The 55,073-nt window shown below is 45.3% G+C and overlaps 3 protein-coding genes across 12 annotated transcripts; 1 reads left to right on the forward strand and 2 right to left on the reverse strand.

Moving 5' to 3' along the window:
• Window positions 1-16,458: 16,458 nt before the first annotated feature.
• Window positions 16,459-37,639, forward strand: LOC118224512 (run domain Beclin-1-interacting and cysteine-rich domain-containing protein-like). Of its 9 annotated transcripts, none has more exons than XM_035411984.1 (20): window positions 16,459-16,597; window positions 17,149-17,391; window positions 19,822-19,975; window positions 20,117-20,200; window positions 20,909-21,068; window positions 21,932-22,038; window positions 22,620-22,719; window positions 23,151-23,537; window positions 24,235-24,327; window positions 25,428-25,543; window positions 25,822-25,987; window positions 29,378-29,497; window positions 31,601-31,664; window positions 31,818-31,947; window positions 32,272-32,417; window positions 32,970-33,034; window positions 33,319-33,557; window positions 34,118-34,179; window positions 34,313-34,466; window positions 34,974-37,639. In XM_035411984.1, exons 2-20 carry the CDS (start codon window positions 17,357-17,359, stop codon window positions 36,180-36,182), a joined length of 3,591 nt encoding a protein of 1,196 aa, XP_035267875.1. In that variant the 5' UTR covers window positions 16,459-16,597; window positions 17,149-17,356; the 3' UTR covers window positions 36,183-37,639. The 9 variants fall into 9 exon arrangements, with proteins under 9 accessions (XP_035267875.1, XP_035267876.1, XP_035267878.1 ...); XM_035411985.1 differs by having other exon boundaries at window positions 17,310-17,391; XM_035411987.1 differs by lacking the exon at window positions 16,459-16,597 and having other exon boundaries at window positions 16,651-17,391; window positions 24,241-24,327.
• Window positions 37,640-38,459: 820 nt separating this feature from the next.
• LOC118224514 (5-hydroxytryptamine receptor 3A-like) lies at window positions 38,460-46,031 on the reverse strand. Of its 2 annotated transcripts, none has more exons than XM_035411993.1 (9): window positions 45,934-46,031; window positions 43,949-44,112; window positions 42,795-42,839; window positions 42,365-42,474; window positions 42,073-42,242; window positions 41,313-41,473; window positions 40,862-41,072; window positions 40,092-40,355; window positions 38,460-38,965 (listed from the first exon to the last, which is right to left on the reverse strand). In XM_035411993.1, the coding sequence occupies exons 1-9, from the start codon at window positions 45,983-45,985 to the stop codon at window positions 38,736-38,738; spliced, it is 1,407 nt and encodes a 468-aa protein (XP_035267884.1). In that variant the 5' UTR covers window positions 45,986-46,031; the 3' UTR covers window positions 38,460-38,735. The 2 variants fall into 2 exon arrangements, with proteins under 2 accessions (XP_035267884.1, XP_035267883.1); XM_035411992.1 differs by having other exon boundaries at window positions 38,460-38,983.
• A 1,106-nt stretch (window positions 46,032-47,137) lies between these two features.
• Window positions 47,138-53,799, reverse strand: LOC118225144 (5-hydroxytryptamine receptor 3A-like). The gene is made up of 8 exons (XM_035413201.1): window positions 53,787-53,799; window positions 52,732-52,874; window positions 51,374-51,480; window positions 50,850-51,019; window positions 49,123-49,283; window positions 48,707-48,917; window positions 47,833-48,039; window positions 47,138-47,465 (listed from the first exon to the last, which is right to left on the reverse strand). The coding sequence occupies exons 1-8, from the start codon at window positions 53,797-53,799 to the stop codon at window positions 47,206-47,208; spliced, it is 1,272 nt and encodes a 423-aa protein (XP_035269092.1). The 3' UTR covers window positions 47,138-47,205.
• Window positions 53,800-55,073: the final 1,274 nt, after the last annotated feature.

A 55,073-nucleotide genomic window follows, 5' to 3' on the forward strand; every position in this document is an offset into this window, starting at 1 on the left:
TCGTAAATAGTTTTTTGGCTACATTCCAAAGAAGACATGTTGTAAGTTTAGCTTTTTCTGTGTTGACAACACAGCAGAAAGGCTGGTCATGCCTATTTCAAATGCCATTTACAGGCCATAGGATAGGAGTGGAGACTAAATGAAAATAGCTATTGAGAGCTAAGAGATTACAGATTTGAATAGAACAAGTTTGTATTGTTAAGATTTTTTAAATATTTATTTATTTATCAACAAATCATGAAGTGGGCTTATTTGGAACACCCATGGGCTTAAAGGGTACATTAGGTACCCATTAACCCCATGCCAGACTTTTGACATATTTTGACAAATTAAACAATAAAAACATTAGAAATTGGTATAAATGAATTATTGACACTTCAAATGAGAGATTAGACTTTCATTTTAACTAAAATGTTCTCACTTAAATTGGGGCAGTATACATTAAAAATGTCTGAAAAGCGGATTTGGTGGGCTTAATAGGGACGTTTACCCTACACCGTTAGTGAATGAAACCCATTATGTATATAGGAAATTACAAGCATATTCAAACAAACCTGGAATTCAGATATCAGGACTAAAATATGTCACAGTACAAGGATTTATTTAAGCATAGTAATGCATACTACACAGTGTAGCTTTGAATAAAAAAAAATAAGCTGCAAGCTGCAATAATGTGGCCAAGCAGCTTATTATCATTATTATTATTATTATTATTATTATTATTATTATTATTATAATAAAGCTACACTGTGTAGTTTGGGGATTAACTGCCATGATTATGAACTTTGTATATCTATATTAAAGATATTGCTTTAATAAATACAGTGCTCCCTGACTACATTACATTACAGGCATTTGGCAGACGCTGTTATCCAGAGTGACGTACAACAAAGTGTATAATCATAACCAGGAACAAGTATGACGAAACCCCTAGAGAGAAGTACCGGTCCAAGTACAGGGAACAACCGCATAGTTCAACTTGGACCCTGATGGTTAAACTGATTAACACCAACAACGCAATCTATGGAAAAAAAAAAAAAAAAAAAAATACAAGTAGTCGTTAGGACGGGCGCATCAACTAAGTCACCTATGAAACAGCTGCCTAGTTACAACCCTAAGTTTAGTCATTTACAGGGGGGAAGGGAGGGATGGGGAGAGGTGCAGCCTGAAGAGGTGGGTCTTCAGTCGTCGTTTGAAATGGGTCACAGTCTCAGCTGTTCTGACCTCCACAGGGAGGTCATTCCACCATCGTGGGGCCAGAACAGACAGGAGACGTGTTCTGGAAGTGCAGGTGCGAAGAGGGGGAGGTGCTAGGCGTCCTGAGGTAGCAGAACGGAGGGATCTGGCTGGCATGTAGGGTTTGAATATCTTCTGAAGGTATGCTGGGGCTGATCCCTTGACTGCCTGGTATGCTAGGACCAATGTTTTCAATTTGATGCCAGCTATAACAGGCAGCCAGTGGAGGGTAGTGAGCAGGGAGTTACGTGGGAGTGTCTGGGGAGGTTGAAGACCAGACGAGCCGCAGCATTCTGAATGAGCTGCAGGGGTCTGGTGGCAGATGCCGGTAGTCCAGCCAGAAGAGAGTTGCAGTAGTCCAGGCGGGATAGAACCATTGCTTGGACCAGGAGCTGGGTTGAGTAGCTGGTGAGAAAGGGGCGGATTCTGCGGATGTTGTATAGGAAAAATCTGCATGCCCGGGTTACTGCTGCAATGTTCTTGGAGAGGGACAGCCTGTTGTCCATCATCACTCCGAGATTCTTGGCGCAGGGTGATGATGTCACTACGGTGTCCCCTAAGGAAATGGAAAAGTCGAGGAGGGGAGAGGTTGGAGCAGGAATAAAGATTAGCTCCGTCTTTCCCGGGTTGAGCTTCAGGTGGTGATTGTCCATCCAGCTCTGTATGTCCCTCAGGCAAGCGGAGATGCGGGCGGGGACCTGTGTGTCCGATGGGGAGAAGGAGAGAAAGAGTTGCGTGTCGTCGGCATAGGAATCATAGGACAAGCCATGGGCAGATATTACAGGGCCAAGGGATCTGGTGTACATGGAGAAGAGAAGGGGACCAAGGACTGAGCCCTGGGGAACTCCGGTGGTGAGGGGACGGGGTGGTGATACCTTACCCGCCCAGGCAACCTGGAAGGAGCGGTCAGAGAGGTAGGACTCAATCCAGTCAAGGACTGTGCCGCGGATCCCTGTTGCTGCCAGGGAGGACAGGAGGGTAGAGTGCTCCACAATGTCAAATGCAGCGGAGAGGTCTAGAAGAATCAGGACAGAAGAGAGGGAGGCTGCTCGTGCGGCATGGAGTGACTCACTGACCGAGAGGAGTGCAGTCTCGGTCGAGTGGCCAGGCCTGAAGCCAGACTGCTGGGGATCAAGCAGGTTGTTCTCAGAGAAGAAAGCAGAGAGCTGGTTAGATGCAGCACGTTCAAGTGTTTTGGATAGGAAAGGGAGGAGAGATACCGGCCGGTAGTTCTGAATGACTGAAGGATCTAGTGTGGGTTTCTTCAGCAGCGGGGTGATGTGGGCCTTCTTGAAGGATGAGGGGAAACATCCAGAAGATAGGAATGAGTTCACGAGGGAGGCGACAAAAGGGAGGATGTCTGGTGTGATTGCTTGAAGGAGAGATGAGGGGATAGGGTCGAGGGCGCAGGTGGTAGGGCGGTGGGTGAGCAGAAGCTGGGAGACTTCAGCGTCTGAGAGGAGAGAAAATGTGGAGAAACGGGGCGGAGGACGCAGAGGGGGTGAGGGGGCAGAGGACGCAGAGGGGGCAAAGGAGCTGCGGATGTCTGCAATCTTTTCGTCAAAGAATGCTGCAAAGTCATCTGCAGTGAAGGAAGACTGGGGTGGAGGAGGTGGCACGCTGAGGAGAGAAGAGAAAATAGACTTCTCTTCTTTTGTCACTGCCGCTAAGGCAAAATTCTACCAAACCAAAATTCATAACTCCATTTCTAACCCTCGTCAACTCTTCTCTGTCAGGAGAGACTGATAGGCTCAGAGGTCAGATGGGTCCCTGGATTTGTCCCACTTCCTCTCAGCAGCACAGAGGCTGGCCCTGGAGGTGCGTAGGATGTCAGACATCCATGGACTGGGAGGGGATGAACGTGCTGGCCTAGGGACTAAGGGGCATAGGGAGTCGAGTGTTGAGAGAGATGACGTCAGGGTGGAGGATGCAGAGTTAGTGGGGAGCTTGGAAAATGATTGAAGAGGGGGGAGGGAAGCAGTCACTGGGAGCAAGAGAAGAGGCTGATAGGGAGCGGAGGTTACGGCGGACAGTGACAGTGGGGATGGGAGGGGGAGAGGGAGGGGGAGAGGGAGGGTGTGGGGAGAGGGGGAGGGAGAAGGAGATGAAATGATGCTCAGACGTATGCAGGGGGGTAACCGTAAGATTGGAGCTAGAGCAGGTCCTCAGGAAGATCAGGTCTAGGAGGTTGCCTGCCTTGTGGGTTGGAGGAGAGTGTTGTAGGGAGAGGTCAAAGGAGTGAAGTAGTGCTAGGAAGGCAGCAGACTGGGAGGCTTCTAGGTGGATGACTATACCAAGTCATTGGTCTTATAATGTGTCACTGGTGTTACTGCATGTTTGTTTGCTGATTTGATATTAAAGGGGCCGTTTTTGACTTTATAATAATTTTGTGTTTGTTGATTGTTGCTTTATTTATCAGTTGGCATTTTAAGGATAGTATCATTCCATTTTGAGACTGTCCTTCGGTTATTGTTGATATTATAGCAAAAACCTGATGGCGTAAATGAAAACATGTCACACAATACAACTTTACACATACCTGATTGAAATAAATAAATAAATAATAAAACATTTTTCTTTAAATTATTATCAACCTACTATGTCTTTGAGTATATGTGCAGATTGAATAGAGAAATACTATTCTGATAAGCTTTTAATGTTGTTTTTGGTATGAGTAATACCAATGACAAAAAGATGGCACAAGCATTCTTTGAGTCAATGTATAAAAATAATTAAAATACATTAAGCTTTCATTTTTGTGGATTGTTAAAGGCAAGAGGTTCATTAATATTGTACAATAAGTTTTGATTAAGTAAAATTAAATGCATTTCAAGACATGTTGCAATTCCAAATGCCACCATTTCTGTAGAATGACCCAGTTAGCATAGCCTCACAGTCACAAATAATATTGTGGCGATCCTGACAAAGACTAAGCTAGCTAGCTAGCTAGCTAGCGGGGCTGCAAAGCAATGTGGGGGGGGGGGGGGGGGTTTGCATGGAATGTATATTATTGTTGTAAATAGCCAAACTGTTTGCATGTAGGCCAACATAGCGCTGCTTAACTGTAAATAGCCTGTGGGATTTTGTACAGTAGTCTTGTGAATAATCATGTTCAAACGCACTTATGTATACCCTTATGTATAAACTGCTAAACAGCACACATTCATCAGGCAATACACATTCACACAACGACAGTCATAATCCACAACCGTTTCTTACGGGGACACATTTCTCACTTCCATAATAAAACTCTTTGCAAAAACACATGATATCTCATAAAAAACACGTTCTCAACATTCAAAAATGCCAAGTTACTCAAAACTACTGATATCACAATGACGCCATGTTACAGTACTACAAACAATATAGGCTACCTTGCCTCACACAAATGACATGACATGTATTTCAAAGTATTTACATTTTTTCCTAGTCAATTGGCCCTGTGTTTTGTAATCTTACCGTTTCACAATGTCATGCAAACTTTGTAAACCCTAACCCAGCGCACCTGCACTTCATGAAACATTCCACAGGGTGGCAGCAGAGGACCACTTACAAATGCATTGTTCCCATGCGATGACCGTTTGGCCGTCTAGAGTGCAATAAGCCAGCTTACCTGCAGTTCATAAAACATTCCACAGGGTGGCAGCAGAGGACCACTTATAAATTTATCGTTCCCATATGAAGAACGTACGGCCATGTAGAGCATGGCATGAAATGACACGTCTTTTCTATTGTAAGGAATCCATATTAACACAGCGATCGTCAGCCAAATGGCTGATATAACTACATCGATGGATCGCTACAACTTGTTCCCACTTGCATTGAAAGATAGAAATCTACATTAACAACGTGCTCCACAAACGTTCCACATAGGCCATAGCTAGCGTCGCAGCTAAGCGAAGTGCAATATTTGTAGTTAGCATAGCCGCACAGTCACAAATAATATTGTGGCGATCCTGACAAAGACTAAGCAAGCTAGCTAGCTAGCTAGCGGGGCTGCAAAGCAATGTGGGGGGGGGTTGCATGAAATGTATATTATTGTTGTAAATAGCCAAACTGTTTGCATGTAGGCCTACAGAGCGCTGCTTAACTGTAAATAGCCTGTGGGATTTTGTACAGTAGTCTTGTAAATAATCATGTTCAAACGCACTTATGTATACCCAACTTTAGCATGAATGAGTGTCTCTGTTAGCTTGCTGGCTAGCACCGAAGCACCAAGCCGTTACCCTCAGTTCACCTGCTATTCTGTTGCAGTGAGTCACGTTGTTACAAAACACAGGGCCAAGTGACTTGAAAGAATTCAGCAAATATTGGGTAGCATTGCTTTCAAATACATCTTATGTATACAAACAGTGGCTGTCACAAAGCGTCTAAACGCAACAGAAACGCAGGTGAAATATGTTGTACTCACGGATTTGCCGGCCATCCAACGAGCCTTGATAGAGAAAACAATCAGCAAGCCCGTAGAATTAAAGCTTCCTAGGTCGCAATTTCTGTAGCCTGTTGTCCTGCTCCGTTGTCTGTTATTTCCTGGAGATGCACTTTCAGTCTTCCTAAGGTTTATAAGCCATTTCATAGGCTTATCTGCAGGTGGGAATCCTCTTCGCTGTTTTACTAAGCTACAACCGGAAAACTTGATTGTGGAGAATAGGAGCAGACGCATATGTCCCAGCAGGCTTTGCATATGAGGAAATGAGGAAATGACAACAGTGTGAGAGAAATTAGGACGAAATGATCAAATTGCCTAGTTGAAACAATATGTTTTCAGTAGGATGGGCATGTAGGTGAAGGTTGACATGATCACGGAGCATAGTGCCAAGTTAATGGAGTAGGCCTAATCTAACCATGAGCGAGCTTTTAATCCTTATCGAGCGGTATATATAACAGTCGCTATAAGTTTGTAACTGTTAAGTGGAAGGTTAAGTAACAAGAGCGATGTTGTGTTTTTCTCATGTTCAGCACTAGTAGCTATACTTTTGGGTGAAACTTGATTTTAAATGTAATGTTTTAATGGGGAGTTGCACAACGTACAGATAGATAGAGAACAGGGCGAGGTGTAGAAACGTGGCGTTTGCCGATAAGGTTTTGTACGGTAGCCAAGTGAAGAAATGTAGTTAGTAGAAATGGCAGAGTGGTGAACTGGTAACTTTTTAATAAAAGGAATACGTTTGCCGTCATGAAATGCATATGGGTGGCCGTCAGTGAGTTTTGCTAAAGCATATATAAGCGTAAGAAAACCTTAGTGTAAAAGAGGAAATTATCTGCCTGAGTGCGAGGCGGGATTCAATCCTTCAACCGGAGGTTCACCACACTGTCACTTTCTTAGTGCAGCACCATGACATAGCTATGCAATGCGTCAAATATCATTAGCAAACCTGTCCGTTGTCCTAAGAACAACACAGGCCGGCCGGTAAGCGCACAAGAGCTCACGTTCAATCCACATTCCTTTGCAATATTGTAGCCGGTTAATAAGTCAACGCAATAAACATATCGTCTGCACGTCTCGCGTTCGCTGGGAAGTATGGCAAACACCTCATAGATACACAATAAACACGGATCTAGACTATGTCTATTATGGATCTATTTCAAAAAACGACCCTACCTTATCTACCGTACCTCAGCAAGATGGCTGGGGGGGGACTACCCCAGCTTGTTCTGAGCGAGGGGCAGGAATACACTCAAAGTGTATTCCTGCCTCTAACTCACAACCGTGGCCGATTTAGTATCTCCGATTAACCTGTATGCATGTTTTTGGGATTGGGGAAACCTAGGTGGACACGGGGAGAACATGCAAACTCCGCACAGAGCCGAGATTCGATATCACGACCTTCGGACTGTGAGGCGACAGCGCTACCCACTGAGCCACCGTGCCACCGATTACAATGCTTGCTTGGTAAACTATCAAGGATCATCAACGATGACGTGCCCTTAGCCTCATAGCTCCAGGCTAGCTCCCGTAATTAGTACTGCTCGGTTCTTCCCGGTTTAGCAATGGCGACCTTCTACACCCGCTGTCAATAGGAGCTCCCAAATATAAACATCACTCGCGTTCATAGGATTTTCACAACGACTAAAGACTCAACCGGCAAATTGGAGAAAGGCTATTCATTACATGCCATGTGTATTTTTGCAACTACCAAGGTAAGAAAACAACTCTTAACTGACTCACTAGCTAATGCTAATTAACCTCAAATACTAGCCTCCGTTGTACATGGTCGCTAACATTAACTATCTGTCTAACGTTGGGTAATGCTGTGTGCTTCATCTGCTGTTAATTCTCTACCGACAACATTGTAACATGCTTTCTTAACCGGCGTTATATATCAGCCTTAGCTGTCGTTGGAGTTTTTGGTTAACTACGTACTCAAAACAAAATTCCCTTCCGATATTGCTTGTGTCGGCAGTGCTGCGACGGAAAGAGAGATTTAGCCAGTAGCCACATCTATTCAAAATGTAAACGAGTAAGGCGTTCTTCACGGTCGGGAAAATTTTATGACCACGTTAGTCTCCACTGTTATGCATAACACTTAGTAGGTAGCTACCTAACGTTATTTGCTATGCGCAAAGTATCATGGATGTGTAAGATAACGGGGCGACATAGCTCAGGAGGTAAGACCGATTATCTGGCAGTCGGAGGGTTGTCGGTTCAAACCCCGCCCTGGGCGTGTCAAAGTGTCCTTGAGCAAGACACCTAACCCCTAACTGCTCTGGCGAATGAGAGGCATCAATTGTAAAGCGCTTTGGATAAAAGCGCTATATAAATGCAGTCCATTTACCATTTATGTGTTCACATAAGTAATACAGACATAACGCTAATGAGACTTTTCATTGCATCTGTTATTTTATTTATTCAGTGTCCAATGAAGACAGACTGTCGTCAGGGAGGTCGGTGTGAGAGTGTGACAGTCTGTGTACTTTCTAGTAATGCACACATTCAGAAGGAGTCTGTTGCACACAGCTACAATTTCACTGAATCAACATGTCATATGCACCATTTTAAAGAAGAATCTTGCCGCCTAGGAGAACTTTGTCAATGTGGTCCAGGGTGTGGGTGTTGCAAGCTTTATATTGTATTGTAGGTGTCTGTCACAGTTATTGCTTTATAAAATGTGTTGGTAATCAGAATGATTGTTAACAGCCTGATTGTTCACAGGATGCAGGAGAGATGTGACCCGAGATCACAATTTCCACTATCTCTCTCTCTCTCTCTCTCTCTCTCTCTCTCTCTCTCTCTGCAGCGATCCGCCAGGCCGTATCCAAATCTCTTGTGACACGCTACCAGAAATGTGAGCCGCCCTCACATTTTCTCATTTTTGTCATTTTATATCTGTCTGTGCTTTTCATGTTCACTTATGCCTGTGAGAGCTTCAAAGAGAAAATTGGTGTTACTCAACCTTCAAAATACTTAAATATTTTCATGCTCAAGGTTTACTTGAGAGGCATGGAATGTTGTCTGATACCTCCCTGGTTTGAGAGTCAGGAGATGGGCCACCCTGCTTTGACAGTCAGGAGATGGGCCTCCCTGGTTTGACAGTCAGGAGATGGGCTTCACTGGTTTGACAGTCAGGAGATGGGCCTTCCTGGTTTGACAGTCAGGAGATGGGCTTCACTGGTTTGACAGTCAGGAGATGGGCCTCCCTGGTTTGACAGTCAGGAGATGGGCCTCCCTGGTTTGACAGTCAGGAGGTGGGCTTCCCTGGTTAGAGAGTCAGGAGATGGGGCTCCCTGGTTAGAGCTGGTTTGCTGACTTGCTGTGGTCTGTTTCCAGATGTGGATGAAGCCTCTAAGAAGTCGATCTGACATCCTGATCCAGTACCACAGGACCCTGTTGGTGGCCAACTCCCACCGCTGCAAGTCCAACAAGTTTGGTGGACCTGGAGCCTGCACTTGCTACCAGAAGTCTTACTGTTAAAAATGCAATCTTCATTTTTATATACAATAAAAATAAATATGGGCCAAATCAGCTTCAGACTCACTGTTTATACTGGTCTTTTACTGTGGTTGCTTTTTGTTTTCCAACCAGCCTTTTACTAAAGGTAGACTTAACGTTCCTGATTTCGTTTTCTCTGTTAGTTTCTTTTTTTTTGATTGCCCTCTATGATTGTACCCGACGTGTCAGAGATCTGGGCCAATCATCAGAACACACATTACTTTGGTGGAAAAAAATCTATTTAATCATGCTTCACCCTGCTGTAACCGATGTTCTGTCTTTTTGAACCTGAAAAGTGTTTCTCTGGTTGTTTGAGTGGTAATGTGAGGATTGATGTTGAATTAAGAATACAGTGATTGCTTGGTACTGATGTTGCAGGCCAGTGCTTTTCAAACTCTGTCCTGTCCGGTTTGGCACATTGTTTGCAAAGCACAATTGCAATGCCGGAATTCTAACAAGCTGTTCATGTTTTATGTGAATATGTGGCTTTTTCTTCATGGCATCTACAGCCATCTCTTGTCAGAATAAGTAATCCCTCAGATCAACAAAAGCACAATTAAGAAAAATTAGCAGTCCGTTAAAAATCTCCTACTGCAATTGTGGTTACTCCGGGAGCCAGGAAGTCAAGAGACTTTGTTTTGGCAAAGATAAAATAAGATAGACTTTATTAATCCCCAGGTGGGGAAATTTTGGTGTTACAGCAGCAGATAAAAACAGCATATCACACAAATAGACATAAAAAGGTAGTAATGAAGTCAGCTTTCTGGACAGCTGACTGACAGTTCCATAGTCCACCCACAACAGTGAGTTCCTGAGATGTGGTCAGGGGTGGGTAGACCAGGTTAGATATGTTGCGCCTGCGGTAGATGACCCGTCTGGAGCGAGGCAACGGGCACAAGGGAATCAGGGTTAAACACATGATAAACTAACGACAAGGCTGCCTATGCCTCTGGCAGTCTCAGTTGGAGTTCAAAAATAGGGGTGGCAATTACGTAATTGCATTGAGCTCGTTAGGGCAGAATAGCACCAGGTGAAGCTACTCGAAATGAGCAAGACAATACAGGGCTGTTTAACAGTATCACGTGACTGCATACACTGTTTAACTAAAGCACAATTATTTTCTCTAACTAACAACTGAAATAAATTAAAGAGCGATTATCTGAACTAACGCACAATTATGTTCTCTAACTAGCAACACCTGAGACAAATTAAAGTGCGATTATCTGAACTAACGCACAACTATGTTCTCTAACAACAGCAGGAACAAATTAAGTGAAGACACGCTTCCCTGAAACGCGGAGTAGTAGCGACGACACAATCAGATGCACGGTTCAGGGAAAGTTAGGAGAAACGAAGTTTAGAATCTGCAGCATCCATTGTTGAATATTAGAAATATTGATCTTCTCGGTGAAGTATTGCACAGCGTCAGTCAGAGACCCGTGCGCGTGCATCCATATATGAGTTTCCTTCTATTCTAGACTAATGATTAGAATCTAAATTCGCGTTAATACGTTGTTACGTTTATTCATTGTTGTCAGTTATCCTGATTATTATCTTAAACTGAGAGTGTTACTCGCTGATAATTGTGATCCACTGTACTGGTTAGTTTCAGAGCTTCATATTGCTTGTGTGTAATATTGGAGTTCATTGTGAATTAAATATGTGAATGACATGAATGACATAATATTCCCTTTATGTATGTTAATAGTAATTCTGTTAATTGTGCATTATTATTATAGTACATTTGTGATTGATGTTATGCCATTGTTTTGTATGTTTAGAGAACCACACACACATACCATCTCTGAGGACAAAGGAAGCAGGTTGTATTCAACTTTATTGAAGAGACAGAATTTTTCATGCATTCTTACCGGGTGCCCCATGGAGACTCGATCCCTGTCCTAGTAGCTATGCAGCCACAGCCTATTCCTGGCGGGGCCCCAATTGTAATTCCCCATTTCATACCATTGTCACTTTACCCACTGAATGTTTTGTTTTAATTCCCTAATTGCCCCCATCTCTAGGTTAACCCAGACTGGTATGTATTGCTCGTATCTGATCTGGGGGAGACTGGAGCAGGCCCCAAGATGTAGACCCTTCTCAGGCTTGACTCGGGTGGTTGGGCTACCTAGCGGTGTTAACAAAAACCACTTGGGTCTAGCAAGGTAAGTATCCAGCCCCCCTGGGTCCATTTGGACAGCACGCAGGGTTTGGTGGTCTGGGGCCACAGACCTTAAATGGTGCCCAATTTTCTACTGGTGACTAGCACCACCCACACACCAGACCATCATGCACTACACACGTGAATTGGACTAACCAAGACCAGTTTGGGCTCTTTCAGATTTCTTCACCCCCCTAAATTGTTGCGTTTCGGGAAAAGACCAGTGGGGCACGTAGAAGAAAGATGAACAGTTTAAAAAGAATTATACTTTCCTTAAGTATTTTGATGAGAACACAAAGAAAATCCTTGAGACTGATACATTATCCATAAGCTTACTGTACCTTGGCAAGGACATTCATGCTTTACCGCCCAAAAAATACAGGACCTAAAAGTTATCAAAACTTTAATGTTATTAGTCCAAGTACTAATACCAATATACAATAGCAAAACCAAAATTTCTTGGCCTGATACTAGGACCCTAACATAATTGGACATGGGACACAAGTTGGGACTTGATCACCCCAGGCTGGCCGCCACAGAGCAGGGTGTATTGGGTTTAAAGGCCGAAACACCTGATGATTCTGAGGTACCTTACTGATGATCTGTCCTAAAATTTTCAGAAACATAAAAATATGATTCGCCAAAAACTTTAATTGACATCAACAAACCAAAATAAACTAGAACTTTAAAAATCCCAAGTAGATCAGGATATGATTATTGATGGTGTAATATATTGACTATTATTCCCCACTCAGTAACACACACCTACTGAGAGAACTCTGAACATAGGGGATAGTATTTTGAGAAACTTGATGTTAGAGACACCAAGGACCGTAGTGCAGTGTATGCCTGGTGCCTGATCTACAGACGTTGAGGCTGATCTTCGTATTGGCGCGTGCCGTGGCTAAAATGATGTGTCGGGATGTAATATGCTCTAGCCCGCTTCCAGCTAGTAGGAGCGACGAGGTGTACAGGAGGCTATCGTCGCTAAATCACTGGCTGTCGGAGTGGTGCTCGGCTTGTGATGTAGGGGTTATTAATAATTGGCCCGATTTCTGGGGAAGGCCTGGCCTACTGAAGAGAGACGGACTCCACCCAATCTGGAGAGGTTCTTGTGTCCTATCTAATAACATAGCTGCTAGTCTTAGTAGGGCCAGATCCTGACACTCCATCAGGGTGCAGGCTTCTAACCTTACGTGTTTGCCTGCTTGTTTCTCTTTGCCCATGTCTCAGACATATGGCCCTATGCCTCACTACCATAGCCACACCTTAGATTTAGTTCTGTCCCCATGGTATCACTGTGGTAAATCTTGCTGTCACACCTCATAAGCATGTACTATCTGATCATTTCCTCATTACGTTTAATATTAAGACATCCAATCCAGTTCATAAATATGCTTCCGGAGTCATTCCTCTCTGGTGAAGAAAAGGCAATTGATCCAGCGTTAACCAGTTAACTTTTACTCTCAGAAACACACTTGATGTAGTTGCCCCTCTTAAAAGAAGAAACCCTAGTCAGAAAAGTCACACTCCTTGGTACAATGACACCACCCGGGCCCTGAAGCAGTTTACAAGAAAATTGGAGCAAAAATGGTGGTCAGCTAAACTAGAAGTATTTTGTCTTGCATGGAAAAATGGCCTTCTTCAGTATAAGCAAGCTCTACCATCTGCTAGAACTGCCTTTTTCTCAAAACGAATTGAACAAAACAAACAAAACCCAAAATTTCTATTTAGGAGTATGGAAAAATTTATAGCAGCAATGATTTTATGAACTTTTTCGATCGGAAAATTGAGGCCACATCTCCTCCATCATACATTACTCCTGCTAGTATAAATAAAGAGCCCAGTGCTTGGTTACAATAGGAAGATGTACAGACAGCGGCACTAAACTGTTTTATGCCCATTAGCATGAATGAGCTATCTAAACTAGTTATGTCCTCAACCTGCTACCTGCCTGCTCACTCCAATCAGGGTTTAGACCCTACCACAGCATAGAAATCGCACTTAATAGTAGGTCATTAGTAACCTTGTTGTCAGCCAACCGTAACTCTGCGTTGGTTCTTGTACTGCTCGACCTGTGTGCAGCTTTTGATACAATACATCATGAAATTCTACTAGACAGACCCCAGGCCTGTGTTGGACTTCATGGACAGGCACTCGCATGGTTTAGATCATACTTATGTGACAGGAAACAGTTTGTTAAATTAAAAGGAGTGCAGCTACTCAACAATTAAATAAGGAATTCCACAAGGATCAGTGCTAGGACCAGTACTTCTCACTATATACGCTACCACTTAGCAAGGCAATATTATCCGGGCACATGGCGTTGTCCACTGTTATGTGGATGATACACAGATGTATATTTCAATGAAACCTTGCGAAGCACTGCCACTTTCACAGATAGAGGCCTGTATTGAGGATATCAATGTTTGGATGCTTTCTAATTTTCTGCTCCTGAACTCGAATATGACCAAAATGTTGGTTTTAGATCCCAAAATATTAAGGGAGAAAATGTCTACTCTTATCCTAAACTGTGATGGTTGTTTGGCTGAACCAAATATGGTTATTAAAGACCTTGGTGTTACCATTGATCCTGATTTAACTTTTGACATTCGTATAAAACACAAATCCAGAATTGCTTTCTTTCAGTTATGCAACATAGCTAAAATCGGGCATTTCTTGTCAGTGGGGGACGCAGAGAAATTGATTCATGCTTTTGTTATGTCTAGGCTAGATTACTGTATTTCCCTGCTATCTGGCTGCCCTAATAACTCATTAAAGAGTCTCCAGCTTGTGCAGAATGCAGCTACTCATATGTTGACCAGAACTAAGAAGTGTGAGCACATTACTCCAGTGCTAGCATCGCCTCTGGCTACCTGGCTAATTGCAGGATATATTTCAAGGTTTTGCTCCTGAACCTTGAAGCTCTGCATGGACGTACACAAGTGTACATAACTAACCTGCTCCTACCTAATCTGCTCACAAGGTCACTCCATTCTCAAAACGCAGGCTACTTGGTAGTCCCAAGAATTTCTAAAAACCTAAAAGGCTTTCTCCTACAGAGTCCCACTACTGTGTAACATGCTTCCAAATTTATAAGGGAGTTGGACACAGTCTCAATATTTAAATCTAGAAAACGCACCTTTATGCTCAGGCTTATCAGTTATAGTCTGGAGACAGGGTGGGAGAAGCCTGTAGTCATAGAGAATTGTGGAGTGGCATCCTTTCCTCCTGTCACCTGTCAATCAGCTGTGACCCCACGTTACATGGGCTGGCTCTTTAATAGGCGAGTATGGTTGTTCCCCCTCATGGCAGCATGGGCTCTCCATCCCTGTCCTAGTAGCTATGCAGCCACAGACTATTCCTGGCAGAGCCCCTGTTGTAATTGTAATTCCCCAATTCATACCACTGTAACCTTACCCACTGCCTGCTTTATTGCAAATTCCCTAACTGCCATTTCTACTTTATTCCCCATGCTGCCGGCGGGGCTCTTTCTCCGAATTTTGAGACCCCCCCCCCCCCCCCACCCAGCCCCACCCATCATCTGAGCCGCATTATGAACACTAAACATTGACTGACTGACCATGTTGGTCACCAATCAACATCCTGAGCCGACCAGAAGAGGATGAGTTTCCCCCTTGAGCCTGGTTCCTTCTGAGGTTTCTTCCCATCTGCCACAGGGAGTTTATCCTGGCCACTGTTGCTCCTGTGGGGGTTTAGGCCAGGGTTGTCTGTGAAGCATATTGTGACAAATGCTGTGAAATGCGCTATAAAATTTGATGTATTTTGTCATTTTCCATAAACACATTTATTGATCATATAATTCTTAAAACACAATTCATTCATTTCACCGCAGCTGTATTATAAACATGATTTCCCATCCATCAGTACAAAAAAAGGCATTTTTGAATAGGTGCCACTTTAGACCCATTTTGGACATAAGACTATATAGCCTTATGTATTTTCCATAAAAACACATTATTAATCACAAAATTCCTAAAACTCAGTACTGTTTACTGTAGGTAAAACCTACTCTTGTTGTTGGTTATGGTTGAGCATGACCTAGGGTTTCTTTTTAATTTTATTTTTAAAATTAGGATTCATGCTTAACCTCATTGAAGAAGACATCATTAAAATGAATGTTTAAACAGTTTATGCACACTCTAGAATGAATATGTTCATACATGCTTCTCAAGCTAATTTTACGAAATGCACAAGCTCTTGTACATTTGCAATTGTAAAATTTGGATGGCAGGTATGCCACCCTGCCAAGTTACACCTTGGCAGGGCGGCATGCCCCATACCTACACAACACCAAGGGTTCTCCACAGAAATCACCACAATGACCACACTCTCAACCTATAAAACATTCATTTCTGTACCATTTGACCCCATTTTAGCAGACAGAATTCACAAAATACTTAACACGTCCTCACATTAAAAGCCCCAAACTTGGAGGATTTTTCATTTTTTCCTTCCTTTTTCCTGCCTGATTACGTCATCATGAATCCTCCATTGGACATTTAGGTACATCCGCTAATAAAAACATCAGAAGAAAAAAAACGGTGGACATACCTGTATATACAAGTGCACATGTTTAAAACAACTAAAACTTACAAGCATACAGTACATTGATGGGTACAACAATTGTGGATAGGTTTGTAAGATTCAATATGTATTTAATAGGCCTCAATATGTCTAATTTGATCTGTATTTTTCTGCCTGGCTTTTCTGTAGTATTAATGATTGTATGTTACTTGGTATAAATGTTTGTAAATGTGAATGTTACATGCTGCTAGGGAAATGTCCCTATGGGGATGATTAAATATTCTACATGTGTGTATGTATGTACAGTATTTATTTTGCAATCAGAATTTATTTTAAATTTCAGATATACAAGTACTTGGATGTGTTGTAAAATGAACTTGACAACCAAGTATAAACATCCCTTCTGGAGGAATATGCTTTCTGTATGTATTCACCAGCAGTTTCATATTCATTTAAATGTCTTGCATAAGGCACTTTTTGTAATTTGGCACTTTGTCATCATTCAAACTTTGTTCAAATCATTGTCTTCAAATGGTAAGATTAACACGCACGGAACCGCCCAGACCCACGGCGCAACTCGCTTTCGCAGACACGTTTTAGCTGGCACCACCTGCGAATGCGTCCGACTGAACGTCCGTGAGTGACCACAATTTGCCATGCATAGCCCACGGTGGCAGTCCTGCCTGTGCGCCGTGGGGAAAAGAGGGGGCGCTCGAAGCACAGTAAGTGCAAAAAAAAAAAAAAAACTACTCTTTGGCGTTTCGCCCTTTATTTATTTTTAGTGGCAAGTCTATTATTGTCGTGTTCTTGCTCAGTCGTAGAAGTGATTCAGTGTGAGGAGCGATGCTTATGTTGCTTGCCTGTTCTGGCGTATAAAATGATGGTAAATAACTTCACAGAGCGCATTAGTCTATTCCTTAACAATGAATAGATTATGCACTTAAAGTACACAATGGGTGTCGGACGAACACAGAAGGGACAGCACAAACATATTGTTAAAAGAAAATATTTATTACTCTTTTAAAGATAGGCTATAGTGTTTGTTTGTGTTGATTGCTAATCATCAGCTCCATGAACTACACCGTAATGCAGCTGTGATTATTTGTACTCGGTACTTTCTAGAACATGGGGGAATAAAGATCAAATGCTTTAGAGCCAAATAAAGTAGGACGTTAAAGTTTGCCCTATCTCGCCCAGTCATTTTAAAGGTTGTTTGCACTATGGAATGGCAAATCTTCTCTTAATATCTTAGCCTGTACTTGCCTATCCACAGTATACTACAGGAAGTCTGCTACTCTGTCCAGTCTTGACACTGACAGGAGCCGAGATGTTAGAGAACCTGAACCTCACCGCATAGTTGGAGCCTATAATCGTGGCGTGACCAAAGTGGAATACAAAGTCAGCTTTGTTCCGTTCATATAATCCCTGTTAAAGAACCAACAGGGGAAGGTGATCTGGAGTTCCCTGCTGCTACATTGATCATGGAGATTATAGAGGCAGAGGACAGTGTGCGCAGGTGAGTCGAGTGGAACCTGTGTTCGTGCCGTATTAGCCTAGTTTTTCGACTCGATGTTACAGGCATTAGCTAGGAAGCGTGCGCATATGAAGTGTCACAGTTTGACTAGCTAGCTAAGAACTACTTAGTTTCAGACATAACAGTGCGGATATCTGCAGATTCAAACTTGTGTTGTTACTGTGTGCTAAGTGGCCAAATGCTAAATTTAGCGGTGTTTGCATAAAACCGACAGCATGGTTGCATTGTTGCTGGTTTTCCCCAAATTACTCGTGGTCCGCAGTGATTCTGGTTATCTATCTCGATTATGAGCAGCCTGAGAGCTAAAAGAGGAGAGTATGTCCAAGTTAACCATTAACAGTCTTACAACTTGGCTAACAAAATGAATACATTTAAATGTGCTTTGCCATATTTATACTCTAGGATATTATTGAATCATAAGAGTACAGCATAATTCATTTAAAAATAAGAGGGTTAGGTTAATATTAATAAAAACCTATCATTGTAGCTTGTAGCTAGAGCTACGACGTTACGTCTTTGCTTGTTTTGGGTTGTGATGGCCCGACTTGCCGGTTAGGCGAGTTAATGCGTTCGTATAGTTTCCCGTTTTGTATACAAACAGCACGCGATTGTTTTTACTTTTTCAGTCTACGAAAAGCCAATTATTTGTTCACGCAGTATTGAAACTTCTATTTGGTGTAATTGCTCTCATTGTCTGATACGGAATGTTTGTGTTGTGCGTGTCTCAGGTACATTTACCAAACAAAGTTTCCCAACTCACTGCCGACTTGAACAAAAAAGAGGAAATCACAGACTCAGTAACAGAACGTGTCTGTTCGTGGTTTTTATTTTTATTATTCATTTTTTTGTTTTTGGGAGGCCTGGATCGAAAAGTCGTTAGTTCTATAGAGAGGTGACATTCAAGGGCACGGGACTTCAGGGTTCAGCGCTTCAGTGGACATGTGGCTGTGTCTCCCCTCCATTACCAAATTTAGTTTTTGTAGTGTGGTGTCTGTCTTGCTGTCCCCAGGGCCCAGGAGTTCAAAACTTTTTATCTAAATCAGATCCGATCAGATTTTGAAATCCCGTATTTTGTGATCCAGGATCAGACAACTCAGCCAGATTTTGTCCTGGTATTTCAAAGCAATTCAAATGGTAAATGGACTGCATTTATATAGGCTAGCGCTTTTATCCAAAGCACTTTACAATTGATGCCTCTCATTCGCCAGAGCACTTAGGGGTTAGGTGTCTTGCTCAAGGACACTTTGACACGCCCAGGGCAGGGTTTGAACCGGCAACCCTCCGACTGCCAGACAGTCGGTCTTACCTCCTGAGCTATGTCGCCCCAATTCAGGATAGGATCACCCTGATCCAGATTCAGACTTCAAGATTACCAGATCCTGATTATCAATGCTTTAAAGCACTGGGACATTACTGAGAGATTATGATTTTCTAACCTTCAAATTATATATAATATTTGGGGGGCTTTAAAGGTGCAATATGTAACTTTTTGAGTGTACATTTTTATGGCCCTACAAATGTAAACAGCCTTTTCTTTTTACATCTAAAACTATCTTTTAGCTTTGACAGCTCTTGACACAAGGACTATCAGTTTGCAAGTGCTAACATTTTTGTATTTGATTTAAAAGCCATAAGAGGTTTGTTTGTAAAAATTAAAGCAAAACAGGCTTGTATTTTGATAAACTCATTAGTTGGTTGAATGCACTGTTCTGAGAGGTAGGCTAGAGGCCACTGTAAATATGAAAGAAAAAAGTAAATAAAATGTTTGCAACCATTGAGCCTACAACAATGTATTTTAATTTACAAAAGCTACCATATTTTTTTGTATTAAAATGTATTTTGGAATGAAATATATACTATATTTTGTTCTGGTAATCCACTCTAAATCCACCCTTCTACTGGGATCAAGGTAATCCTGATTTTTTTTTTTTGGATCAAAATGATCCCAATCGTATGTTAAAGTTTTGAACTACGCATTTTGAAGATTTGATCCAGATTAAAGCTAGGATTTGATTGCCTGATCTGATCCAATTCCAAAGTGATCCCAATCCTGTTTTTTGGTTTTGAACTACCCATTTGCAGGATTTAATGCAATCCGATAGTCTGATCAGATCACTTTTGAACTCCTGGGCCCAGGTTATTTGCTGGGTCACATCCACTCAGACTATCCTATGCTATCAGTCACTTACTGATTTTAGCCAGTTATTGTGTTTTCTGTGGAGGGACAAGCCCTTTGAATCATTCCAACAAGTCGGTGATTGGCAATTTACTATAGCTCCACCCATTATGGAGTACACTTTACTGTTTTATTACTACAGTTGAGCAATTCAGGAGCGTCTGTCTGGTCTGTAGCTCTCCCTATTCTGTAATATGTTCATTACTCTCCTCTCTCTGATTGACTGCTTCTCCCAGGCAGGAACACTGGAAGCTGCTGTCGAGCCTCAAGACAACGGTGGAGGGGCTGCTGTCCACAAACAACCCCAACGTGTGGTCCCACTATGGCGGACTGCAGCAGCTGCACAAGGACATGAACAACATCCTGAGCCACGGCCTGAAGCAGGAGCAGGTCGGGATTAGGGGTCATGGGCAGGTTCAGTGTTTAGGGCTAGGTTTAGCGTGAGGTCAGGATATGGGCATTGGAGACTCCGTTAGTAGTTGTGGGGATATGGTAGCAGGTTAATGGCATGGTGCTCATTTTGTGTTACAGGTGTGCTGCAAACAGAAAGATTACTGGCGCTTCGTTTGGTGTGTGCGCTACATCAGTCCCCACCTGGCCTTTCATGTTGAGCAGGTACCATGGCAACAGCTCCAGACCAGTAACCGGCCTTTTCCATCCCCATCTCCTCTGAACCCCAGTGATGTTTCAACTTTAAGCTTTCCTTAGTGTGTCTGTTAGTCTTAATACTTCCACATCCTTCACGTGAACTGCTGTTCAGAACAACAGCCACTTTTAGTCTCTCTGACGCTCAGCAGAAAGGAGCTTTCTGAGTTCTTTGATATAGCCCCGCCCCTCTCTATGACTGACAGTTTGCCCCTCCTTCAGTTACAGCTACTTTGGAAAAGATATAAACGACAACACTGTCCAGCACGATTGGACTACACATCATATGATCCAGGTCGTTTGAAGGATGTGCAAGTCTCTAAGATCTGTGATTATTCTCTGCATCTGTTCAAACACATTTAAGGGGCTTTGATACTAGCAGTAGTCCTGCTGTGTGTGAGGCTAGCAGGGCTTCCTGCACTGACCAAGCTCTCCATGCTCATCCAGTCCAAGCTGCTGGATGCAGAACTGATGTGGCTCAGAGCTGCAGCACTTGGGCAGTTAGTAAGACTAAAGAAAGCTGGAGAAGCCAGTGTATCCAGAAACACACGCTCCTCCTCGAACTATTTCAGAATGGAAGGCATACAGGTACAGATGGGCAAACCCTAACCTTGGCTTGTATGCATGAGTCTTATTTTATCAACAGGAGAGAGTAAGAGCTCTCTTCTCTGTCTGCAGTTCAGCCAGTTGGAGCCAGTGCTGGCCTCTGGGGTCCAGAGCTCTGGGGAGGCATACAAGGCTCAGCGTTGGCTTCTGCACAGCCTGCAGGAGCACTGTCTGTCTGCGCAGCTACGACCTCTGCTGTGCCATCAGTCCCACACACGCAAGTACTACAGCGGTAAGGCCTGCGCAGTCACACACACACACACACACACACACACACACACACGCGCTAGTACTACAGCGGTAAGGCCTGCGCAGTCACACACACACACGCGCGCAAGTTCTACAGCGGTAAGGCCTGCGCAGTCACACACACACACTAGTACTACAGCGGTAAGGCCTGCGCAGTCATACACACGCACACACACACACACACACACGCTAGTACTACAGCGGTAAGGCCTGCGCAGTCACACACACATGCTAGTACTACAGCAGTAAGGCCTGCGCAGTCTCACACACACACACACACACACGCTAGTACTACAGCGGTAAGGCCTGTGCAGTCACACTAAGCACTGCCTTGCCAGGACTGCTCAATGTGTATCTGTGTGTCATATGTATTCAGCAGCTTGTTGATTCTGTGTACACATGCTGGATTAGGCACCCTTTCCCATGTTCAGCACGCACTGTGTTGTAAGTGGTGCTGTGTGTCTCTCTGGCTGTTCACATCGGCTTTCTGAAGATTAAATATTTCTTTGGGCTCTTTATTGTGGCGGCAAAAAAATTGTGCTTTCTCCCCCTCTCTTTCTCTCCCTCACCCTCTCTACTCCTCTCTCCATCTCTGCTCTCCCTCTCTTTCTCCCCTCTCTCTGTCTCTCCCCCTCTCCCTGTCTTTCCCCCTCTCTCCCTCTACCCATCTCCCCCTCTCCTTTTCTCTCTCCCTCTCTCAGACGAGGCATTTGTGCTCAGTGAGCTGCATGTCTCATGCTGTAGTGTCTGGAGTGTCCCCCTAACCCTAACCTGTCTCTCTCCCCCTCCCCCTCCCTCTCTCTCTCTCTCTCTCTCTCTCTCTCTCTCTCCCTCTCCCTCTCTCAGACGAGGCCTTTGTGCTCAGTGAACTGCATGTCTCTCTCATGCTGCAGTGCCTGGAGGCCGTGGAACAGAAGGATCCTGGGCTGCTGGCCCTCGTGGACACGCTTAGGGTCGACACCATACTCTGCAGCTGTCACCTCCCTCTCTTTCTCTCCTTTTCTCTCTCCCTCTCGCCATCTTTCTCTACCCCCCTCTCCCTCTCACCATCTTTCTCTATCCTCCTCTGTTTCGCAGTTTCAAATCTTGCTTAGCAGATCCATCCAGCCTTCTACAGCAGTGTCCTTATCCACAATAATTTGTATTTACTTGTTCCTGAAAATTTTTCAAATTAGGTTGTTCAATGAATTTGGAAAAGTGTTGATTTCTGTGGGAGCTTGCTCCCGGCCAGACTGAGCCTAAACATGCCTGTGTACAGCAGTGTTAGTGTTTCAGCCAGACTGAGGCTGAACATGCCTGTGTGTAGTAGTGTTAGTGTTTCAGCCAGACTGAGCCTGTGCTTGGCTGTGTGCACCAAAGTTTGAGACTTTTATTATAAAAAATTAATTTGCCTGTGAGTAGTCTGTTCAGTATTGTAAACATGCCTGTGTGTAGTATTTATCTAGAGCATGGTAAATAGCCAGTTTATCATTATAGGTGAGCATGTGCTCGCTGTTAAAGTGCTGAGGGGGGATGTGCTCCCTGTCTCTTGCAGCTGTCTCACCTGAGGGGGGCAGCGTTGGGCCTGTTGAAGAGCCTGTGTCTGTTTCCCGGGGCCCCCCAGCTATCTTCTGCCTCATCTGTGTGTGTGTCAGGTATGAAGTTACTCTCCCAGCCTCACTTATCTCTCTGTGGGTCAGGTATGAAGTTACTCTCCCAGCCTCACTCATCTCTCTGTTTGGAATGAAGTTACCCTCCCAGCCTCACTCATCTCTCTTTGTGTTTGGAATTAAGTTTCCCTCCCAACCCCACACTCATCTCTCTGTGTGTTGGGTATGAAGTTTCCCTTCCAACCTTACACTCATCTCTCTGTGTTGTGTGTGCTTCTGTGTGTGTTTGTGAGCCTGTGTGTGTGTGCATTTGTGTGAGTGAGTGAGTTATGTTCACAGAGAATGTGTTCTCTTACCTGTGCAGTGACTGTCTGTATTCTCTTACCTGTTCAGTGACTGACTGTGTTCTCATCTGTGCAGTGACTGACTGTGTTGTCTTACCTGTGCACTGACCATGTTCTCTTACCTGTGCACAGACGGCTCTCTCTCAGGTGGGACAAATGGGGCTCCCTGGGAGTTTGGGGGTGGGGAGCAGGAGACCCCTAGAAAATCAGCCGTACCCCAGATCTGGCTGACTGAGCCCATATCCCCTGTGGAGGACACCGGGGACCCAGGGGACCCTGCTGACCGTGATCTGAATGACGGGCTAAAGTACCTGTCCATCAGCAACCTGGGCCACCGGGGGCAGAAGTCCCCTCGCAACACGGCCCGCAGACAGCACAAAGCCCCACCCCCACAGAGCCTCACAGCCCCGCCCCGCCCACGTAGCGCCTCCTACTCTGAAGGCCAAAGCGGGTCTGGACAGAGCCACAGGGGTCACACCCGCTCTGTGTCTGACACAGGCACACAGAAGCACAGCAACGGTGAGCTGTGCTGTGTGTGTGTTAGATTGTCTGTGTGTTCGGGTGTCTGTGTGCATGTGTGTGTTTGAAAATGGTGATATGGTAAAGGGAATATCCTGTCTGCATGGTTTCCTGTTTGTTGAAGAGCTTGTGTCTTTCTGTTGGTGAAGGGTGTGTCTTTGTTTCCTCTGTGTGGCTCTAGCCCGGCTCTTGCACTAATAACCCTTCACTCCTGAATGAGCTCTCTGCCGCCCTCTGGCTGCTGGGCGGGTTGGCACACAGGAGCATCACCGTTACAATGCAGAATTCTGTGGCAGGTTGGAACTGCAGCTCTGGTGCTTCATTCACTCCCTCTATTTGTAACTGCATGATTTCTCTGTGCAGGATCCCCTGTGCATGATAGTTAATTTTATATGACAGTGGGCTTATAAACATTTGTACTCATTCTGCAGTTCAGTGGTCCTGTTAATATTTATGAAATACGTAAATGAATTATAACACACACACATTATTACACCCATTCACTACTGCATAAATACACAGTATATTTGTAGGAGTAATTGACCTTTAATTTAATTTAATTATTTTTAAGTGTATTTTGCACTTATCGATGTTTTCAAATAACCTAGGCTTCATGTTGGGAACGTTTTTTCAAGTAACATTTCCTCTAAGCTTTTTTATGTACTCAATGGTAGTTAATCTTGCGTGTTTTTCTTAGAAGCAGCTGCAGAGGTGTGTAGTGTGAAACAACACTATGGACCCTTTTCCCAGAACAGCGATATCAGTACCAGCTTGCTGTCCATGACCTCAGGTGAGTCTCAGTGCGCAGTGATGACCTCAGGTGAGTCTCAGTGCGCAGTGAATTCAGGTGAGTCTCGGTGCGCAGTGAACTCAGGTGAGTCTCGGTGCGCAGTGAACTCAGGTGAGTCTCGGTGCGCAGTGAACTCAGGTGAGTCTCGGTGCGCAGTGAACTCAGGTGAGTCTCTGTGCGCAGTGAATTCAGGTGAGTCTCGGTGCGCAGTGAACTCAGGTGAGTCTCGGTGCGCAGTGATGACCTCAGGTGAGTCTCAGTGTGCAGTGAACTCAGGTGAGTCTCTGTGTGCAGTGAACTCAGGTGAGTCTCTGTGCGCAGTGAACTCAGGTGAGTCTCGGTGCGCAGTGATGAACTCAGGTGAGTCTCAGTGCGCAGTGATGACCTCAGGTGAGTCTCAGTGCGCAGTGAATTCAGGTGAGTCTCAGTGTGCAGTGAACTCAGGTGAGTCTCGGTGCGCAGTGAACTCAGGTGAGTCTCTGTGCGCAGTGAACTCAGGTGAGTCTCGGTGCGCAGTGATGACCTCAGGTGAGTCTCGGTGCGCAGTGATGACCTCAGGTGAGTCTCAGTGCGCAGTGATGACCTCAGGTGAGTCTCAGTGCGCAGTGATGACCTCAGGTGAGTCTCAGTGCGCAGTGATGACCTCAGGTGAGTCTCAGTGTGCAGTGAACTCAGGTGAGTCTCGGTGAACAGTGGTGAACTCGGGTGAGTCTCAATGCGCAGTGATGAACTCAGGCTTATCTACACAACATTTTTATATAGCATTGACATTGCATCCATTTACACAGCTGGATACTGAAGCAATGCAAGTTAAGTACCTTGCTCAAGGGTACAATGACAGTGTCCTACCCGGGAATCGAACTTTTTTTTTTTTTGACATTTTAGGTTATAAAAGAATGTAATGACTGGTGTGCTTGTCTGTGTGTGTGTCGTCTTTGTGCGTGTGCGTGTGCGTGTGTGTGTGTGCATGCTTGTGTGTGTGTCTGTCTGTGCATGCGTGTGCGTGTGTGTGTGTGTGTCTGTGTGTGTGCGCGCATGCTTGTGTCTGTTCTGTCTTTGTGTGTGCGTGTGTGTGTGTGTGTCTGTGTGAGTGTGTATAGAAGGCTCGCTGAGCAGCAGAATGTCGGATGCCATGTTCTGTAGGCCGCTGGAAGGACAGAGCCTCCTCAGCTACCTGTCAGAGCTGGACTTTGGCAGCTGTGCAGACCTAGAGAAGGTGAGGGACGGAACCTGGGGTGGTGTGAGGGTGTGGCCACAGCACAAAGGCCTAGAAGAGTTCAGGCCACAGCATCCAGGTCCTACTTCTGGGGCACCCAAGTCCTACATGGACCCTTACTGCCTTGCTGTCAATGTGTAGGACCGGGTTACTGAGTTACACAGTGTAACTGCACTGTGAGACAGTGTGTGTGACTGCGCTGTGTGAGTGCGTGTGACTGCGCTGTGTGAGTGCGCTGTGAGACTGTGTTGTGTGACCGTGCTGTGATCCTAAACCAGGAGAATGCCCACTTCAGCATCTCTGAATCGCTGATCGCCGCCATTGAGCTGCTGAAATGCAGCCTGGATGAAGGTGAGGAAGATGAGAGAGATGAGGAAGATGCAGAAGATGAGGACTGTGACTGCGGGATCCAGCAGCTGCAGCCCCACACACAGATGCACCACGGTGAGCACATCACTCGTCCCCCACATGCCTTCTGAACTCCCGCTCTCCTCACTGCTCCGCTCCTCCTCTCTCTCCTCACTGCTCCGCTCCGCTCCTCCTCTCTCTCCTCACTGCTCCGCTCTGCTCCTCCTCTCTCTCCTCACTGCTCCTCGCTGCTCCTCCCGCTCTCCCCACTGCTCCTCCCTCTCTCCTCACTGCTCCTCGCTGCTGCTCCCTCTCCTCTCTGCTCCTCGCTGCTTCTCCCTCTCTCCTCGCTGCTCCTCCCTCTCTCCTCGCTGCTCCTCCCTCTCTCCTCGCTGCTCCTCCCTCTCTCCTCGCTGCTCCTTGCTGCTCCTCCCTCTCTCCTCGCTGCTCCTCCCTCTCCTCGCTTCTCCTCGCTGCTCCTCCCTCTCTCCTCACTGCACCTCCCTCTCTCCTCGCGGCTCCTACCTGCTTCTCCCTCTCTCCTCACTGCTCCTCGCTGCTCCTCACTGATCCACTCTCCTCACTGCTCCTCGCTGCTTCTCCCTCTCCCCAGTGCTCCTCCCTCCTCACTGCTCCTCGCTGCTCCTCACTCTCCTCACTGCTCCTCTCTCCTCACTGCTCCTTGCTGCTCCTCCCTCTCTCCTCACTGCTCCTCGCTCTCTCCTCACTGCTCCTCGCTCTCTCCTCACTGCTCCTCGCTGCTCCTCCCTCTCTCCCCACTGCTCCTCCCTCTCTCCTCACTGCTCCTCACTGATCCGCTCTCCTCACTGCTCCTCGCTGCTTCTCCCTCTCTCCCCACTGCTCCTCCCTCTCTCCTCACTGCTCCTCGCTGCTCCTCCCTCTCTCCTCGCTGCTTCTCCCTCTCTCCTCGCTGCTTCTCCCTCTCTCCTCGCTGCTTCTCCCTCTCTCCTCGCTGCTCCTCCCTCTCTCCTCGCTGCTCCTGCCTGCTTCTCCCTCTCTCCTCACTGCTCCTCACTGCTCTTCGCTGCTCCTCACTGATCCGCTCTCCTCACTGCTCCTCGCTGCTTCTCCCTCTCCTCGCTGCTCCTCTCTCTCTCCCCACTGCTCCTCCCTCCTCACTGCTCCTCACTGCTCCTCTCTCCTCACTGCTCCTTGCTGCTCCTCCCTCTCTCCTCACTGCTCCTCTCTCCTCACTGCTCCTTGCTGCTCCTCCCTCTCTCCTCACTGCTCCTCTCTCCTCACTGCTCCTCCCTCTGTTCTCGCTGCTCCTCGCTACTTCGCTGCTCCTCCCTCTCTCCCCACTGCTCCTCACTCTCTCCTCACTGCTCCTTGCTGCTCCTCACTCTCTCCTCACTGCTCCTCGCTGCTCCTCACTCTCTCCTCACTGCTCCTCGCTGCTCCTCACTCTCTCCTCACTGCTCCTCGCTGCTCCTCACTCTCCTCACTGCTCTTCTCTCCTCACTGCTCCTTGCTGCTCCTCGCTCTCTCCTCGCTGCTCCTCGCTCTCTCCTCGCTGCTCCTCTCTCCCTCCTTACTGCTCCGCTCTCCTCACTGCTCCTCACTGCTCCTCCCTCGCTCCTCGCTGCTCCTCCCTCGCTCCTCGCTGCTCCTCCCTCTCCTCACTGCTCCTCCCTCTCTCCTCGCTGCTCCTCTCCTCACTGCTCCTCCCTCTCTCCCCACTGCTCCTCACTGCTCCTCCTCTCCTCACTGCTCCTCCCGCTCTCCCCACTGCTCCTCGCTGCTCCTCCCGCTCTCCCCACTGCTCCTCCCTCCTCACTGCTCCTCGCACCTCACAGCTCCTCCTGCTCTCCCCACTGCTCCTCGCTGCTCCTCCCGCTCTCCCCGCTGCTCCTCGCTGCTCCTCCCGCTCTCCCCACTGCTCCTCGCTGCTCCTCCCTCTCTCCTCACTGCTCCTCGCTGCTCCTCCCTCTCCTCGCTGCTCCACTCTCTCTCCCCACTGCTTCTCCCTCCTCACTGCTCCTCACTCTCTCCTCACTGCTCCTCCCTCTCTCCTCGCTGCTCCTCCCTCTCTCCTCGCTGCTCCTCCCTCTCTCCTCGCTGCTCCTCTCCTCACTGCTCCTCCCTCTCTCCCCACTGCTCCTCACTGCTCCTCCTCTCTCCTCACTGCTCCTCCCGCTCTCCCCACTGCTCCTCGCTGCTCCTCCCGCTCTCCCCACTGCTCCTCCCTCCTCACTGCTCCTCGCACCTCACAGCTCCTCCTGCTCTCCCCACTGCTCCTCGCTGCTCCTCCCTCTCTCCTCACAGCTCCTCCTGCTCTCCCCACTGCTCCTCGCTGCTCCTCCCGCTCTCCCCGCTGCTCCTCCCACTCTCCCCACTGCTCCTCGCTGCTCCTCCCGCTCTCCCCACTGCTCCTCGCTGCTCCTCCCGCTCTCCCCACTGCTCCTCGCTGCTCCTCCCGCTCTACCCACTGCTCCTCGCTGCTCCTCCCGCTCTACCCACTGCTCCTCCCTTCCTCCTCACTGCTCCTCCCGCTCTACCCACTGCTCCTCCCTCCTCGCTGCTCCTCCCTCTCTCCTCACTGCTCTGCCCTCTCCCCACTGCTCCTCCCTCTTCGCTGCTCCTCCCTCTCTCCTCACTGCTCCTCGCTGCTCCTCCCTCTCCTCGCTGCTCCACTCTCTCTCCCCACTGCTTCTCCCTCCTCACTGCTCCTCACTCTCTCCTCACTGCTCCTCACTCTCTCCTCACTGCTCCTCCCTCTCTCCTCGCTGCTCCTCCCTCTCTCCTCGCTGCTCCTCTCCTCACTGCTCCTCCCTCTCTCCCCACTGCTCCTCACTGCTCCTCCTCTCTCCTCACTGCTCCTCCCGCTCTCCCCACTGCTCCTCGCTGCTCCTCCCGCTCTCCCCACTGCTCCTCCCTCCTCACTGCTCCTCGCACCTCACAGCTCCTCCTGCTCTCCCCACTGCTCCTCGCTGCTCCTCCCTCTCTCCTCACAGCTCCTCCTGCTCTCCCCACTGCTCCTCGCTGCTCCTCCCGCTCTCCCCGCTGCTCCTCCCACTCTCCCCACTGCTCCTCGCTGCTCCTCCCGCTCTCCCCACTGCTCCTCGCTGCTCCTCCCGCTCTCCCCACTGCTCCTCGCTGCTCCTCCCGCTCTACCCACTGCTCCTCGCTGCTCCTCCCGCTCTACCCACTGCTCCTCACTGCTCCTCCCTTCCTCCTCACTGCTCCTCCCGCTCTACCCACTGCTCCTCCCTCCTCGCTGCTCCTCCCTCTCTCCTCACTGCTCTGCCCTCTCCCCACTGCTCCTCCCTCCTCACTGCTCCTCACTCCTCCTCTCCTCACTGCTCTGTTCTCTCCTGTTATCTCCTCCTCATTCCTCACTCCTCTGTTCTCTCCTCCTTCTCGCCGCACTACTGTTCTCTCCTCCTCTCTCCTCACTCCTCTGTTTGCTGCCACGCCTCCCTGCAGCTTTTTTTATGGATTGTCTGTGTTTTGCTTGAATTTTAGCTTCCCTTCTTGCAGCCTTCCCTTCCACAGACAGTGGGGGTTCTGGGCCGAGCTCCCAGGAGTCCTTGCACCTGTTGCACCTGGGTTCAGCTGAGGAGGCGGAGCAGTGTGAGCTGACAGGTAGAGAGAGAGAACTGGAAGGGGCGTGGTTAGAATAACCTTGCAGTACGACCCTTGACTCCCACCCATCACCGTGATTGGACACTGCATGCACTCATTTTGGGAGTTCAGTACAAATGTGTGAAAATGAAGGAGTTATAATCTGAAAACTGTTGCATTTGATGATGGGGTGGCATCTCGTCTTTGCATACAGCTGGTGCAGATTGTATGGAGTGTGAAGACATGGCAGGCTGTAGGGTAGAGCTCTGTTGTTGGCTAGGGTGCATGTGTGTAAGTGTGTGAGTGTCTGTCCATGCATGCCTGAGAGGCCACCCCACTGTGCATTATCTAATGCTGGGATCAGACTGCCCGATTTTAGCCCGATTTTGTCGTCGCCGACAAATTTACAGCGTCGGGCCCGAATATGAACGTCGGGAACGACGAACAGGCGTCTTTACCCCTTGTAGTGTGACATAATCGAAGAACAGCGATGTGGCATCTGGGACACCCTGACGAAAAGTCTAGTATGTCAGAATTGTTTGTTTTCCTGCCTAGTTGGACAACTCCTACGACGTGTCCCTTGACATTGGCCAATAGGATGACAGAGTGCTCTCTGGTGCACATAATAAACATGGCGAAGAGAAAGAGGGATGCTGCTGCTGTCAGGTGGACCTCCGAAAGAGAGGAAAGGTCCATTGAGCAGTGACAATGCCCCTGTCTTTCTGACGTTACGTCGTGGGAGTACCATGACCGATTTAAAAGAAAAATGTTGGCGAACGGGTCCACAATATATTTTTCTTTCTTTTCTTTTTGTTTTCCGAACACGAGACTGCCAGCATCACACACAGCCCTTCTGCTATTCCCTAGATACTTTGCTGTTCTTCTTGCTATTTTGCTATCTTTTTTTTTTTTTGCTATTCTCTGTAAACTTTGTTTTAAAAAAATGTACAAAGTCATTATGGCTACAGAATAATAATAATAATAATAATAATGATTGACATTTCTTGACCCTCACCGACGACCTATGAACTTGTGGAAGGTCGTGAAAGACAGCATACGATGATTGGTCGGGGTCATACTTGTATTGTTGCCAGTCTTCCGACCAAGACACGGCAAGCATTTATGGCATTATGACTGCCTAATTTGACATGGTGACCATCGTGAAAGGCAAAAATATTGTGTAGACTGATCCCGGCGTAACTAGTGCCATTGTGGTCTGTGTGTCTAATGTCTTAGTTGGCTTTCTGCCTGTCAGAGTGCAGTGGGGTGGGGCCCTGGCCACAGGCAAACTATGGGATCTTTGTTGCATTTCAAAAGATCTGTACCTAATGCTATGCTAGCTCTCAGCATGTTACTTACCTGTTGCTGTACTAGCTTTCAGCATGTTGCTTACCTGCCTGTTGCTGTCCTAGCTCTCGGTGTGTTACTTACCTGCCTGATGCTGTACTACCTCTCTGTGTGTTACTTACCTGCCTGATGCTGTACTACCTCTCGGTGTGTTACTTACTTGCCTGATGCTGTACTAGCTCTCAGCGCGTTACTTGCCTGCCTGTTGCTGTACTAGCTCTCAGCGTGTTATTTACCTGCCTGTTGCTGTACTAGCTCTCGACGTGTTATTTACCTGCCTGATGCTGTACTAGCTCTCATCATGTTACTTACCTGCCTGTTGCTGTACTAGCTCTCATCATGTTACTTACCTGCCTGATGCTGTACTAGCTCTCAGCATGTTACTTACCTGTTGCTGTACTAGCTTTCAGCATGTTACTTACCTGCCTGTTGCTGTACTAGCTCTCGGTGTGTTACTTACCTGCCTGATGCTGTACTACCTCTCGGTGTGTTACTTACCTGCCTGATGCTGTACTACCGCTCAGCGTGTTACTTACTTGCCTGATGCTGTACTAGCTCTCAGTGCGTTATTTACCTGCCTGATGCTGTACTAGCTCTCAGTGCGTTATTTACCTGCCTGTTGCTGTACTAGCTCTCATCATGTTACTTACCTGCCTGATGCTGTACTAGCTCTCATCATGTTACTTACCTGCCTGATGCTGTACTAGATCTGTGTGTTAGTTACCTGCCTGATGCTGTACTAGATCTGTGTGTTAGTTACCTGCCTTTGCCTTCCAGGTGCAGACATCAAACACCACATGACGTGCTTGAGCAGCAGGTCCTCCCTGAGCTCTGAGTCCATGTGAGTCTAGTTCTGCCATCATATCATGCTGCCGTTTAAGCCAGTGAATCTCCACAGGCCTCAGTGCTCTTCCGGAGGGTTCCCAGGTTTCCCCAGCTATCCCACCTGCTGGCTGTGCAGTGTGCTGATGTGGGGGTGTTTTCTCTCCTGCAGCTCTTCCTCCCTGCAGTCCAACTCTGCCCAGTTTGTGGCCATGGGGCTCCTGCGCCAGTTTGAGGGGGTGCAGCTGCCTGCTGCTCCTGATCTGGACTGGCTGGTTCCAGAGCATGATGCTCCCCAGAAGGTAGGGGTCACTCTCTGTACCAGAAGGTAGGGGGTCACTCTCTGTACCAGAAGGTAGGGGGTCACTCTCTGTGCCAGTAGGTAGGGGGCACTCTCTGTGCCAGTAGGTAGGGGGCGCTCTCTGTGCCAGTAGGTAGGGGGCGCTCTCTGTGTGCCAGTAGGTAGGGGGTGCTCTCTGTACCAGTAGGTAGGGGGCGCTCTCTGTGCCAGTAGGTAGGGGGCGCTCTCTGTGCTAGTAGGTAGGGGGCGCTCTCTGTGCTAGATGGTAGGGGTCGCTCTCTGTGCCCAGATTAGGCAGTCTGACCAGTCCCCCCATCCTTCACAGCTCCTGCCCATCTCAGACTCCATGCCTGTTACCCCTGACGATGGCGAGCGTGCTGATGTGTGCACACTACATATTCGCATGCGAGGGAATCAGGAGTGGGCCCCGCCCCGACCTGAGGTCATCTTAAACATCCACCCCGCCCCCAAGTGAGTCAGCCTGGGGCCCACTGGATTTGGGCTGGCCCCCCTTTCTCCATCCTGAATCCCATTCCTCTCTTCCACATTCCACATTCCCCCTCCATCTACCCTATATTCCCCTATTCTCCCCAGTCCTCTCTATCTTCTGTTCCACGTGTTAATTGTAGTGAGAGGATTACTGGTTAGCAGGGTGTTATGGTCCAGCCACTGCCCTGCTCCTTAATCACTATTATTTATGGATCTGGACCTTTTATTCCTTTGCACTCATTATGAGTCCCTCTGGATCAGAGCTGCAACTAAATACCTAAAATGTAAATATACACTCACACACAGCCTCTCGATTATCAGACAAGATAAGATATATTCTTTTATTGAACCCCGTGGGGTAATTTGTCTCTGCATTTGACCCATCCTAGTTACACAAATATACACTCCCTCTTCCACTTTCACTCTCCATCTCCCACTCTGTCTCCCTCCCACTGTTTTCTCGCTCCCCCCCCCCTTTTTCTTAGGCGGAAGGTGATTGTGGCCAAGCTCACCCCCCCCCCCCCTCTTTCTCAGGCGGAAGGTGATTGTGGCCAGGCAGAAGTACTTGTGTGCTGGCTGTGGGACCCCTACTGACCCAGGTAAGAGAGACAAATGTGTAGATTTCAGTGAAAGTGTTTGAGTGTATGAAAGATCATCCTGATTCCAATGGAGGAGTTGGACGCGCCTTCCCAAAAAAAACTCTTACTGTGGTGCTAAACCAAAAAACATGTACTTAAAAAAACAACATCCAAAGATGTATAGGTAGCACTCACCAACTTAGAAAAAACGGAACAGTCCTGTTTTTTTCTAAGTTGGTGAGTGCTACCTATACATCTTTGGATGTTTTTTTAATCATCCTGATTCCCTCTGTGTCTCTGTAAAGGTTACATAAAGAGACTGCGCTATTGTGAGTACCTGGGCAGGTATTTCTGTCAGTGCTGCCATGAGAATGCCCAGGTGGTGGTACCTGGACGGGTCCTCAGGAAGTGGGATTTCACCAGGTATCCTGTCAGTAACTTTGCCCGGGACCTGCTGAGTAAGATCGCAGCAGACCCCCTCTTCAACCTCGCTGACATCAACAGCAGCCTGTACAAGAGAGTCAAACGGCTGGAGGTGGTGCGGGTGAGGCTCTCCTTCAGACCCTAACCCTTCTGTGCCCTGAGACACATCAGCCTGGGGCTCCTAAACATCCTGTGCAGTTATGCTTATCAATAATGCACCGTTATCTGCAGGAATGTTAGTGGTATGGAAAGGGTTAAAGTAAATGCAGTATGTAGCCAAGGTGTGGCAGGTGTATTTGGGTACTGTGTGTCTGCTCCTTTGGCTGGCCTTATGAAGATCCTGTTTACATTTACCTGACAGTCTGCTAATTCAGTGAAATTCGTAAATGAAAAGGCTCGCTAAATCACTGGTAATTTATTGCTTTGCCTTTGTTTAGACATCTTTTTAGAGGCATTAAAATGGTGATATGGTGTTATCCATGCCCTGGACTCAGGATCTTTACTGCTGGTGACCAGCCTGTGTGTGAGACTGTGTGTGTGACTGCGCTGTGAGCCTGTGTGTGTGGCTGTATTGTGGAACAGTGTGTGAGACTGTGCTGTGAGACTGTGCAAGACTGTGTTGTGAGGCAGCCAGTAGGAAAATACTGAGTGGTTTGTGCAAAAATTCTTTTCCTGCTTCAGCTTGTGAGGGTACAGCTTTTCCACATGAAGAACATGTTGAAGACATGCCGACTGGCGAAAGAGTAAGACCTCTATCCTGACACTCTCACGTGCACTTTCCATCTCTCACATGCACTGTCCCTCATTCATATGAACTGTCCCTCTTTCATGTGCACTCTCTCTCTCATGTACACTAACCCTCTGATATTGCTGCAGGGTGTTAGATGAGTTTGACTCTCTTCCGGATCACCTGACAGAGGACCTACACCTCTTTTCCCTCAATGATCTTGGAGCTGTGCGCCATGGAGAACTGGTCCCCCAGCTACGAGAGTTGTTGCGCTTGGGTTCCATGCATGTGGCTGCCTGTGAGGTGAGGACAGAATCTGCTTCTTGCTTCCTGTCAGCAGAGTAGTTCAACTTAATTTCCTGAACTGGGTGAAGTGAATTGAAAATTTCTAGATCCCTTATCATATTTCTGTTACGTCCATTCTACCGCTGTTTTACACCAGGCCAGCCAGTGGAGGATGGGCTCCCCCTCTACCCAGGTTCTTACTAAGATTTCTTCCCATCTGGTTGTTATTTACCTTGTGCTATTTGGGGGCTCAGGCCTGGTTCTTGCTCTTTTCTGCTAAGCGTCTTTGTGACACTTTTCTGTAAAAGGCGCAGTACAAATGAAAGTGATTTGTTATGATTTGATTTGAGTTGGGGAGATAGATCTCCAGGAAGAGGTTTGGGCAGCCCTGTTCTGGGATAACCTTTTATAGCAGGTAGACCTAGACCATTTCCTATCCAAGCTACATAACTTATCCTAGACTGCATAAACTTATATTACCTTTGCTACACAACAATAACCTTTTCCCATTTATGTCTTCCACAGCTGTGCCAGGCAAAAGGATTTGTATGTGAGTTCTGTGGCAATGACAAAGACATCATATTCCCCTTTGAACTGAAAAAGTGCCCGTGCTGTGAAGGTGAGCCCCCCCTGCTGGCTGGAGGACTAGGTGGCATGGGGACATGCTCAGCGCACTCCTGGAGAGACTGGAAGTTCCCACTGCCAGGAAGATCAGCCAGGGCTATGTCCCAGGAAGGAAAGGGGGGGCAGGAAGAGGAGGATAGAAAAGAGGAGAAGGAAGAAAAAGGAATTTACCAAATTACCAAATCCATTTCTGTTGGTAAAGAAAAGGCAGAGGGGGGTAGCACTGCAGAGGAGGGACACAGTCAAACGGAACAAAGGAAATCATTTTTTGGTGGACTGGCTAAGGTGTTTTCCTGGGATAGAAGAGGTGTTGGAGAGGAGGAATTGGGGTTAGCCTTAGCAGAGGCAGGAGGTGTGAACCAGGCAGAAATGAGAGATGAGAGACAGGCGAAGTCACAGACTGAGAGATGGAATCACAGACTGGGAGGCGGAGTCACAGGCAGAGAGGCGGAGTCACAGACAGAGACAGCTGGCAGGACGACTGATACAGAACAACATCACAGAATAGACAAACAAAAATTATTCAAAGTTCTGAAAGTGGGTGAACTGTCTAAAGTCTTTTCCAGGGAAAAAAAAAAGAACAAGCAAGAAAAAGAGGCTGATATCAGAGGACATGATGAGGTAGAAATTGAAAGTGTGGAAGGGCCAGCCGAGGAAGGAGGAGGAGAGCTGGTGGATGTTAGCAGGCTGGATAAAGCTTTATTTCTGGGTAAAAATGTGGAAGTGGAGAAGGAGGATTGCCAGTTAACGACTGGAGCAGAGGAGGAAGGGGTCACTAGTAAAAGTGTGGTCAGTAGAGAATCAAGCTATGGGAAGATCTGGAAAGGCCCAAAACCAATCAAACTCCAAAAGATTTTTCTCAAAGAGAGGAGTGAGAGAGAAGGGGTGGGATCTGTTGTTCAGATGACAGCGGAAGAGGGACAGTATGGAGAGGAGGAGGGGAGTGGGAATGTGGAGCTAATCAGGGGGGCGTCCAACTGGAGATCTCAGAGAACTCGGAAAGCCAGAAGAATGAAGAGTAGCAGAGCGAGGGACGTTTCTGAGGGTAAACCTGGATCGAGGGAAGAAGAGGATGGGGGGGTTGAAGAGGGAGGGAGAGAGGGGAGTTGAGAGGATTTAGGAATTCCTGAGGAGGAGGGTCAGACATCAGACACCAGGCAGAAGACAGGAAGTGAAGGATTAGGGAGGAAGTGAGAAAAGCTCAGTGCAGCTGAGGCTCAGCCTCTGAGCTCAGCCAAACTGGCAAGTGCAGAGAGTGAGAGACATGAAAAGTGTTTTCACCAACCGAAATCCAGTCTGAGATTCCACCAACCAGAAACTGCACTCTATGATTCCACCAACCAGAATCCACAGTCTGAGATTCCACCAACCAGAAACTGCACTCTGTGATTCCACCAACCAGAATCCACAGTCTGAGATTCCACCAACCAGAAACTGCACTCTGTGATTCCACCAACCAGAATCCACAGTCTGAGATTCCACCAACCAGAAACCACACACTGTGATTCCACCAACCAGAAACCACACACTGTGATTCTACCAACCAGAAACCACACATTGTGATTCCACCAACCAGGATCCACAGTTTGAGATTCATAAAAATTTCTACCCCCCTGAAAGAGGGGGAAAGAGGTGGAGAAAAAAGGAGAGGGCATAGGATGGGTTAGAGGGTAGGGTTAATGGTGGATAGGGCGTAGGGTTAATGTTAGGTGTGGGCAGGGTCTGATTCAAGGGCATAAAGTGTTGGAAATTTTGACCCCTCAGTCCCCAAAGTGTTTGGGTCTCTGTTGGAGTTGGAATCTGCGTAGTGTTGGGGCTCTCTGTTGGAGTTGGAATCTGCTTAGTGTTGGGGATCTCTGGAGTTGGAGTGGTGGGTAATCTCATGGTGCTGGACTTTGCTTCCTGGCTGGTTGGTTGGTTGGCTTTGTGGCTGAAGGATTTTGCCTTGCTGTTGAAGACGGTGGGAGGTTTGTTCTGTTCTTTCTCTCTGTCTCTGACTGCAGTGTTCTGATTCTGTGCTCATCTGAAGCACATCTGTAACACCTGTCCAATTCCTGAACATTACTGGCACTTTTAAAAGAAACATCTATTTTGACTAATTTGAATAAAACTCTTCATTGCATTGATTGCACATTTTATTTTGTAATATTTTGTTGAAGATTTTCAGGGATTTACAGAAGTAAATTCTGAGTTTCAAAACATTTGAAATACACATTTTACCCATGCCTGGTTAACTGTTGGTGCTTGAATTACAAATGGAAAGACAATGGGATGCTAATGTAAAAACTGCCTGTCAGTCCATTTATTTGAAACATGCTTGAGTACCAAAGGTAATTAATTGATACATATCTCTTGTCTAAGTGTCTAAGAGTCTTGTTTCATTGTACAATGGTTTAATGACTTCAGACTGACACCATGGTTTTAACCATTAAGAACCAGGAGACCGCTGTATTTTGGTGGAGATACCACAGCATGGCTTTATTATTCTTGTGTGGAAAAAGTCAGTCTTTGTGCAATTTATGAAATAAACCCATCTGTGATCTGCAATTGCTTTGTGATTATTTGAAACTGACAGGCAAACAAACACCAATAGTTCAATGAGTGTTTATTTCACCTACCACACTAAGATATAAACTCAGCACACTACATCACTGTCCAATGGGTGTTTAGTTCACCTACCACACTAAGATATAAACTCAGTGCACTATATCACTGTCCACATAATGCCTTGCATTGCCATGCCTTTGGAATACATGTTACAAGGTGTTGAATGACCAACAAGACCAAATAAAGTTCAGTATGTCAGACAACACATGCATCAGCTCATTGTAGATGTTCAGGTTTGGAAAAAGTCTGTTAAAGCCCAAGAGGCAACTTGTCCAGACAGGTGTGCTTGTGATTTAGAGCAGACAGGTATGCAGGTGAATATTTTATGTAGTGCTTGTCTCATTGCCATACCTGAGACCCAGTTCATCCCTTTTATAGATATGTTGCTGACTGCTGGCTTCACCCACCTCATCGGAAGCTGCCATTGGCTATTTTGCTGTGATGTCATTGTGTGTGTTTTTTGCTCATTCCACTCTTGGTCAAAATGTGGAAAAGCCTGTTTGTTGAGAGTGTGAAGGCAATGTTTGAGTGTGTGTGTGGTTTAAGGTGTGAAGGGTGTGTCTCTCTCTCTCTCTCTCTCTCTCTCTCTTGTGCTAGGCGTGTTTCCACAAGACCTGCTGCAGGGCATGCTGGGAGTGCCCGCTTTGCCTGCGACTGGCAAAGAGGAGGAGCACGAGTGTGTGTGGTCATAATTTAGAAGAGTATGTCACATAAGCCAAAAAATGATTGCCATCTGGATTAACATTTAAAGTCAAATTTGCTAAAATGACATCACAGTTTGTAAAAGAATGTTCGCCAGCAGCAGGTACAGGAAATTTGATGTCCACTTCTCCAGATCTGTGGGAAATATCAGTTTATTTTGATGCTGGTAAAATGTGAAAACACTCAAGCATTTTCAACCAACCATGTTACTAACCAAAATGTACAGTCACATGAATGAATAATTTTACAGAATCACTAATTGCAGGATTATTACTGGTGTCTAAAGGTATGAAGTATTTCCAATAAAGTATTTCTCTGCTATGCTGGTCTGTTGTCTCAGCTTGATGTTGGTCATCACTGGTTGAACCAGATGCACCACATGCAGATGATTACCATGGCGTACAGTGAGATTAGCAGCAGATAAATGCGGAAGAGCAGGAAGTCCATGATGTAGCCCACGTGACACCACTCGTCCTGTATCTCTGTCTCCTTCTGCAGGGACGTAAGATGGCTGCGCATCAGACTGAGGTCCTGGCAGATCTGCTTCAGCTCCGGAATGGCAGAGGGAAGAGGGGCAGCCACTCCTGCTCCCAGGGAGGACACTTCAGGAAGCATTCCAGAGAAACACCAGTACAGAACAGTCACAGGATGCAACAAACGCAGGAAGTGTTTCGAGTAGAGCTGAGAGAGCCCGCCTAAGCCTGACATCTTTATGGTCCGACCTGAACCAGCTTGACAAATTCCAGCCAGATTTTAAGCCCAAACCTGATAGAACCCAATCGCAGGAATAAAGGCACCACACAGCACGATGCAAAATAATGCCGTGTTTCCCATGGGAAAGCTGAGAGACGGTGCTTGTGATTTCCCATGGGAAAAATGAAAGTGACGGTGCTTGTGATTTCCCATGGAAAAGCTGAAAGTGACGGTGCTTGCGATCTGGAACGGGGCTGGAACACCTCCCGTGGTTGATGATTGACAGCAATGGTGCAAAGCAAAGCTTCTAGGTTTTGTAGTGTACTGTTATGCTCAAATATTTAATTAAAACAGTGCTATTTGAGTTTTCACAATTATTTTTAAACATTTTTTCTTCTGTGTCGCTTGGACCTGAGCACAGAAGCAGTGTCCTCTCTCAGTATGTGATTGCATAAAGTGTAAGTGTAATAATTTATATTTTAATGTTTGTAATGATCAGAACAGGCTAGCCAGCTAGCTTTAGTGCTGGTTTTCTTTCTGCTAAACGTGAAATTAATACATTTTTTGCTGTTGGTATTAGTCAGAACAGGCTAGCTTTAGTGCCGATTTTCCTTTTGTTGAATGTTACGTTAATGAGTTTATCATTGCTGTGCTGTCAAATACGACTACTTTAATTTGCTAGTTGATCAAAATAGTACACTACAAAAACTGGAAGCTTGGTGCTATTGTCAGTCATTGTTAATGGCTGTCAGAAGTGTTTGTAAACGTCCGGGTTAGCAGCAGGTCAGTATCCGATCATACCCAATGTCATAGCGCTAAAAATAGGCCCAGTACCCAATCACAGCATTCCTTCCGGCCCTGTCAGTTTCGGGTCAGGATACAGACTTTAGTTTTGAGAAATGGGGTGATCATTGACCTATCCTTGTGTTTTACATTGACAAATAATTATATGTTTTGCATAATATAATAGTGTGGCAGAAGAGGAGGCCCTCACGGGGGCCTTCCATAGATGCTCACCGTGGCCATTAATGGCTGGGGTCTGTGCTGGTGTGCAAGGTTGGGAGACCCAGGGCCCTGTGCTCTCAGATTTCGGGGTGGCTCGTGCTTCATCCTCAGGTTTGGTGTAGCAGATGAGACGGCCGATGTACCCCAAAACCAGCACCTGTACCCACCTTGGCACCGGGCGGTACTTCATGGAGTTGTGGTGGAGCACGTTGGTGATGATGACGGTCTCCAGTAGGCTGATCACCATGAGAGCCAGACATACTGAGAAATAGATTCCTGGGGAGCAACACATTTAGCATCATCACCTCACCAGCAAGCTGTTACTACCAGTTCAACACATCTGCTACTTACTTTTTCTCCTGTCTGTTGGCATTGATTTGTATTGATAAGTTCATTTACCTCTGTACCAGTCTTCTTTCATACATATTTATACGTACCAGTACTCTTTCAAGGCTAGAAAACACTCCAGCAGATCCCTATTCATTCTTTACAAAATTTTACAAACCAAAACATACATCGTTTAAAAAAATGTTATGTAAACATTTCTGAAAATACAGATACATCTTTAAATATTTGCAGTAATTTTTATTACATTTATTATTTTATTACAGTAGTTTTACTGGTTTTAAATAGTTAAGGTATTTCAATTACAATATTGTATATTTGTTAGGGAACTGAGCCTGTAACTCCAAGGTTGTAAAAAAGAGTCTGAAGTCATTAAAAAGATGTAAAAAGAGTGTTTGATAATGAGGAAATGTTATGTAAATGTTGTGTGGTCTGACCAATGATGGGTGTGCCATTAGCTGTGCTGGGCAGCAGGTCGTTCATGATGAGGAGGAAGACGGTGTAGCCCAGGATGAGGGTCATCTTGAAGGAGGCGCGGTCAACGCTGTGAGGAGGCAGGTAGAAGGACAGGATGTCAATGATCATCAGGAAGGAGCTTGGGATCAGCAGATTCACCACATACAGGATAGGCCGCCTCTTTATCACCACCTACAGGGGGAAAAGAGAATTGCAGCAGCAACAGGACATTTGTTACAAAGGGATCATCATTGCATCTGGCTTCTATCATCTGTATGCAGTAAGACCTGATCTGAGAGTACAATATTATTCAGTTTAACGTAATTTGAGTCATGTCTTTGTCACAGGACAGTAGACACCTGAATTACAAACAGTAGACTGCGCAAAAAAGCTTTATTAAAGTCCCTTATATAATGACATCATTCCTCTCACCCAGAAAGTGATGATGTCCCACTCATCAATCCCAAACTGCAGGATTCCCGCATTGCCTTCGATGATCACCAGCTCCCATTCCCCACTGGCCTCCAGGTAACGCTTGGAATTCCCAGAGATTTCCTCAAAGGACAGGGCCGGAGTGACACGGACGTCCTTGACTGAGAATGAGGAAGTGGGACAGAGGACTATTCATTCACCTGCTGCATGCAGGCTAATATAGGACTGCTGAATCTTGGGTCAAATGCTGACATAGGACTGCTTAATTCTGCGTCAAATACTAACATAGGACTGCTTCATCCTGGGTCAAATACTAACATAGGACTGCTTAATTCTGCGTCAAATACTAACATAGGACTGCTTCATCCTGGGTCAAATACTAACATAGGACTGCTTAATTCTGCGTCAAATACTAACATAGGACTGCTGAATCCTGGGTCAAATACTAACATAGGACTGCTTAATCCTGGGTGAAATACTAACATAGGACTGCTTCATCCTGGGTCAAATACTTTACACAAAATATTGTAGCCCTTTAGACACCAGCACAATTCCTGCAGATTTTTTGCAGTTTTAAGAAGCATCTATTTTCACCAATTTGAGAACAATTTTTATTGTTGATTTATTGAAAATTCTCAGGGATATACTGGACTATTTTCAAACTTTATCTGAAAAAATTAGAGCCAGGTGTAGTACTGGGATCTAAAGAGTATTTTGGATATATATTTGAGCCAGATGTAACTGCGATAGGAACTGTTACTGGTGTGCATGTAGGATCCGAAGGTGAGCGAACAGTTCTGGATGTCGAAGGGAAAGGTATAGATCTCCAGATTGCATGCGCTGACGATTCGTAACATCCTGTCATAGCGGATGTGGCCGGTGTGATTAACGTAGACGTACGGGCAGTTCTGAGACACGTCATCATCCACGCTGAGAGAGAAAGAGATTTATACAATGAGGCTATGGTGCCTTTAAGCATTTTTGTGTGGGAAAGAAATAATGTCTTGAGTGACAGGAATAAAATGAATGAAATTATTGTTAGAGATACTCACAACTCATAAACAATGATGTCAGGTGTCCAGAGATCTGTGACAGGAAGTGAAATCTTGCTGACTCCATCGCACTCCTCTGGGTCCCACACTAGAAACTCGTGATGCCAGTACTATAGCGGCACAAACACATTGGACTGCAGGTGAACCAACCATGTGAAGACATACCCAGAGGGGAGCTGAAGCTGTAGCATTAGCATAGTTTTATTATTAGCATGTCTGCAGCATTACTATATCTTTAATATAAGCACGTCTGTAGCATTAACATAGCTTTTAAAATTAGCATGTCTGCAGCATTAGCATAGCTTTAATATTTGCATGTCTGTAGCATTACCATAGCTTTAATATTTGCATGTCTGTAGCATTACCATGGCTTTAATATTAGTATGTCTGTAGCATTAGCAGTCTGTGCTGGATGGTGTGTACTGCTTACCAGTCTAAGCCAGAGGAAGGTGGTGAGAATCTGTTGCTTCTCATTCTGAAATGACGCAAACATGTACACATTACCATGGGATAGACACAAAGACGCACACTCACACTCTAATATACACAAACAAAAAGACAAATAAATATACCATAAACTGTATTGCTTGTATATATGGTGCAAGAAATGTATGTATTGGGTTCTTATCCATCCATCCACTATACTCGCTTATTTCTGGTCAGGGCCACAGGGGGTACTGGAGCCTATCCCAGCAAACATTGGTTGAGAGGCACAGGGCACAAACACACCCATGCCTAAGGGCAATTTAGAGTCTCCAAGTGGCCTAACCTGTATGCCTTTGGACTGTCAGAGGAAACTGGAGGGAAAGGCCCAGGCCAGGATTTGAACCCAGAAGCTTCTTGCTGTGAGGGTGAGGCGACAGTGCTACCCACTTTTTTACACTGAAACAGAGCAGGTCTGTAATCTCCACTGTTTTACTCTGAAACAGAGCAGGTCTGTAATCTCCACTTTTTTACACTGAAACAGAGCAGGTCTGTAATCTCCACTGTTTTACTCTGAAACAGAGCAGGTCTGTAATCTCCACTGTTTTACACTGAAACAGAGCAGGTCTGTAATCTCCACTGTTTTACTATGAAACAGAGCAGGTCTGTAATCTCCACTGTTTTACACTGAAACAGAGCAGGTCTGTAATCTCCACTGTTTTACTATGAAACAGAGCAGGTCTGTAATCTCCACTGTTTTACTACGAAACAGAGCAGGTATGTAATCTCCACTGTTTTACATAAAATAATCACCACCGTGCTGCTCATTAGGTACTTATGATAAAATATACAATTTGGTGCCTTTTCCTGATTCATGTAGTCTATCCTGGGATAATATTTAATTCTGACGCTTGGATCCCTGATCTATGCACTAGTATTTGCATCTGGATAATAGTGCTTACTAAATTGCAGTAGTGTAGTTAAGTACAGAAAGTGCCAATGCCAACAAAAAGTATGGACATTACATTATATTATAAAAATGTCTACATATGTTACATATACATTTAACAATATATTGTATATCCAGAAACTTGTTATGCGTAGTGAAATACAGGATAATGACAGGAAGCATGGCACCCAGTGCCCCCCTGTGGGACTCACCACGCCCAGCACAGCGTACAGAGTGAAGGATATGTTGGTGATGGTGGGGTTACTGAGGTTCACTACAGGACGGAAAGGCTTCCTGTCAAACACAGTCTGTAAGGACTCGTAGGTAGGGCCACTGTGACCCTTTCTGCAGGAGAGATGACTCGCGTTCAGAGGCGCTATAAAGAATGAAGGGAAGAACAGTGAAGTTGAATTCTTTTAAACTTTTTGTTTAGAAAGAAGTCCCATTGAGGTAAAGAATCTCATTTCCATGGGAGACCACTTAATGGGCAAATGCGTTTTCTGTGGTTTAAATGTGTTTTTTTTTAATGTCATAACTGCATACACATTGTAAATGATGTTACGCATGTAACAGTTGCATGTGCAGTGTTGAATCAACTTCATCTCATATATTTCAGATTTGATAAGTTGAACTCACATTCTACAAATGTGATTCAATTTAAAGATTTATGAAGAATTAATCCTGTTCTACTGACATGCTGTAGTGAAATATATTCAAATTATACTGATGAATTATTGATTCATATAAACACTGTATACCTACTTAATTCTCAATTAAAACTATTTATGAAAATCAGTGATTTGTGCGCATCACTTTAGACAACTTGCAAGAGGCTTTCTTTTTTCAAGAAAGTATTAGTTAAACCCCCCAAACCATTATCTGTGTAAAGTCAACAACAAAAAGTACTATGAACCTGTTCCAAATTGAAGTTTAGTTATTAATTACATAATTTCTATTTAATTTTCAGTAATTTATTAAACTATTCATTATTAAATTATTTATTTTGAGTTGTGACCCCAGACCTTGAGTGATATTAACTGTGAATTTATTTCTCTCGATCAAACTTTCTGAGAATAAGTGTCCCAACTTATTTCAGTCAACATAAAGATTTATTAATGTTAATAATTAATTAATTAATTAATTATTCAATAATAAATTAGGATTTATTATTATTAGGATTTATAATAATAATAATAATAATAATAATAATCACTTGTCTTCTTTTTTTGGTTAAACAAAAAAACAAAACAAATCAAAACACAGAAAAAATCATATAAGAAAAATAATTCTCTCAATCTCTCTCTCATTTCTTTATATTAAATATTGAAATGAGCTAAATAATGTTTCTCGTATGTAATTTGCGCAAGTAATGATGCTGCGCATCCTTTCTCCTGGCCCAGTACTGGGTCCCACTCCCACCCCACTGGGACTGAGAATTTAAGCTGAAAGGAGATGGGCAAAAGTAATCAAATCACCCAAAATCACAAAGCACTAGACTCCCCTGTGGGTATTAATATGCAAACAATAAGCTTCACCAGTTAAAATGCTCTAAAAATATGACTTTAGTTAGGGTTACAGTTATGACATTTTTACCATTCATCTTTATTGTACTGTAGTTACAAACAAACTTTTGCTAATTTTACTTCTTTGAAATGATTCTTGTGAATTTAACTGGTAAATACTAAAGAACAGGATAAATCACAAGTGAACAGAAATGAGAATACATGAAGGCATTTTATACTTCCTCAAACACTGGATCTACATTCAAACAAACTGACTGGTTGTACCCAATACTTCTCAACACATTGATTTGAGTGTTAATCCTGTAAGAATTATATAATTTTAGTGATTCACAGAGAAAGCACATATAAATATGTAAATATAATGTAATCATGTATTGACAAATATTTTAATTATTCAATAAATTATTGCAAGTCCGTTTTGACTGTGGGCACATACAGAAATATAATGTAACTGCCAATAACATTAAGTACTTGTATTGATGCTTCAGAATTCAAGTAATTTCATGTAATTAATAATTTTATTTTATAATCCAGAAAGTAAATAGTACCATGCATTTAGTGTACCATGACAGTATATAAAGTTATGTCTCCTGCTTTGCTATAACATCCAAACAATTTGACAGACAATAGATTGTGAAATAGACAAAAGTGGCAGCAATTACAGTAATCCTTACCAGATAGCAGAAAACAAGCTGCAGTTAGCAGACAGCCCCACAGGCTGCTCATGGTCACTCTCCTTGCTGTCGGTGGGTCTAACACTCTTCCCACACACCGCACTGTTGTGACCAAGAATAGGGATCTGAACTCCATCCAGGAAGTAATGACTTTAAGCAGATGTGTTTGCCCAACACCTACAGTAACCACTCAGCCATCTTGTTTTTACCTTTGACTCTGCTAAGCCCATGGGATATAGGTGTTATATTTTTACCTATTTGAACAATGCTCAACATTTTAACAAATGCACAAGTCTCATTTTCCATCTTCAGATAAACAAGTGTGAAACCCTTCTAATGGAAAATGTTGAATTAGCTACAATCACCTTGAAGACACATGCTGGTTCACTGATAGCCAATTAAAATTAGAAACAATTAAAATTGGAAAAGATACACAAATACCCAGCTCCTGCGAACAGTGATTAATAGTGCTGCAATTCTATATATAAAGCATGCAGACATGGTGAAGAGGTTTAGTTGTTGTTCAATGAAATATTAGAAGGGACAAGACACATGACCTAAGAGATGACCATGGTATGATTGTTTGTGCCAAGTGGTTCCAGCATCTGTGAAACATCTGCCCTCCTGAGATTTTCACGCACTACAGTCTCTAGAGTTCACAGAGAATGGTGCGATAGACAGAAAACACCCAACAGTTCTGTGGATGAATAAACACTGTTAATGAGAGAGGGTAAAGGAGAATGGGCATACTCGCTCAAGCAAACAGGAGGACCACAAATGCTCAAATAACAGCTGTTTACAACAGTTGTGTACAGAAGGGCATCAACGCATTGAAACTTGAAGCAGAAGGGCTACAGCAGCAGAAGACCATGCCGGGTTCCACTCCTGTCAGCTAAAGACAGGAAGGCTACAGTGGGCATATGACCACCAACCCTGGATGACTGACGATTAGAAAAACAAAGTCAAATTGTATTTATTTGTCAAGTGCACAGTATAACACAAGGTCATTCTGAGCAAAGAAATTCTTATGACATGGCAGGTAGCAACTACGTAGAAGCAAGAGCAAAAAAAACATCACCTAGTCTTGATTTCTTGATGTATAACTATGTGAATTGTGTATGAAAATGTATGACTAGAAGTCAAGTTTTAGGCATTGTCTAAATTGTCATTTTATTTTTTGTGAGGTGCTCTGGCTGTGGGGAAATGCACAGTCTGGTGTGGTGCTCTGGCTGTGTGGAAACAGCAGTCTGTTGTGCTGCTCTGGCTGTGCAGTTACTGGTTGTGCCAGTGTGCCCAGATCATGATGATGGTGATGAAGCTAACGCTGATGAAGACTAGGTAAAGGCAGAAAAGCAGGCGGTCGATGACGTTGCCGATCTGAACCCACTCCTCTGCGTTCTGACTGCCTTGCTGGCTTTTATCCATCTTGAGCCGGATGGCCAGCAGGTCTGCACTCAGCCTCCTCAGCTCCTGCAGGATCAGCTGCTCATAGCTGTGTCCGTTCCCTTTGGGCCCCTGCAGCTCATGGGGCCCTGGCAGTACAGAGGGGCCCGCTGCAGCCTCACACTTCTCTGCCGGGACTGCAGACAGAAGCCCCCCCCCTCATTAGCAGGGAAGTGATTTAGCACACATACATTCAATGAGCAAATGGACTGAACCTGTATCTAAAAATTTTATTTGAAATGCCTTAAAACCATTTAGACATCAGAAAAATTCCTGCAGATGGCTGATTATTTTAGTAGAATCTATTTTGATTCTTTGATCCTATGTTCAGAGCAAATTCATCAAACAATCATCTTTCATATGATTGCATGTTTTGGCTAGTAAAACAGCTCTGCTGTTTTCATATATACAAGTGAAATTATTTCAGATATGCATGGATCTTGTACTCAGGACTACCTTGAGCAGCAGGGTTGAGTATGACGGTGACACGGTTGCTGGGTTTTTGGTACAGACAGACGAGTCGGGCCAGGTACTGCAGGACTATCACGCGGATCCATCGAGGGACCGAAGGGTACTGACTGGAACTGTACAGGATGTTGGTGATCAGAACTGTCTCCAGGAGACTACCCACCATCAGAGCCAGACAGATAGAGAAGAACACATCTGGGGGGAGAGAAAGAGAGAGAGAGAGAGAGAGAGAGAGAGAGAGAGAGAGAGAGAGAGAAAGGGGAGAGGGGTAGAGAGCAACAGAGAGATGCTATTATTACAAGAGCTACAATGTTGAAGAATTGTTTTTATCTGATGTAAAATGTAGAAAGGTACTAACAGATATTAATTGTAATGGGTAAGTCTGTGTGAAGTCGACCTTTTATTTCATCTTGCCTATCTCAGAGGGACTTTCCTGCTGAAATAAAGGTTACATAAATTTAGTTTATCTCCACCATCATTCGATTCTACAAGGCCTGCTGCTCTTGCTGTGTTGTAAACTTTTTGACCCATTGTAATCCTGCGTAGCTGTTGGTCTCAAAACCCAGAACACTCTTCCAATATACACCCTCACACTGAACACCGTTCCAATGCACACCCTCACACTGAACACCATTCCAATGTACACCATCACACTGAACACTGCTCCAATGCACACCCTCACACTGAACACTGCTCCAATGCAGACCCCCACACTGAACACCGTTCCAATGCACACCCTCACACTGAACATCATTCCAATGCACACCCTCACACTGAACACTCCTCCAATGCATACCCTCACACTGAACACTGCTCCAATGCACATCCTCACACTGAACACAATACAAAGACTCAAACTGACTTATCAGGGGTGTCCTGTTGCCGGTGATGGGCAGCAGGTCGTTCATGATGAGCAGGAAGACGGTGTAGCCCAGGATGAGGGTCATCTTGAAGGAGGAGCGGTCCACACTCTGGGGGGGCAGGAGGAAGCTGAAGAGGTCCACTGTGATAAGGAAGCAGCTGGGCACTAGCAGGTTCACCACATACAGGGTGGCCCTGCGCCTCAGAACTACCTACAATATCAGAGGAGAGGCAGTTCATTCTCTCCACATTTCACTTTTAAAAATCGAAAATGATTTATATTGCTGTACAGGTTAAGGACCTTGTGTCAAAGACAAAACAGCAGTGTCCACCATGGAATTTAACCTGCAGCCCCTAAATTATAAACTCATATTATAACTTGGGCATCCTAAGGAAATTCACTGCTTTGTCACATACGTAGAAAACAACTTCGTGGTATTGTGAGTGGGATGTGTGGAGGGTGCTGTCCGTGGCCGTGAGGTCCAGCAGCTCCCACTCCCCCGCCGCACGGAGAACCCTGCGAGACTCCTGCAGAGCATCCGACACATTCCTGCCCAGGGCCACCTGTATGTCTGAGGCTGCAAGGCCAGAAACGACACCACAACATATGAGTTACACACACACACACACACACACACACACACACACGAAGCTAAGCAGGTGTGGGCTTGGTTAGTACTTGGATGGGAGACCACCAGGGAACACTGAGTTGCTGCTGGAAGTGGTGTTGGGTGGGCCAGCAGGGGGCAATCTTCCCTCTGGTATAAATAAACCCCAATGCCCCAGTGCAGTGACGGGGACACTGTGCTGTAGGAGATGCTGTCTTTCGGATGAGACGTTAAACCGAGGTCCTGACTCTCTGTGGTCACTAAAGATCCCATGACACTTATCGCTAAGAGTAGGGGGTTCCCCGGGGTCCTGGCCAAATCCCAGATCTGGCTCTCACAAACTTGCCACTAAAAATCATCCCCAGACTTAATTGGCTAAAATAAATGTTCTCTCCCTCTCCACCTTCGCTAATGTGTGGTGAGCGTTCTGGCGCAAATTGGCTGCCGTGCATCACCCAGGTGGGTGCTACACATTGGTGGTGGGTGAGGTGAGTTCCCCTTCACTGTAAAGCACTTTGAGTATTTGGAAAAGTGCTATATAAATGTAATTAATAATAATAATAATAACATATACACACACATATACACACATACACAGATATACACACACACACACACACACACACCTATACACACACACACACACATACATATACACACGCACACACACACACACACACCTATACACACACACACACACACGCACATATACACAGATACACACACACACACACACACACACACACACACATACATATACACACACATACACACACACACACGCACATATACACACATACACACACACACACACACATACACACACACACATACATACACACATACACACATACATACACACATATACACACATACACGCACGCACACGTAGGAACACACACACACACACATACACACAAACACACACACATGCATATACACACACGCACACACAAACAAGCTCGCACACGCGCACACACACACATATACACACACACGTACACACGCACGCACACACACGTAGGAACACACACATGCATATACACACACGCACAAACAACACACACGTACCCACATGCACACACACGTACATATACACACACGTACACACAAACACACACACGCATATACACACACAGGCTCACACACACACACACGCATGTATGCTCACACACGTAAGCACACACACAAAAACACACACACAAAAACACACGCATGCATGCATATATATATATATATATATATATATATATATTTATATGATGCATACATCAGTGATCAGAACCTAGAATAGACCTCACAATCCAAACTCTCATAGAAATCTGTCTTTACGTGAATTATCCATATCATCATAAACTTTCATCATGAACTTTAAAAGTCAGATGTTAACAGCAAATAGAAACCATTTTTAAATGCCTTTATCCATGGGGTGACATGGAAAGTAATTTAGCATGTAATAAAGGCATGCCTTGTCTTTCTACAGGTTCATGATGTGTACAGGTTTATGATGTGTGTACATTGTTGCGGTTTTCTCACCAACATGCAAGTAGGAACCGAAGGTGAGAGAGCAGTTCTGCACATCAAAGGGAAAGGCGTAGATGTCCAGTGTGCAGGAGCTGACCACCCTGACCGGCCGGTCGTCAAACACATGACCAGTGTGCTTCAGATACACATAGGGTGCGTCTGGGGATGTGTCTTCATCCATACTGCCAGAAACACACAGAAGAGTGCCGTATATCTGAGTACTTTGCATGGAGTACAACTCTCCTCTTCTGACTGCATCATTGAGATTGAGCTGATCTTAAGTTTAAATGGGACTACAGATGAAATTTAGCTGTCAGGCTAATTCTGGGGCAGAATTACTGTCCATTGTCCCTTTCAAATAAATAAATAAATAAAATAAATAATGCAAAGGCTTCTGTTAAATTGTTCCATTCTAAATGACATTTTTTGTTAGTGAAGTACTGTATCATAGTTTAATCATTTATAATAGGTTGTCCATTATTTGGCTTGATGCAGTGCCACTCTGTAACTCTCAGAGATGCACACTGACCACATACAATTCATTGATGAGAATGTCTGGGGTCCACAACATTGTTCTGGGTAATGAAATTCTGGAGGCTCCACACTGTAAGGGGTCCCACTTCACAGTCTCCATCTCCCACTCCTGCAAAAAACAGAGCTATAGAACCAACAAACTGAAGGACCTGTAGAGCCCTTCACTGCCAAACACACTTACCAGGACTAGCCAAATAAAAGTTGCCAATTGTTGTTGCTTTTCATCCTAGAAAAGAACAACATGTTAAAATGACAGTTCAAACTGCATTTTACAGTTCAAACTGCATTTGAAAATTTACATTTCAGGACAAATTTTAATACATAACATTACTTGATAAGGACACTTGAATCATGGCACTGTTAAAAGGCAGCTTTAGTGTGGACTTCATTCCATTTCAAGAAATTCAATTTATTTCCATGTCTCTTCCTTTTTCGTTTTTACTGTGCTGTTGTGACTTGATTTGTTCTTCATATCAATTATTTTACAGAAGAACCTCAGAAATATGAACCCCAGTCATGACTTGGCAACCGAATGCTGAACAGGCTTTCAGCTAAGAACCCTAACCCTAACCCTAAGAAGCAGTGTCAGCACCTACATTTACACATGGTGAAGTGTCAGCACCTACATTTACATTTCTCTTTAATGAACACACACTGGCTACATATTTACAACATTAATTTAGTTTGTAATGTTTCTGTATTTGAGAATGCAAGACAAAATGTTTGCTGCTCATATACAGACAGGATATTATTATACTGCATCTTTTGGAAGATTTTATAGCTACAACAGTGTGTTTTGTAACTGAGCCTAGATTAATGCAAGTAGCTATTAAAATAAACTATTGGAAATACAATTGTAGCATTTTGACTTAATTTCCGAAGTGATGAACACTTTAGAGTGATGAATGACTCCCATTCCTGAATAAGGTTCTCCTGTATGTATATGTATTTCCTCACAGTGAGTATGAACTTGGTATGAATGGTGCTACAATGTGAGTCAAATATATGTTTAATTTCAGTAAGCATGGCCACTGTCCTCTCACGCGGTTGGATCAGGGTGGTGGTGCAGTATGATGGGTAGGGAACTGGCTTTATAACCAAAAGGTTGCAGGTTTAATTCCCAGGTAGCACACAGCCATTGCACCCTTAAGCAAAGTACCTTGCATACATTGCTTCATTATATAATCAGCTGTTAATGGGTACTAAGCAAATTCAATGAAAAAAGCTATGTAACTCACTCTGGATAAGAGGATCAGCTAAATGCCCGTAATGTAACGCTACCGCTTGGTTATTTAAATAATTACTTGCATTGCTCTAGCCTTATTTTTTCATGCTACCGTAGGTTCGTATCTTTACTCACCACTCCCAGAATGCCGAAGATTGTGAGCTCGATGCTGACATTAGTGGGTGTTGATAGGCTGTGGACGGGTCGGAGGGCAGTCCTGCCGAGAACCTCCTCCAAGGCAACAAACAGGGACTCTGCATCCGGCCGGGAGCAGTTCACTGTCGCAGGAGACTCCAAACACTGAACTGGGGAAACACACACACACACACACACACACACGCATACATGCACGCACACACGCATACATGCATGCACGCATACATGCACACGCATACGCACGCATACACACACATGCACACACACATGCATACATGCCGGCATACATGCACGCACACACACATGCATACATGCACGCACACACACACATGCATACACACACACACACACACAAGCATGCACACACACACACACACACATGACCACACACACACATGCATACATGCAGACACATACAACAATATTCTCTACAATTGTGCTGTTCTTGACCTCTAAAAACTGGCTTGCTGACAGCCTGGAAGCAAAGTAACAGAACAGCATTAAATAGTGTAAAAAGGGGGACCACATTGATCCAGGAAACTACAGGCCTGTCAGTTTAACTTGTGCCTCATGTAAACCATTGGAATATATCATTAGGCATCAGCATAATTATTCCTTGAACAAAACAGTATCATACACGGGCAGCCAGTATTCTGTAAAGCGTCTTGCCGTCTTCGTGACAGTTCTCTGAAAAAGCGCGATACAAATAAAATTTCATTTAATTGAATTGAGCCAGCATGATTTTTGCCCGGTATTATCATTATCAACAAATCAATATCTGAATATTCTTGCAATTTAAGTCAATTTTCTTAAGGACAATTGATTATGTTGTAAATCCCTCCTCAGATATGAATATTCATCCTTTTCTGGGGATTGCAAAAGGTTTCTGCCATTTTTATCAACAAGGTATATAACCTCAAAGGTATGATTTGTCCTCCGACGCATAGTGCGGCTATAATTTATAATATATATTAGTACGGTATTACAAAAATTTGTGCTGAAATCCTCATGATCTCTTGAAGACACTGTCTCACTTATCTTCCACATGTGCCTTACATGATATTCTTACCAGGCTGCTAAAGGATCTGTGCATATATATACAGAAGTTGGTCCGCCGGAGAGGCAGATTGGTATCGGCTGCGCCTGCTGGTGGTGGAGAGAGCACACGCACCTGGGCTGCGTTAGCTAATCAGCCCAGGTGCTTAAAGGTGTGCTGCTCTCTACAGTTCGGGGCCAAGACTGGGAGCTCTGTTGTGGTTTTCATTTCAGTTTATTTTGAGCACAAAAAAAGAAAGAAATCCTCAGCTGGGATGCTGGAGGAAGTGGACCTGGCTGGGAAGGTGGGTCAGCTCAGAGCAGGGAACTGAAAAGTTGCTGCTCTGTTTTACTTTCTTTTATTTTTGTTATTTTAGCTAGTTGTTTTAGTTCATTGTTTTTGCCCGGAAGCCGTGAGGGGGAAGGGTGAAGAGGGTTGTTTATTTTATTTCATGTTTGTGTGGGTCCACTCTCTCTCTCCATGCGCCAGGCAACGGTGTTGCCAGGTACTGCAGCATCTCCCTCCCCAGGGTGTCACACTTGGCGTGTGACAGTTTGGTGCCGAAACCCGGGAGGGAGCGGTCTCCGGGTAAGCCAAATTAGGCTCTGGCTGAATTTTCGGGTGGAAGGTGTGTAGCAGTCGATCTGCTGGAGAGGCGGATTGGTCTTGGCAGCGCCAGCTGGTGGAGAGAGCACACGCACCTGGGCTGTGTTAGTTAATCAGCCCAGGTGCTTAAAGGTGTGCTGCTCTCCACAGTTCGGGGCCGAGACCGGGGGCTAACACTGAGAGCACAGTTATGATTTTCGTTTCGTTTTATTTTGAGCACTAAAGAGGAAAGGAATCCTCAGCTGGGATGCTGGAGGAGCTGGACCTGGCCGGGAAGGTGGGTCAGCTCAGAGCAGGGAACTGAAAAGTTACTGCTCTGTTTTACTTTCTTTTGTCTTTGTTTTTTTAGCTTGTTGTTTTAGTTTATTGTTTTTGCCCGGAAGCCGTGAGGGGGAAGGGTGAAGATGGTTGTTTATTTTATTTCATGTTTGTGTGGGTGCGCTTTCTCTCTTGTGCGACAGACAATGGTCTTCCCCGGCACTGCCACATCTCCATCCCCGGGGTGTTACGCTTGGCGTGTGACAATATACATACATATTACCAGGTGTGATTTTTAAAAAATTTAATCTTGGTTTGTTGAGACTTCAGGTGAAGCTCTTACCCTGTGTAAGAAGACAGCAGGCAATGAGGAGATGTGGTCTGTAAATGGTTGGACTACGCTGCCTGGCCAGAAGCCTCT

The sequence above is a fragment of the Anguilla anguilla genome, chromosome 4 (assembly GCF_013347855.1).
Source record: "Anguilla anguilla isolate fAngAng1 chromosome 4, fAngAng1.pri, whole genome shotgun sequence".
NCBI lineage: Eukaryota > Metazoa > Chordata > Actinopteri > Anguilliformes > Anguillidae > Anguilla > Anguilla anguilla.

Coding starts and splice junctions, on each gene's coding strand:
- LOC118224512 (XM_035411984.1), top strand. CDS start 17,357: ATGGAGATTATAGAGGCAGAGGACAGTGTGCGCAG. Junction 19,976..20,116: donor ACGGCCTGAAGCAGGAGCAG/GTCGGGATTAGG, acceptor TTTGTGTTACAG/GTGTGCTGCAAACAGAAAGA. Junction 25,544..25,821: donor GCTGTGCAGACCTAGAGAAG/GTGAGGGACGGA, acceptor ATCCTAAACCAG/GAGAATGCCCACTTCAGCAT.
- LOC118224514 (XM_035411992.1), bottom strand. CDS start 45,985: ATGAGCAGCCTGTGGGGCTGTCTGCTAACTGCAGCTTGTTTTCTGCTA. Junction 42,840..43,948: donor TGTACGCTGTGCTGGGCGTG/GTGAGTCCCACA, acceptor GCGTCATTTCAG/AATGAGAAGCAACAGATTCT. Junction 41,474..42,072: donor CGGATCCTACATGCACACCA/GTAACAGTTCCT, acceptor CCTCATTCTCAG/TCAAGGACGTCCGTGTCACT.
- LOC118225144 (XM_035413201.1), bottom strand. Junction 49,284..50,849: donor CGGTTCCTACTTGCATGTTG/GTGAGAAAACCG, acceptor CTGGCCTTGCAG/CCTCAGACATACAGGTGGCC. Junction 47,466..47,832: donor ACTCAACCCTGCTGCTCAAG/GTAGTCCTGAGT, acceptor CTGTACTGCCAG/GGCCCCATGAGCTGCAGGGG.